At 36.8% G+C, this 72,089-nt stretch overlaps 2 protein-coding genes across 2 annotated transcripts; both read left to right on the forward strand.

Annotated features, from left to right (window-relative positions):
* The first annotated feature begins 30,781 nt into the window (after window positions 1-30,781).
* Window positions 30,782-32,367, forward strand: LOC145163671 (uncharacterized). The gene is made up of 3 exons (XM_079082476.1): window positions 30,782-30,963; window positions 31,061-32,001; window positions 32,090-32,367. The coding sequence occupies exons 1-3, from the start codon at window positions 30,782-30,784 to the stop codon at window positions 32,365-32,367; spliced, it is 1,401 nt and encodes a 466-aa protein (XP_078938602.1).
* Window positions 32,368-32,383: 16 nt separating this feature from the next.
* LOC145163673 (uncharacterized) lies at window positions 32,384-35,156 on the forward strand. The gene is made up of 3 exons (XM_079082477.1): window positions 32,384-33,311; window positions 33,499-33,755; window positions 33,828-35,156. The coding sequence occupies exons 1-3, from the start codon at window positions 32,384-32,386 to the stop codon at window positions 35,154-35,156; spliced, it is 2,514 nt and encodes an 837-aa protein (XP_078938603.1).
* Window positions 35,157-72,089: the final 36,933 nt, after the last annotated feature.

Consider the following 72,089-nt stretch of genomic DNA (forward strand, 5'->3'; position numbering starts at 1 on the left):
AGGAATTAATCAAGAATAAACCTTTTAGTAATCACTAGCACACGACCTGAGGTTGATAACCTATCGTGTTGACATATTTTTTGTTTCGGTGCCTATTCCAGTTGAGTTGACTATATGTGAGTTCTATGAGTTCTCATTTGATTGCATAAGGCAAAGCACCTTGATCAGTGAAAGTACATTGATCTGTATAGGTGAGCTGCTCAATGACTTGGAAGCACTGGTAGGCCCTTGTGCTGCCAGATGACAAGAAATTAAGATTAAGCAAGTTCAGTCCATATGAGTTTGGATTTGTCATAAACCTTGTCTTGTGATAATAGTTGGAAATGACAAATTCACATGGATAGGAACACATACATCATAAAATCTAAGTGGCAAGAGGTTTCTCTCTACTTCTTGAAAATGATTGTAAGGAAATGCTTTCACTAGTAGATTTTGAAGGATTAGAGTTAGCAATTGTGATAGTTGCGTTCTCAAATTCGAGTATGATTACGACATCCCTCTTCATATTTCGAATTGTGAGAAATGACAAATAGTCTGAACACTCGGGACTTATTGCTATAAGTTCTGAATATGTTTAGATACACACATGAGTTATCTAATGAATGGTGTGTGAGCTTGAGAAGTCTAGATAAAGACTTATCGAAGCACCACGTATCAGAAATCTGGAATTTGGTAAGAAAGTCAATAGGTATTGATTTCTAGAAGTCCAAGCTAATTTCTGGGTACATGTCAAAGCTAGTGGGAGCATAATTGTTATGCTGGTAAAAACATAATTGTTATGTTAGTGGGAGCATGATTATTATGTAAGGTGTTGCAAGTTAGCAATATTATTTATAGGAAACAAAGTTCTAAATTTGCAAAGTTGCAGAATTTGGAAATTGTTTCGCTATAGTAAGATTCTAGGGAGAAAATAATTATACTTCATTTCATATCTAAAAGTTTAGATTGAAGTTTTAATGGAACTTAGTCATAAACGTATATGAATATCATGTTGAAATGTTTCAACATAGGAAATTCTACATATAGAAATATTATAGCAAGAGACTCATCAAGTATCATGTCTTTATGTTAGACATTATGAATCATATCCCATATGCTTCGGGTATAGGATCGATTGCATATGATATAATATTCAATCGTTCTAATTTTTTGAATGCCTAGCGCACTAAGAGGGAAAAGGACTAGAACCAGATATGACTAAAGTTATTAAATAACTGTCAAGGACAATCTTAGGTTTACCAAATATTGGTTGCTTGTGGGCAGTTGGAAGTATGGTGTAATTTTGGAAGGACCATATTGACATGTTCTGAGAAAGGGTAACTCTTGTTCGGAATTGATAGTCATATGGGAATATGGAAATGTTTCCATAGTGGGAGTTAGTTATTGTGATCTATGTGTTAGTTAGAAACTTTAATGCAAGAAGGATGTTCAAAGGAATGTACTTTGAATGTGATACCTCATTTCCATGGAATTGGTTGGTAACAAATCTCCAATGGAATGCTTTGTAATATTATTGACCAAGTCTCTGTGACTTTGGTGCCTTGAAATTACAAAAGGATCATTGCATGTAAGTTTAAACTCTAACACATTCTAGTAGTGGCAAGAACTTTGTATTCTTACACTTGAAATAAGGGTTTGGAATTGTGAAATGAGAATCATTGGAAATGTGTCCAATTGATCTATTTCACAAAGAAAGGATCATAGATAAACATAGTGTGCATGCTTGGAGCATGGGATGACTATTGTTTTAATTCAAGTATTTAGTTGATTGGTCAAAACATTATACAATGAATAAGGTCTAATTAATATGGTGATTAAATAAAAGTGCTTTTACTTATATTCAAAAGTTTTGAGACCATAGTTAATTAACTTATTCTTCTGTTTCACTTCACATGTTTTACTTCCCGAATAATAAGATTATTCAAACATCCACAGTCGATCATACTTTTGAAGTAAGTAGTAAATTAAGACTGTCATGAATCCGACTGTAGACTGTCTAGGTGCTAAGACATAACAAATGTTTGCTGCAGTGTTCATGAGTACTCCTGAAATAGGAATTTGAGTATTGGATTAAACTCACGCTCATTTGAATCACTTCATGGATTTTATCACGAGTGATTGTGAGACGATAATATCTTATATTCTTGAAACGGAGACATATAGTTGTTGTTTACGAGTCGGTTGTGCATTGATAATACATAAACGCATCAGTAACTTGATGTTATAAAACGTATTGTTGTGTGTGATTTGATGAGTAAATAGTACAAGAATATGAGTCAAATTTTATCCGTTCCTTTTACCCTTCATGGGATAAAAGCGATATCTGTGGGCCCCTTGATGATTTAGTGATGACACCCTAAGCGCTTGGCCAAGCCTGGACTGATTTGATTTGTGCAATTAGTCAGTCGTCATAAATTAGAAATCGGGAAACAGAACTTGGACAGAGAGAATGAATATAATCCATGTCTCATGTCCATATGATATCTTGTAGAACAGAGGAATATTTGATCCCTTATATAAAGGATGCGTTACTGATAAGATCAGAGTTCGATAGCGGCTTTTGAAAGCTACGATTGTTGATCAGATTCTGAAATCATACTTGCAATTATAGTTATTAGACTTATCCAAGTGGGAGACTGTTGGATTAGGTGTCTAAGCCTATAACTATATTTGGTATGTACTTGATTTGATTATGAGCATGGTCCTTTTGGGTTGTCTTCACTCATGTAACTTGACAAGATGACTAGAGGAGAGAGAAAGTAGGATTTATTATATGAATAATAAATTGGTACTCAAAATGATTTTATTAATATATTATAAGATTAATATATTATTTGTAAATCATATTATTAATTAGTAATTAATCAGAAATTAATCTAGTAGTAATTTTGGGATTAAAGGAAATGATTAATAATGGAGGGGCTGTTTTGTAAATCACTGATAGTTGCAGAACTGGGCTATAAGACTCCTTAATTAGGAGTGGACGAAATCCTATTGGGAGGCCCTATAGATTTCGTCCAAGGCCTCATAAGGAGGAGTCCATGGGCTGCTTGGTACCTAAGCAAAGTATTAGGGTTTCCACCTGAAAATCCTAGCAACCACAACTATATAAACCCCCCAATACATGAGGATTTCGGCCCTATGCTATTCTAAAGGAACCCTGGCCGATTTCCTCATCTCTCCATCTTCATCCTTTGCATTGTGTGTTTGTGACTCCATTATAGGTGCAACACTTGGGGTACTAGGCTTTCAGAAGTCAAGATCAAGCAAGGATTGTTCTTTTTATTACAATATAACAAGCGAGATAAATAACCCTAATATATATATGAATTTCGAAATTGTATATACTAGATATAGGTTTATTGCTTTGGTGTTCAAATTTGTATGTTTAATAGAGAAAAACTTAGATCCAAAGCAATTAGGGTTGCATGATTACATAGGATTGTAGTTATGCTCATAGCCATCATAAGGGAGGTCTGACAGGGAGTCAGACCATTGAGACTTTAGGTTTCAGATCTCATGGGAGGTAAGATTGGTTTTTTATTCCAAAGATTGAGGATTCGTTCTTCATCGGGCTTGAAGAACAATTCTAGGGATGGGTTCGGTAGATTTGGATAGACCATTATATGATCAGAGTTGGAAGTGTTATGAATGGTTGTTTTTTTGTTGAGAGTTGGCATGGGTTGTTTCAGCGTGGGCGGTCAATCGGGAAATCAGGGCATTGTAGATTTCGGGTCTTAGAAAAGTATATTTGGTTTTCAAGGACTGAAGGTTTGTTTAGTGTCTTCAGGATGGAAGTTTTGTTTGGGTTTCGGTTGTTTCGAGAAGATTGTTCTATGCACAAAATTTTCGTTTGTGATCATCAGGTTGGTTGTTTTTTATAAGTATTAATAAGGAGCGATTTCGAGGATGAAATCCAATTTAAGTGGGGGGGGGGGGAGTTGTAACACCCGGAATCTAGAAGGTTAATTGTGGAATTATGCCAATTTCTAGTTGAACTCAACGAGTTGGAGGAGCCAACTCGGCGAGTTGGAAATGAAGAATCGTGGATTTAATGGGTCTACTCGATGAGTTGAGGAGCCTTAACTCGGCGAGTAGAAGTTGGCTTGACCGCGAAGTTTAATGAGGCAACTCGACGAGTTGAGGAGCCTCAACTCGGCGAGTTGGCCACTCAGAAGGAAACCCTAATTTTTAGGGTCTTGCACCCTATTTAAAGGCCTTAAATCCCATTGATGGCCTCCCTAGTCGCCCCTCTGTCCAGAAAACCCTAGAATTTGTGCATCTTATCCCAAGTTGAGTACGTGAGCTTAAAAGTTGCTTCTTTTGGACCCATTTTGAAAGAGCTTGAAGTTGGTGGTTCCTATCTTGAAGGGGGAAAGCTTCGGATCGAGAATCTCCTTGTGTGTTGCTACTCATTTGAGGTAAAAAAGTCAAAATCTTGTTCATCTATTGCTTAGATCTCTTCCTTAGAAATTTATTGTCATATTTGACTCAGTTTTGGATTGTTCATGGGGTTGAGCAATTCATGGGGTTATCACTTTAGATCTGGACGGTTGATGGTCTCTCTTGACTTAAAGTTGCAAACTTTATTGGATTCAAGGCCTCATCCATGCAATAAGTCCTCTATTAAGCCTGGTATGAATTCTAGAGTTTCTTTTGGCATGCATGAACGTAAAGTTGGAAACTTTACGTGGTATTCCAGCCCTAGAGGACCATATTTGTATCTTGAAGCATAAGATTCGATGGAAAAGGGCTGAATGTGTTAAGAGGTAGGTCAACTCGGCGAGTTGGTGGGTAAAATCGGCGAGTTGGCCCGATTTTTCCCAATATTTTAGAATGATGGAGGGACTTGGTGAGTTGGTGGGTCAACTCGACGAGTTGACTTGGTTTTTCCCGATCTGCGTTGTTTGATTGAGAAACTCGACGAGTTGAAGGATAACTCGGCGAGTTGGGTCAACTTGGACCGTTGACTTTGACTTTTGACTTATGTCTTTGACCAAGTTTATCCCAAGGGGTGTTTGTAGTAACCTGATTTATATCTAAGGAAAATAGGGGCTTAGGATACGGTCCATATAGGTTTAGGCAAAATTTGGAAAATTGGGCCATTAGTGGGCCTTTGTGGATCTTTTGGTTTTGGACCTCAGTTTTAGGTTCATGTTGGGTTAGAGGTAAAACAGTCATTTTACCCCAAGTAAGGATTATGGATTATAGCATGGAACCCAATTGCTGATTGGGAGTGATGTTGGTATTGATAGCTCGAGAAGCCGGCAGGGCAGCAACTAGGGATTTCTCTCGGAGAGCTTCTGCATTCGAGGTGAGTTGTCCTCACTGTACTTACGGGTCAAAGGCACCAATGTCGGCCCATTGGATTGATATCCTGTTATGCATGTTATTGTATTGCTGTTATCTGTTAGATCGGTATCCTACTAGATAGGATGTTGCTATGTTGTTATGATCTGTTAGATCGGTGTCCTGGTAGATAGGATGATGTTATGCTTATTGATCTGTGTGATCTGTGCTTTCTTGTCGATTGATTATGTGTTTATGAGTTATGTAGATGTCGAAATGTGTGCGTGTGGTTGGGTTGAGGCGGTCCTGCTTTGTGCTGAAGGCCAACAGACCCAGGGCGGCCCAGATAGACTGAAAGCCCTGCAAGGCGGTCCAGTCAGGCCGAAGGCCCGGCGAGCGGTCCGGATAGACTGAAGGCTCCACGAGGCGGTCCAGTCATACCGAAGGCTCGAGAGCGGTCCGGATAGGCTGTAGGCCCTGTGAGGCGGTCCAATCATGCCGAAGGCTCGGGAGCGGTCTAGATAGACTGTAGTCCCTGCGAGGCGGTCCAGTCAGGCTGAAGGTTCTGTATGCATGCTGTTATTTGTACATGTTATATGTTTGGGTGTTGGTACTTTGGGGGAACTCACTAAGTATCATGGTTATAGTTTTTTTTATATGGTTCTAGGTACTTCAGCGAATCTTGTTTGGGTGAAGGCGTGACCGTACACACCCTCGCGTTTTGGACTTATGATTTCTGGGAAACTCTGATAATGTAAATGTTTTGAAAACATATGTTGAAAGAGATTCTGATTTTCAAATAATGTTTTGGGAAAAACTGTTTTTGTAAACACTTCTAAAGAAAAGGGTTTTTTTGAAAAGTTTAAATTTATTGGAATTTTTGGGAAGTTACAGTATGCGGGGCGTACTCAGCTTGTATGCTAGGCATACACGCTTAAGGGCCTGTACGCTATAAGCTTGTACACCCAACATACTCCTCAGTTTTGCCAACTTTTGCATTTTAGCTCTTAATTGGTTAAGTCATGGACCCAAAACTCAGATCTGATCTCCTTGAAGTAGTTTATCACGTAAAGTTTCAAACTTTACGTTCATGCAAGGATCAACAAGGTCCAAAAGCCCAAAAGAACTTAATAAGAGACTTAATACTTGCATGGAGGTCACAAACACCAAAAAGTTTGTACCTTTAAGCTACAGGAGTCCCCTAAATGTCCATATCTATGATATTGGCATCTCAAATGGTCTTAACTCTTCAAGACCAACCAAAGGGACTAAAAAGGACCAAAACAAGCTTAAAGAGAGATCTAAGAAATAGATAAGCAAGGTATGAACTTTATACCTCCAGAAGCTCCCTAAGATGATGTAGATGGTGGATCTAGAAGTTCCACCACGTCCAAGACTTGCACCACAAGATCTTCTTCTTGCAAACACACCTAAAACGGCTCATTTTTGTTACTTCAAGCTCAAAATCACCTCTAATGGCTATTTAGGGTTTATAGGGATGTTTAAAGGCAAGGTGGCTAACAAAGGTAAGGGCCCAAAGGCCATAAATGGGTTTAAATAGGGAACAAGTCCGAAGATTAGGGTTTTGGTAACAGGCCACGCACGCCCTGCGTACCTCCCTGTACGCCTCGCGTATGAGGCTCAGATGCCCGATGATGCGTACCTTAGTACGCTAAGCGTACTTGCACGTACGCCCAACGTACGAGGGGTCCTCCTTGCCAACTAAAATTCAACAAAAGCTTAAGAAAAGAGTTACCTGAATTTGGATGTTACATTCTCCGTGTTTTTGGTTGCATATGTTTTGTGTTTGTTCTCGGTAATCAACGACACAATTTGGAGAAGAAGGCAACTAAATGTGTTTTTGTTGGTTATGATAACAAGAAAAAGCGACGGCGTTGTTATGATCTGGTAACCAAAAAGTGTATGGTGTCTTGTAATATTGTGTTTGATGAAACTTCATCATGGTGGCCTGGAGTTAAAGAGACCGATCAGAATATGCTTCAACTGAATGATACAGAAAATAAAATAAGTGTTATGGTACCTGATGTTGGGTTATGAGCATTCTAACACTCCTAAGTGTACATGCAACGCTAAATACCTTGGATCTATGTTTTCTCTATTATACATGCAAATATGAATATTCCAAGGTATTACCCTATCTAGCATACAATCTTTGATACTTGGGTAATAAAAACAAGTTTGAAGACATACCTTTTTATGTAGCTTGATTCCTTGATGCTTAAGAGCCGAGTGCCCCAAGTGTGACACCTCAAATGGTTCACACAACATCACCAACACATGGAATAACCTATGAGAAGAAGACACTCATGCTCAAATCGGCTAGCCCTCATATATGTATCACTACTGCCAATTTCTTGAGCTAAAGGGGTCCTTATATAGTGTGCACATTAGGGTTACACCATGTAACCCATGACTTTACCCATTCCTTATGCTCCATGGGTTTTAACCTCCATGGAGTATCCATGGATCACCACATGTGTTAAACCCAACATAAGGAATCATGGATCATAAGCCCACATATATAAGAATGAATGATTTACACAATCAATCCCCATATATTTAATTAGTCTCTTTTTGATCACTAAATTAAGTCCAAATTAATTCTTGATCAATAATAATTAAATAACATGATTTCATATTAATATATTAGAACTTATAATATATTAATATGTCACATGTCTTCTCCTCACAAACGGTCTATCCAAATGTTCTGATGCCATGCAACCCAAATGGACCATGCCGAGTCGGGTCAAGTACATACCAACTATAGTTATGGACTTAGACACTAATACAACAGTCTCCCACTTGGATAAGTCTAAAACTATTATTGCGTATGACTTCAAGAACCAACTGGCAATCGTAGCTCTCAAAAGCCGTTGTCGAACTCTGACCTTGTCGATGAACTTTGACCTTTGTCAATGACTTGTCCATTAGATAAGGGATCATATATTCCTCCATTCTAGATATCATATGGACTGAGACATGGATTATAAATCATTCTCTCTGTCCATTTGTTGTTTCCCGATTTCCGATTCATGATGACTGACTGATTGAACAGATCAAATCAGTCCTGGCTTGGCCAAGCACTCACATGTGTCATCACTAAATCATCGAGGGGCCCACATATATCGCTTTTATCCCGAAGGTAAAAGGAATGGATAAACTTCGACTCATATGGCTTGTTCTACTACTTGTTGAATCATACACAAAGGCACGTTTTATAACATCGAGTTACCAATGCTTTTTCGCGCAATCAATGTACAACCAACTCATAGTAAAAACTTATATCTCTAGGTTTGAAGAATATAAGATATTATCGTCTCATGATCACTCGTGATAGAATCCATGAAATGATTCAAATGAGCATGGGTTGAATCCAATACTCAGAACTTATGAGCACTCATGAGTGTTGTAGCACCACTTTTTCCAACATCTTAGACCTCTACAATCCAACCCAAGACAGTCTTGATTCATATCTACTTCCAACATATGACCGGCTGTGGATAGTTTGAAATAACTTAGTCATTCGGGAAGAATGACCTAGTTATTCTGGAAGTCAAAACATGCAAAGTGAAACACAAGAATAATCGAATCCAATATGGTCTCAGAACTTATTAATATAAATAAAACACCTTTTATTTATCACCATATTGATTACCCATTATTCATTGTATACTGTTTCAACTATCAACGTTATACTTGAATTAAAATAGGGATGAGCAAAAGGACCGAACCGGTCGGAACCAGACCCGACCCGGGAACCAGCTTCGGCCAAAATCAAGAACCGAACCGGCCCGACGGTTCTACCGGTTCTTGTCGTGTCTTCAAATGTTGGAACCGGTCCTCGAAAAATAGCATCATACGGTTCCGGTTTTTGCCGGTTATATCGGTTCCGGTTCCTACCGGTTCCCGGTTCCAAAAATCCACAAAAATAACGTCCCGGTCCCGGCCCGACCGGTTCCATTGGGTTCCGGTTCCGGTTCCGGTTCCGGTTCCGGTACCGGTTCCGACCGGCTCCCCGGTCCATATGCTCATCCCTAAATTAAAACAATAGTTGTCCCATGCTCCAAGCATGTACACTATGTTTTCTAAACACTAGTCATGCCATACACCAAGTATGCACACTATGTTTGTCTAAACATTAGTTATGCCATATATCAAGTATGCACACTAAGTTTGTCAATGATCTTTACTCTGTGAAATAGATCGATTGAACGTAATTCCAATGATTCTCATTTCACAATCCCAAATCCTTACCGCAAGCACAAAGTCACAAAGACTTGTCAACAGACATTACAGAGTATTCCAATGGAGATCATTCCATGGAACCGAAGTCTCAAATTCAAAGTACATCGCATTGAACATCCTTCTTGCATTAAGTTTCCTAATCTTACACAGATTTAATGAACAACTGCCACCTATGGGAATATTTCCATATTCTCATTTTGACTATCACTTCTGAACAAGAGTTGCCTCTTTTCAGAATATGTCAAAATGGTCCTTCCAAAATTAACATTATACTTCCAACTGTCCCTGAGCAACCAATCTTTGGTAAACCTTAGATTGTCCTTGACAATTGCTTAATCAGTTTAGTCATATCCAATTCTATACTTTTCCCCTCTTAATGCCATGAGCATTTGGAAAATTTAGAAAGGATGAATATTATAGCACATGCAATCGATCCTATATCTTAAGCATATGGGACTAGATTCATGATGTCTCACATAAAGACATGATACTAGACCAGTCCTTTTGCTATAATATTTCTATTTGCCAAGTTCTCATAATTCAGATTATGAAAAGGGATGCCGTAATCATAATCAAATTTTAGAACGCAAATAATGGAATCATATATAGAATTTCCTTATGTTGAGCCATTCCAACACAAAATTCATACATATATCCTTGACGAAAGATGATTAAAACCTCAATCTAAGCTTTTAGAATTGAAATGAAGTACAATTTCCTCTCCCTTAATTATAGCAAAACAACTTTTTTCCAATTGAAACTTTTGTTTTCTATAATTAACATTGCTAACTTGCAACACTTATCATAATTATCATGCTCCCACTAACATTAAAATTATTAGCATAACACTTATGCTCCCACTAGCTTTGACATGTACTCAGAAATCAGCTGAACTTCTAGAAATCAATACTTTATTGACTTTCTTACCAAAGTTCAAATTTCTGATACGAGATGCTTTGATAAAACTTTATCAAGATCATACACCTTTCTTTAGATAGCACACATGTGTGTCTAAACAATTTCAGAACTGTGAAAAGGGATGTCGTAATCATAGTCTCAATTGTTCAGACCTTTGCCATTCCTCACAAGTCCATGTTAGTGTGTCGGTTAACCACACACGCTCCACTAACGACTTTGAGAATGCAAATATCACACTTGCTATCTACCTAAAATCTACTTAGTGGAAGCGTTTTCTCACCATCATTTTCATGAATCGGAGAGAAACCTTATGACACTTAGATTTTATGGTGTATGTGTTCCTATCCAAGTGAATTTGTCAAAACCATAATCACTAGACAAGGTTAGTGACAAATCCAAACTCATATGGATTGAACTTGTGTAGTCTTAAATTCTTGCCACCTGGCAGTACAAGGGTCTGCCATTGCTTCCAAGTTGTTATGCAACCTATTGAGAACTCTTAAAACTCATATGCAAAGCCAACTTCAACTGGAATGGGCATAGAAATAGAAATATGTCAACACGATAGGTTATAAACCTCAAGTCGTGAGCTAGTGAGAAACTATAGGTTTTATTCTTGATTAGATCTTGAAATACTTTCAGAATCTTTTAGACTCCCACTGTCCTCTTGACATATAAAACTATCTTGCCAAATATTCAAGAGATAGTGCGGATTCTTTATCAAGACAAACACTTCACACAGTTGGCCTTAGTTGGTCTTTGTTTTATCCAAAACATCACAACTTACCAATTTCAAACGTACAAGAGTAGGACACTTTTACTCTTACATTTGACAAGTGTTTTAACATTTCTTTAAGATATGTCACTCAACTTACAGTCTTGGAGTATGACTCTAAGACTTGTTTTGGAACGAAGTATGACTCATCTTCTTGATTTAACCATTTCAGTAATTCTTAATTCCTCTTCTTAGCCATAGGAATGCACTATGATTTCCTTAGAGGACCAATTGTGATATGGTTTCTTAATCATTAAGATGATCACAAAACATGATACTAAAGTACTCTCCCATCTCTTCAGATTTGAGAAACTTTTATCTTTCTGCCTAATTTGATTCTTCTCATTCGTTCTGCCATACATCAAAACTTTTCCAACGTTTCAGAATTATACTTAAACTAGTAAGGATAACCATATTTACTAAACTTTAGTAAATCATGACGAATAGTCTTATCGATCTTTTGTGGTGGACTTGATCAGTGCACCAGAATGTGTACTTGATCCCTTAGTCCTTCACTTGACTCACATATACATGTGAACAAGGAATTAATCTTAATTTTCCAAAGATGAAAATTCTCATTCATCATACTATACAACTTGCATGATTTCCAAGTTTCTATCCAACTGAAACCTTGGGTGATGAGAATCGTTCCTTATTTGGTAAATTATGACACTACCACAAACGAAAGAATCAAGTCCATTTTTCCAATATTGCTATCAATGGAATCATATAAACAACCATTTTTCACAAATGCCACTGTAAGGATATTTAAAATAAATATAAAATTAAAACCTTTTTATTTTGTTTTAAAACTTTGTGGAAAAAACTTATCCTTACAGTGCAAATGCATATGAAAAACTTGTTGTTATCTATTCCTAAGCAATATAGCATAATTCCTAAGCAACAACTCAAAAATTCTGATCACCGAACCATGCGATCGAAATCCATCTTCGCGATCAGAATCAGCATATACTTCTTTTAAGTTTCTTCATTTTTCTTTGATTCTTAAAACAACAATATGTGACCCATTCACATCATGTAATGAGAATCTCAGAATAGAAACTTAACAGAGTTAGATAGTGGACTTCACCTGAAGTAGAATCAAACATCTTGACTTGATCAACCCTATGATCCTACAGGTAAATAGGCAGATTTGTAACCATTGCCCCTTCTTTTGGTAATATAAACATATGGACTCTATGGAAATGGTACACGGGACTATCACAGACTTAAACTTTCTCTTTACCATTTGGTCAACCGAGTTGACTATGGCCGATCCCTTTCCATTGGGAAGAGAAGGCTTTTTCTGGATATCCAATGTTACCATTGTCAATGTCCATTTAAGGTTTGGGAAGTTGATCTTCTTAATCAAACTTGCTTTATTAGTCAAGCAAATAGATAAGATCATTTAAGGGTCATGTCATAGTCTGTTTCATAGTAGTCCCAAAGGAACTCACTATGTAACTTAGAAAGTTATTGGACATCCAACTTTCTTAAGACTTTGACACCCAACTCTCCCGGCTTGTCAATATGTGACTTCATCTCCAAGATGCGATCACACATAGACCTTGCTTGCCAATAGGGCTTGAGTGACCTTGAAGTTGTGGGTTAGGGAGAATAATTGGAGGCGGAGGAAGTGAAGTTTCAAGAGATTTGGGAAGATCATAGATGTCTGAACTAGACATCTTTTGGGAGATATTCAAGATAGTTGATTTAAAGTCCTTAATATAACACCCAATATGAAATATTAAGGCTAGGACCCAACACAATATTTTATAACTTGGAAGAGGGATGTCGTAATCCAAGCTATAGAATATTTGAAGGTAGGCGAATGACGTTCACCAATTTCCACCATGAAAAACAAAATAATTTATTAGGTTTTAATTGGATTTGAAACTCCTAGATCTTTTGAGATTCATTGAACTTTTCAATGGCATGTTTCAATCTCGATTGTGCCCTCTCAAATTTTGTGACTGGGATGCCGAGGATCACAAAACAAGGTGTGAATAACCATGCAAATATACTTGGTACCCTTAATATTTACCTCTCAATTGATGTGCCGGTTAACCACACGCGCTCCACCGATACTATGATAAACATTACATTACCCTTTGCCTACCTTGTTAAATCAAGCTAGTGTGCCGGTTAACCACAGGCGCTCCACTAACCGACTTAAGCAAAGTGCAAAGTGTAATTTCATGGGTTAGCACCAAATTCACATTTTCCTAAAGTAACTAAGATTGGGAATTTATAAAAGGTTTAGTTACTTTATATTTATCATTAATACTTTTAATGAAGGGAGAATTCTAGTCCTTATCCTACCCGTTCGGCTAACGACCCTCCACCAGTCAAGGAAGCGGTGGGTGAGAGTGGACACCCATTAAGCTGCCATTTTATAGGCAACAACCTTATACCCCCCCCCCCCTTATAGACCGACTTCGTGAATGAGGCCTACTAACGGTAAGACTGACTTGCTCTTATACATATATATATTATTAACTTATAATACTATAAAGTATAAGGGTTGAATTTTAACTTTTAAAATTCTAAGGGCTTAACTTGGAATTAAAGTATTCATAAGGGAACACTTTTCAAATTCCAAAACTTGAGGGCAAGTTTTTGAAACTATTCAAAACTATTCAATTCCATAACTTATGTGTTTAAAGTAGTTTTTAATACAAAAAACTCTTCAAGTTCCATAACTTGAGGACAAGTTATGGAAGACTTTAAACTATTAAAAGAATGTAACTTTTCCTTTATTCATAACTTATGAAATATTTATGAGTTTTATGATTCTTAAATGTGACTTTTCATGTAACTTGAGGACAAGTTAAAAAAACACATTTTAGAATCAACTCTTAGATTCAAAATGGATTGAAAACAACAATTTCACATAACTTTCCTATTAATCTAAGCAACTCATAAAAACAAGATAATTCAAATCAAACTTTTTCATGAAATTAGCCTAACCATTAAACTAATACAAAACATGAGTCTATTGATAATTATCTTTGAAATTGGATTAGAATGAACATTACCACATCAAAAACAGGTTTATAGGTTCAAAAACAGCTTAGGGTAATGATTCTAGTCCAATTCCAGCCTTAAAAGTCGAAAATATGCTGTCAGGGGGTCCTACTCGTTGAGTGTATAAACCTACTCGACGAGTAGGATGAGTTTCCTCATGGACTCGGCGTGTCCATCAGTGGAATCAGCGAGTCTAATGCCCAGACAGCCCGAAAATCGATTTTTTCAGCATTTTTCAGCACTTTGCATCAAGTATAATTGAAAACAAGCCTTGGCTCTGATACCACTGATGGGTTTTGAGCATTCTAACACTCCTAAGTGTACATGCAGCCCTAAATACCTTGGATCTATGTTTTCTCTATTATACATGCAAATATGAATATTCCAAGGTATTACTCTATCTAGCATACAATCTTTGATACTTGGGTAATAAAAACAAGTTTGAAGACATACCTTTTTATGTAGCTTGATTCCTTGATGCTTAAGAGCCGAGTGCCCCAAGTGTGACACCTCAAATGGTTCACACAACATCACCAACACATGGAATAACCTATGAGAAGAAGACACTCATGCTCAAATCGGCTAGCCCTCATATATGTATCACTAGTGCCAATTTCTTGAGCTAAAGGGGTCCTTATATAGTGTGCACATTAGGGTTACACCATGTAACCCATGACTTTACCCATTCCTTATGCTCCATGGGTTTTAACCTCCATGGAGTATCCATGGATCACCACATGTGTTAAACCCAACATAAGGAATCATGGATCATAAGCCCACATATATAAGAATGAATGATTTACACAATCAATCTCCATATATTTAATTAGTCTCTTTTTGATCACTAAATTAAGTCCAGATTAATTCTTGATCAATAATAATTAAATAACATGATTTCATATTAATATATTAGAACTTATAATATATTAATATGTCACAAATGTCTTCTCCTCACAAACGGTCTATCCAAATGTTCCGATGCCATGCAACCCAAATGGACCATGTCGAGTCAGGTCAAGTACATATCGATTATAGTTATGGACTTAGACACTAATCCAACACCTGATATGCTCTCAATTGAAGTAGAAATTAATAGTACATGTGATGAAGCAAGTATGGGGGATGAGGTACAAGAGGGAGGAACGAATCAAAACTGTTGGCAATCAGGAGTGTTTACAGGTAATATATGAAATAGTGGAGAACTACGACGCTCCACAACAATAAGGAGACCAAATCAGAAGTATGCCCACGTGGACACATTGGTTGATGATGTAAGAGAGCTGAAATTATTTGAGGAAGCTAATGTGAAACAGGAATGGATACTTTCCATGAAGGATGGAATCGATGCCTTAAAGAGAAATGAAACATGGGACCTTGTGCCGAAGCCATTAGACACCAAACCCATTTCCTGTAAATGTGTGTTTAAATTCAAGTTGAAGACTGATGGGTCTATCGAGAGGTATAAAGCACGACTTGTGGCTCGAGGGTTTACGCAACAAGACAGTTTGGATTACGAAGAAACTTTCAGCCCAGTCGGTAGACTCACTTCGGTACGTGTTCTGTTAGCCATAGCAGCTCATAAAGGGTGGTTATTACATCAAATGGATGTGAATAACGCATTCCTGTATGGAACTTTGGATCATGTAATATACATGGACCAACCTTTGGGCTTTGAAAGTTCAATTCATCCTGATTATTTTTGCAAATTGAATAAAGCAATATATGGTTTAAAGCAGTCTCCTAGGTCGTGTTTCGGGAAAATATCTGAATTTTTAGTGCATAATGGGTTTGTAAGCTGCAATTCAGATGTAATCCTGTTTGTTAAAAGTTGTAGTTTAAAAGTGGATGTGGTGCTCGTTTATGTAGACGATCTTATAATTACAGGAGACTATGAGGAGGTTATAGTACAACTCAAGTTGAATCCGTGCACAAGGTTTCATATGAAAGACCTTGGGTTACTGAAGCGTTTTCTTGGATAAAGCATAAAGAGGATGGGGAACTTGTGCTTCATCAAGAAAGGTACACCATAAAGCTCCTTGAAAATTTTGGAATGCTAGACTCAAAGCCAGCTGTAACGCCAATGGATCCGAATGTTAAACTCCATCAGTTTGAAGGAAGAGAACTAGAAGATGCAACAATGTATAGAACGGATGTGGGTAGCTTAATATACCTGACTCTAACACGTCCCGACTTAGCCTTTTCTATTGGAGTACTCAGCAGGTTTATGCAAAAACCTAGAAGGCCTCACTTGCATGCTGTGAGGAGGGTGTTGCGTTATGTGAAGGTTACCATCGGGCTTGGAATATCGTTTAAGAGGGAGACTAGCCTCAAGCTTGAAGGATTCTGTGATGCAGATTATGGTGGAGATCCAACCTCACGTCGATCAACCGCTGGGTATGTTTTAATGCTTGGTAAAGGGGCTGTTTCATGGTGCAACAAGTTACAGCCAACAATGTCCTTGTCGACCACTGAAGCCGAATACAGGTCATCAACTATGGCTACACAAGAGTGCAATTGGTTGAAGCAGATGTTGACTGATTTGAAGCTAGAAGTTGAAGACAAGGTAATACTTCATTATGATAATATGTCTTCCGTAAACTCGCCAGTAATCCTACATTTCATGCTCGTTCTAAACACATTGAGATCCAATACCATTATGTTCGTGAGAAATTACTGTTGGGGAAATTGATTTGGTGTATGTAAACACCAAGAAGCAAGTAGCTGATATGTTTACGAAGGGGTTGTCCAAGCCATGTTTAACAGAGTTTAGTTCAAAATTGGGGATGAAGAAACATGATGTTGAGAGGGAGTTTAATGACTAAGCAACATCTAATTCCAGCTGTACTGCCACATGTCCTTGACTGGTTCAACTTTTTTTGATTCAAGTTTCTGTATTATTAGTCTTTCTTTTGTAGGAGTAGAGGCCTTGGTGCCCGTCATTTTATTTCCTATTATTATGCATTTAGTTGAGATAGTGGATAGGTTGTTATTTACTTTCAATCCTCATTGTTTAGCTTAAATAGTTTTGTTCTGTTCTTGGTTTCAAGGTGTGAAAAAAACAATCATTAAGCAACAATCCTTGTCTCTCTTATTCTTAATTACATGGGATATTCTTGTTGAATCTCCACTTAAAGTTAACAATAACTACATTAACAAACTCAAAAAATTAAAACAAATTTATGTTTCCACCCAAAAATTTAAAATTAGATGAATCTAAGCTCTAAACTAGGGGACCTCATCGGCTAAGATTCTCATTTGGATCTTCCTTGTAGACTTCTTTGGAACCGAATCGGGAATGAACATCTTCTTCCAGAATCTCAACACCTATTCCTCATGAATGCATGATCCTTCTTTGGTCATCAACGCACCATATATCTGCAAATTGCAACGCACTTGTTCCATTTCTTTCAAAGCAAATATTCTATCAAATTCCATGAACCCAATTATAAAAATAGAAGATTTGTTGTGTCATGCCTCATCCCTATAACTGTCATCATCTAGGTGCGGCAAGCAGACAAGAGGACAACATCAACCTCAAAGGTGATACCTTCTCGCCTACAATGAAAAAGGAATGATAACCAATATGATCATGTTTGTCGAACTTAGTTATAATCGTTTATATATTAATTAACCTCTAACATAACATACTCTTAAGTGAATAACTTCAAAATAACATATCACAAATTGATCTAGTAATGAGGAGCGTGCAAGAGGGGAGGATACCTCCACTGAATAACTACTAAATATCGTTTCTTATCAAAAACATGTATTATCATACGATACAAAGCACAACTATTAAATGTTTATGTCGTCCATCACATAATTTGAACACCAGGGTCATGAAAATTCAGATTTTAATCTCGAAAAAACGTCGCTACAACAAAAGATAACATGTTTAATCAATTCGATTGATTAATAGAACGCCAATGTGTATGATTGTATATTTAATGGTGTGATCAATTTGTGTCAGAAAACGGTTTTTATCATATTTTTACAAATGTTATATAAGGAAACCCGCACGTGAGGTCTAAGAAAATATAACATCCCATGAAACATACTATTTTGAAGATTACCATTTGCAAAACTCTCACATATATATGAGATTGCCATTTGGAAAGTTGTAAATAAGATTAGCATGATTTATTTTTTTGTCTTTTTTTTTTCTCGATATTAATACATGTACAATGAAGTTACTAGTAAAGGATAAAATATATAGATTTCATATGCGACCTTTTTGAATCCTTTTAAAACCTATATGACCATACTCATACAACTTATTTGTGAATGAAAAGTTTATTATTGAGCTGATTAATCATTTATGTAATGTTCTTCATGTTTTATTGATCATTCAACAGTACAAGTAAAAGGTTCAAAATTTTGATTTCATGTGCGTGTAGTGTATATAATAACAAAGTCCAATACTTTAATTACAAAAAATCCTTTGTGAGGTGGTAATGGTGCGAAGACTAAAGTTTGCATTAAATGCAAAGAGTGATATTTTGCCTAAAAAGCATTTTCTTGGACCATTGGAGAAGTGAAGTTCGCCTCAATGGGTAGAAAAATTGAATAAGTTTGCATGGTCGCTTTCGCTCTCATCGGTGCACGACTTTAAGATTAGATGTCTCCATCCATTTATATTCTTAGCAACTTCTTGGCTTATATATTGAATTAATATTATATCTATATATGTCACATGAACAACTATTTTAAACTGGTGTTCCATATGGCCTTAAATTTTCAACTACTTCCACATGTTATCAACCACTATTTAAACTGGTGTTCCATTAGTATTCAATTTAAGTACCTAAAAACCGGTTCTTAGATGAGAATTTTTAAACACGATTAAGGTTTCGCTTTGTGTAGACTCCTAAGCTAATTAGTCTAAATGGGGTTGGTTATGATTTAGAAGCGGTTCGAGACAAGGAACAAGATGCAAATTAAAGACGGAAAAAAATAAGTCTTTAGGATAATGTCATAAAAAACCTTAAGTTTGGCAGAAATGTCGGTTTTACCCTTCAGCAGATTTTTGGTTCGTTTATACCGCAAACTTGTCATTTTTTGTCGGTTTTGCCATTTTTACCTGCAATAGCAGGTTTCCAGGTTACCATGAATTATTTTTTACGAAAAAATCCTTAAGTTTACAAATATTTTGCAAAATAACCCTTAAGATTATAAACATATAAAATATAAATATATATTCAAAATTTGATAAAACTAAATAGTTTTTTTAAAAATTAAATGTCAAAAGTTTATATCAAACTAATATAAGTTTTATTGAACTTATATTATGAAACCAAAATTGAAACATATTTTTAGCTTTACATATGGTAAATTTTATATTGGTTTGATATCATCTTTTTATATTTAAATTTTAAAAAAGTTACCTAGTTTTATTAAAATTTGAATATATTTATGAATTAATACTTTAACTTTTCAAAGCAAAATTAAAAAAACGTCTGTTAGTTAATAATTAATTATGCTAAAATAGTTAAACATATGAATAATATGACATCAATTACATTCAATTAATTTTTTTAAAAGGTAAACAAAAATATTTTATATGTTTAAAAGGTTTGTATTTCAGAAATAATAATGTATCATATTTTTTATATGTTTAAATACATAATAATATTATCATATATTTTTTTATAAAAATATCATAAACATTTTAAACATCAAACACAAACATAAACATTTTAAATATATAAAATATAAATATATTTGTCTAATTTATTATTTAAATATATTTATTTTTATAAAAAAATATGATAGTTTATTATTTCTAAAATACAAACCTTTTAAACATATAAAATATTTTTATTTTCCTTTTAAAAAAATTAATTGAATGTAACTAATGTCATATTATTCATATGTTTAACTGTTTTAGCATAGTTAATTATTAGATAATAGACGTTTTTTAATGTTTCTTTGAAAAGTTTAAGTATTAATTAATAAATATATTCAAATTTTGATAAAACTAGGTAACCTGGAAACCTGTTATTGCAAAATATTTTACTTTTAAGTATTAATTATTGGGAAAATATCGGTAATAGTAAAAAAATTGGGGATAATTTCAAATTTTAGACATGAAAATGGATATTTCCGGGTATAGACATGCATTGCGCGGAGGTAGCTCCGCGGAATCTACTGTAGCTCCGCGGAATGGCAAAATCGTAAATAAATTAGTGTATTAAAAAAAAAAAAAAACTCAAGATCCATTCCGCGGAGCTACAGTGGATTCCGCGGAGCTCCGCGGAGGTAGCTCCGAGGAATGGATCTTCAGTTTTTTTATTATTATTTTTTTTTCAAATCGATTTTTCGGGGTTTATATTCAATCCCCCAACTAATTATTTTCAAGAAAAGATTATGATAGTATGAATTTTTTTTGACAATGTTTCGTAAGAATGTGAGGTGGAAAAAAATTGGTCTTTATAAAAGAATCATTGGAGGAGATTTTTTTTAATCGATTTGAAAAAAAAAAAAAAAAAAAAAAAAAACTGAAGATCCATTCCTCGGAGCTACCTCCGCAGAGCTCCGCGGAATCCACTGTAGCTCCGCGGAATGTATCTTGAGTTTTTTTTTTTTTTTAATACACTAATTTATTTACGATTTTGCCATTCCCGGAGCTCCGCGGAGCTACATCCGCAGAATGCATGTCTATACCCGGAAATATCCATTTTCATGTCTAAAATTTGAAATTATCCCCCATTTTTTTACTGTTACCGGTATTTTCCCTTAATTATTTTCCTTTTAAGGGTTTTTTTGCAAAATATTTGTAAACTTAAGAGTTTTTTCGTAAAAAATAATTCATGGTAACCTGGAACCTGCTATTGTAGGTAAAAAAGACAAAACCGACAAAAAAATGACAAATTTACAGTATATACGAACCAAAAATCTACAAAAAATTAAAGCCGACATTTTCTGCCAAACTTAAATCTTTTTATATGACATTATCCGTAAGTCTTTGCACGCTATCTATCACCTATAGCCTAAAGTGCACAACAAAATGAAGACAATCTCCATGCTTGACACCTCATCCACCTATCTTGCAGCTTTTGAATATTTTACGATTATATATTACTACTATTTACTAGCCTTTACTTTGCACCTCTTTGTTTTCTTCATTTGACCATTGCTTTTACTTGAGACATGCCTTGAACAAATCAAAGATAGCTCATATCAAATGTTTTTGTACGGATTTTCAGCCATCTTCAAAGTCTATCCTAATAAAAGAAAATAACATTGCCACATGTCATCATCTTATTCATGTCACATGGCATTTTATCTATTTTTCCAATTATCTTTAATTCCACTTGGCAAATTCTAATTTTTTTGCTTTTAAATTAAAAAATCCGTAATGAAAATACAATATATCAATTTCCCTGAATTTAAAGAAAGTCAATAACTACTTAAAAGCTCACGTAATTTTTGCAAGGGAGGTATTAATTTCAAATAAACCTTCTTAATTATCATCAACAAAATTCTGTCAATCCCTTTAAAAATAACGTTAATTTGGAGAAACTTTTCAAACATTCCTTCACTCACTTAATTTTTGCAAGGAATGTATCAAACTTTTACATCCTTTCCAAAAATCATTTTTATAAATTACTTTTTATGTATAACTCAATTCTATTCATCTGTTATCACTGTCTCTTGCAATATTGAGTTTACAGCATCGTCTTCTAAAGTTTTGCATCATCACAGTGGAAAATCTTCTTTTCAATCACAGAGTTCAATCCATTCGGTAAGTTTATAAAAAAAACTACTTTTAAATTGTTTGTTTATCTTATGTTTCTTCTTGTGTTTTTTTTTAATGTGTGTGTTGTTTTTTTAACATCTTCTCAATGTGTATGCTTGTGTGTGCGTTAACTGTTTATGTTCATGTGTGTTTGTGTTTAACTGTTTATGTTCCTAAATCAATCCAATATAAAACGCATGATTCTGACTTTTGAGTTTTCATTCCATGTATCAAAATGTGGTAGATGAAAATAGGGGCGTTAAAACGTATGATTAAATGTCTGTAACTCTCTATGTATAAGTTCTGGAGCAACATTGAAGTTGTAAATAAATAAGATGAACAAAGATTTTTTATGTAGACTTTTGTTAAACAGGAGACTTAGAATGAAATAAATTGTCTTATAAAAGCCCCTGTTTTCCATCCTAAGTCCTTGCTTTCAACCTTGGGAATCAAAATTGAAACCATTTACAGCAATATAATTAAAAAAAATTAATTGTTATTCATGTTTTTGTTCAACTATGCTGTTTTAGGTGTTTTCCTACTTATTTGAAAGTTGTTATATTTGTTTCATGTGATGGAATGGAAACAGGAAAAGGAATGGAATACTCTATTATCACTGTTATTGTTTTTTTTTGTTATAATGTAGATTAATTAAAGTGAAAAATACAAATACTTTTTTCTGTCCCCAACTGTTTACTATTTTTGTATGACCAAGGGTCAAAAACGTCATTTTTACATTTTTCTTGGTTGTTTACACATTTGGTACATATTAACCTAAATGTGAATTTGCATACATTCAATCTACTTACAATTCAAAAAAAAAAACATATAAATATTCTTCATAACTTCAGTCGTTTCATTACCCATAGCAGATAACAAACTGAATACCTCTTAGAATCATGATAACATCAGTGCTGTTACAGGTGTTATTAGAAAAAAAAAACTACAAAAAAGGTATGCTTTAATTGGGATGGTTTTTCAAAACAAATATGCTTTTATTATAGCAAAAAAGGAAGTGGTTATATTTTTGTTTTACTATTCCATATTTTGTATTTTGAGCATTGCTGTAGAACTGACTTTGTTTTGCTATTTATTTAAAAGTGGTTATATTTTTTTGGTGTGATGGAATGGAAACAGGAAATATGGAATAGGATGGTCTATTATCACTATTATTGTTGATTTTTTTATGTTTTAATGTTGATTGATTAAAGTGAAAAATACTAATAATTTTTTTTGTCCCCAACTATTTATGATTTTTCTATGAGCAAGGGGCAAAAACGTCATTTTTACAAATCTGTTGGCTATTTAACACGTCTGGTCCATATTGACCTAAATGTCTATTTGCATATCTTCAATCTGCAGAACCGACTTTGTTTTACTGTTTTATGTAAAAAAAAAATGAAAATTCCATTTTATAACAACTTCAAATAAAGTAACTCTCCTCGGAAGATACCGAATACAATTTTTTCCCCTACAATATGGTGAGCCTGTTGAACATCGTATGTTTTGATTATAGTTGTGGGACACTTCTGGTATCTTCGGATTACTCATGTTATGTTTAATACCTTTGTAAACTAATATATTTGTAAATTAATAATTTTTAGTCATTATGATTTCTCTCTAACCTTATTTGACAGTTTTACACATTTGGTACATGATTGACCTAAATGTTTTGTCATTTATGCAATTAAAATGGTGTTTTCTTATGTTCATTACTACATTCTTGCATAGATTAATGGAAAACAGGAAGATTAGCATGATAAGTGAGTTGGCTCTCTCACAAGATGACTATACCATTAAGGTCCGTGTCATCCGTTTGTGGAGACAAACTTCATGGAATCAACAACTTCGTATGATTGGCATGATATTGATGGATGAAATGGTATGTTATAACTTAGGTATGTTAACTTACAATTATATGTATGTGTATTATAACTTACATATTTTATATATCATTACATTTATTGTATGCTTATTAATTAATATTTGATTTTTTATCTTAAGGGCTCAAAAATTGAATGTAATGTGGACAAACCATTTGCATCGCTTCAAGGAAAATCTTTTGAAGAATATGGTGATTACTACATTCATAAACCCACATTAGGGTTAAATGAAGGTGCTATAAAGTTTGTTGACGGTCCACACAAACTCTATTTTCAGTATAACACGAAGGTAACTAAATGCATAGATTTTTGCGGGCCACAGAATTCTTTTGATTTTGCAGACTTCCAACAACTTCATGATAATGCAATAAACCCAAAAATTTCATTTGGTTAGTGCATTTCCTTTCAACCCATTCCTAATGGATTAAAATATTTAAATTTCATTTTTTACACCACAAAAAAACATACTTACATTTTTCCTTTTGTATAATATAGATGTTATTGGAAACGTTTTCCGGTGTTTTCCATTGGAACCTGCAAAGGATAGACAGGAAAAGAAAATCACATTCAAAATGGAGGATTTAGAGTGGGTTTCATTTTTTATACCTATAATTACTCTTTTTATTATATATTTTTTTAGTAATTTTCATTATTTTTTACAGAGGACATGAAGTTTTTGTTACCCTATGGGGAAGGTATGCTGATGAAATTAATGCATATGTCTCTAAGCATACCGGTCATTTTGTATTGCTTATTCAATGTGCTAAGTTGAAGCTTGTCCGAGGTACTTACTTAGTAAATTGTTAATTTGTAATATTTATATTAATAACATATCTATGATATGAATTTGTTAACATGTGGAAAATTATTAAATTTCATTTTCAGATCGTCCTTATGTCAATAACACCTACTTGGCCACAAAACTTTATATTGAAGATGACATTGAGGAGATAACAACTTTCAAAAAAAGGTTATGTGAAATTTCTACATGATTTCTCATTACGTTTTAATGTTTCAATAATATAGAGTTATACTATCTAACATTAATTATCTTAATTAGTTTACAAGCAAAAAAAGGCTCTTTGACTTCCTCGGTTTCACGTACCTCGAGTTCATCCATCATGTATTCACTACATGATGACTTTCTTCAAAAAAACTCTTTTCACCAAATATCCGCTATTCACGAATTGAACGAGGTATATGAATTATTCTTTTTTTATTTAGTTAATTCAACACTTAAATATTTAATACACCTAAATACACCTAATATCATAGGGAGGTTGTGCGGTAATTCTTGGCACAATAAAGATGTTTGAAGATACACGGAACTGGTATTATAATGCTTGCAAACATTGCAAGTCAAAGGTTCAAATAGTTAAGGTTTCAGATGAGACGGTCAATGGCTTGGACCAGTTATAAGAGAAAGAGATTATGGTTTGTACAAATGAAAAGTGCAAGGACAAACTTATTACTGCTGAACCAAGGTGTGTAATAAATATTAACTTAGTATATTATTCTTCAATATTATTATATTTAATTTAAACTTTTAAAATTTTTATGTGTTTTTTTAGTTTTATGATCAAAGTTCGAGTTCAAGGTTTAGTTGGTGTTGTGAGTCTTACGATCTTTGATCGTGAAGTCAGAAATATTCTGAAATTATCTGCTGCTGATTTATTATCAAAATATGAAAGGGTATATGTTTCTTATATGCAATACCATCTTGCTAAATACAACTTAATTTTCACACATTGATTTAATTGTTATTATTTATTAATATATTTTTGTAGTTTGGCAATACAAGTCAGTTTCCTATTGAGTTGAATGCCATGATCGACAAAAAATTGGCTTTCAAGATTGTTGTCAAGACATTTAATGTTTCAAGATTTGGTCGTTCTTACAACATTTCCAAAATAACGGATAATGTTGACATTATTTCTGCTTTGGAGAAAATTGAGAAAAAGAGTAGGATTGAACAGGTAACTATACACCAATTTAATTAATTTAAAACATACATATTTTGAAAATACTATTTCCTAGATTCCTTAACCCAACATACTGTTTTATTTTATCATTAATTTTATAGGACATGGATACTGAATCTGTTAATATAATTGGCTCAGAATTTGCATCTCAAGAAACAGTGGGTTGTAAGGTAAACTACATTACTACATCATTTACTCTTATATATGTTATCCTTTATATTACTAAACAACATTATTTCTTTTTTTATTTAAGGATGATACTTCCCACACTGCTGATAATACTCCTGTGTCGAATATTCCCTCTGGCATATCATCAAGAACAGTCAACAACCTCAATTCACCGCCTACAAGTGCCAAACGTAAACTTGTAGATGTTTACGATCTTGATGATGACGTTTATGAATCAATAACGAAACCTAATGCACCCCGTATTGGAGATGGCAAAGTTGGTGGAACAACAAAATTGTTGATTCCTAAAGTTGAAAAGTGATCCTGTTTATGAAGACAATAACTTCGATCTTTCTTTGCTACTCTATGCTATTTTCTTAGACATTTTTTTAATATTTGGCACTTTTACTTGCATTTTATTTGGGATTTTAATATTTAGTGTTTGGTACACTATGAATATTCATTCGTGTTAGGTTTTACTTTTTCTTTTATTATAAGCAACTTGGATTTGACTCTTTATGGGATCATTATATTGCACTTTATATTTGGACATTACATTCATATTTTCTTCATAATCGTCTTTTATATTTCGGTTAATAAAGGCATTTTTATTAGTAGTCTCTTTCACATCCTACAACAAAATTTAACCGGTCATCCAAATACAAAGAATTTTTTACTCTTATTATTGGATATATATTTAAATCTTCACAACTTTCTTTTACAGTCCATGATTCTTATACATAATTTGACTTGATGTATAAGTAATTTTATGCTACATTTTAAATCTCATAATTTGCATAGTCAATTTTGTTATTTATATCAAATACTAGCCTAAAGCTCGTGTTTTACACGGTTTGACAACTTAAAATATCAAAAGTAGAAATGTTGTATAATGTTATAAATAACAAAAATATAGTCACCACTATGGCCACTATAAGTGATAAAATAATAATTTTATAAATAACAATAGTATAGTCGTATATTACAATTTTCCAAAACTTTTAATTGTGATATGATGCAACAGATGTTTATTTTAAAAAAGGAAGATATTTGTTTTCATGAATTTTAATTTTTCTATCTTTATATAGTAGCTTAATTTATGGAATCCTCATTTACGTTTTTTTTTAAAATTGATTTTATAATGTAAGAAGTTAGTGCCTAATATGCAGGAATTACTATTAGAATGACATAGAGCAATTATAATCATGAACAAATTTGGTCAATCCCTTTCAATATCACGCTAACTTGGGAAACGTTTCAAAGATTGATTCATGACAGCTAAAATTTTGGAATACTCTATAATTTCAAACCAAACTTTGATATCCTTTCCAAAAATAATTTTTATAAATTACTTATTATGTATAACTCATTCTAATTCATATGTTATCACTGTCTCTTGAAATATTGAGTTTATTACAACATCGTGTTCCAAATTTTTGCATAATCACAGTGGAAAATCGTGTTTTCAATCACAATCACAGAGTTCAATCATTTCTGTAAGTTTATAAAAAACTACTTTCAAATTTTTTGTTTATCTTTTGTTTCTTTTTGTGTTTTTTTAATGTGTGCGTTGTTTTTTTAACATCAGTTTATGTTTATCAATGTGTATGTGTGTGTGTACCTGCTTAACAGTTTTTATGTTCCTGTGTGTCCAACTTGATGATGAATTGCAGAACATTACAACTGACCATTCTTTGATAATGAACTACTATACCCTGTTTTCCATCCTAAGTCCTTGCTTTCAACATTGGGATTCAAACTTGAAACCATTTACAGCAATCTAATTAAAAAAATAATTAACTGTTATGCATGTTTCTTTTCAACTGTGTTGTTTTATGTGTTTTCCTACTTATTTGAAAGTGGTTATATTTGGTTTGTGTGATGGAATGGAAACAGGAAAAATAATGGAATGATCTATTATCACTATTATTGTGACTTTTTATTGTTTTGATGTTCATTAATTAAATTGAAAAATACTAATACTTTTTGTTGTCCCCAACTATTTATGATTGATGTATGACCAAGGGTCAAAAGAGTCATTTTTACAATAAAATGTTCACTATTTTGCACATTTGATCCATATTAACCTAAATGTGTTTTTGCATAGATTCAATCTACTTCCAATTAAAAAAAATACATATAAATATACTTGACAACTTCAGTGGTTTCATTAAGCATAGCATGTAAGAAGACAAAAGAATCTTGCTTAACTTTTTTAATGAACGTATATCCATTTTACATAAGGGTATTTTTGTCATTTTCAATGAATCTTTCCGTATCTTTGTCTTATTAATCTCTTAATCTCTTGTGCTGAATCTTATATTAAACCAGGTCAAAAATCGACATTCTGGCAACACATTTGACGGCCTCATCTAAAAAACGGGTTTTCCTTCTCTTTTCTTATTTTTATTATTTATGAAATCCTTCCTTTATTTGTTATATCAAAATGAATATAAATTTTTTTGATGCAAGTATTAATATATATGCTTATCTATATTTTCCTAAATCTTTTAAAATTAAGTTTTTTGATAAAAATCTTATTTTAGTTGTTATGTTAATATACACTTCTTTGTTGGAAGTCTTGATTTTTATTAATGTAAAGTATACAATTCTTAAATATTACCAAATTTTAACTACTATATATTAATCGTATTAATGTCTCCGTTTATTATAATTTTCAATTTTAAATTTTAATGAAATTATTGTCAATATACTTTTTATTACATAATTTTTTTTGTTCTTAAGCTACAAACACGATATGGATTCAAACGAACATAATCAAAGGCGCAGATATAGAAAATTATATTTGGATCAACGAAGATCCAATGTTATGTCCAACTTGTCATTTGGTAATTTTTTATCTACATCTCAATTTACTTTCATATTCAGTAATGTTTTATATGTAACGGCTGTTGAACAAATATTGTTTTATATATTCTGACGTTTTATCTCATATAATCATTGCATTTTCTAATTAGCCATTCTTATTATTATATATTCAATGTAGGTTATTCTCGGCAACATTTATCATCTTCAAACAATTGTACACATATTCGCGATGACAATGAAAATTTGAATCCAAATATATCATCCGCATATCAACATACAAGTTTCCAATCTACTTCAACTTTTAATATTAGAAATGCATTGTCTGATGCTGCTAGAGAGAACAGAAAACTTAGAAAATTATATTTGGATAAGAAAAGATCTAATCATATGTCCACATCATCTAATGGTATATCGTTTTTTATCGGATAGACTAATTTTTATTTTATACTATATTTTTAATCTCACACAATCCTGTGGATCTTAAATATTATTATGTATTACCTACACTCTTTGCTACATTGCAATTAATTAAACATTATTATTTTATAAATCGCTTATATATATATATATATATATATATATATATATATATATATATATATATATATATATATATATATCATTTCTAATTATATCATTAATTTTTTTTTCTTATTATATGTAACTTAGACTTATTTGTATCTGCATTATAACTTACATATTTTATATTATTTTACAGTGCTTTCTAATATAACTACCAACATTCAAACACCTTCATCAACCAAGTTTGTCAATATTGTTGGTAACAATGAAAATGTCAGCCCAACTTTGTCATGTGGATATCATCAAACACGGGTTCAGTCTATTTCGAATATTTATATCGACAGTCCATTGTCGAACAAGGCTAAAGATAAACGAAAAGAAAGGAAAATTTATTTGGATACAAGAAGATCCAATCACATGTCCACCGTACCAATCGGTATATGATATATATCATGCATCTTACTAATTTAATTGTATCCATATAAACTTATTCTAAATAGTGTAATAAGATACTATGTTATTTTACATGTTTCTTAATTGTTCCCTAATTAATACATATTTATATGAACTTATCTTTTATTGATAGGTAATGTTGGTCGTGATCAACAACATTTTCAATATGCTTCTGATTTTTTTACAAGAACTCTGTTGCCCAACATTTCGAATGGTACGACTACGTTTATATTCAACTTACTGTTTGTTACTATATATGGTACACATAAAATAATATGTATTCATTTTTTATTATTTTTTATTTTTTATATATTTACTTTATAAGTTTAATACTAATTGTCATACTTTTATTGTTAGTAAATGCACAATATTCTACCTTGTCCGGTGACATGAGAGCTACGAATTCATCTTCAGTCACTCAAGCTTCTTCCAGCAATTTATCATGCAGAAAACTAAATAGAAAAAGAAAGATTCCAAATATATCTCAGATACCCATTTTGGACCTAACATCAGATGAAGATTTACGTGATCAACAAATCCGTCAACAGTTAATATCAGGTATTGCAAAAGGAAAATATTAATTTTTATTTATAATCCCCTTTTATATTTAAATTATTACTTGTTGCAACATTAAATTATTTCAAAGTTTTACAAATGTTTTTATTAAACAGATTACTTTGACCATGGTGACCAGACATTTGTGTGTACGATGTGTCATGCACAATTATGTACATATGAAGCTCTTAAAGGCAATACTTCCGGAAAGAAAACTTCTTATTCCATGTGTTGTGGTAACGGAAAAGTCGAGCTTCCTTAATTAAAACAAGCTCCAACAAATTATCAAAATCTCTTTCGTAATGTTGATCCAAAAGGAAAAAATTTCATGAAGAATATTCGTCGATTCAATTCGATGTTTTCCTTTACTTCAATGGGTGGAAAAGTTGATTCTTCCATTAATAGGGGCAATGCTCCATATGTTTTCAGACTTAGCGGTCAAAATTACCATTGTATGGGAAGTCTTTTACCTATAGACGGATCCAAACCAAAGTTTTCACAACTATACATATATGATACTGAAAATGAAATAACAAATAGACAACACGCTTTCAGGTATAACTTTATTAATTTTTTTATAAACCATTACTTTTATAATTTTGATATAATTATTTACTTGCTAAATTTTACATATAACCGTTGTTGTTAACAGTACACAGAACGAAGGTTGCACATCAACTTCTCATTCTCTTGATATTGAAATCATTAGATTTTTGAAGGACATGTTGGATTCGACCAATGAGTTGGTTAAGTGTTATAGAATGGCCAGAGACTGTTTTGATGAAAATCCTCATATAGATCTAAAGTTACGTCTTATAGGAAGAAGGCAACAAGATGGAAGGACATGTAACTTACCTACTGCTTCTGAGGTTGCTGCTTTAATTGTTGGTGACATTGGCGATGCAATTGATAATAGAGATATCATCGTAACAACTAAATCAGGAAGTCTACAACGTATAAACGAATTACATCCGGCTTACCTTGGTCTTCAGTACCCACTACTCTTTCCATATGGAGATGATGGATATAGAGTTGATATACCTCACAGGGATGTTGATCCTTCAACTAATACCAAACGTCGTTTCTGTACAATGAGAGAATTCTTTGCTTATAGAATTCAAGACAGAGTTAATGTTTTTTCATTAATTCTTAATTCAAGAAGACTTTTTCAACAATTTCTGGTTGATGCTTATACGATGATTGAAACTGAGAGACTATATTACATACGCAACCAGCAAAAAGTTCTTAGATGCGAATCTTATGAAACTTTAAAAAGTGTACAAAGTCATGGTAATACTGATATTTCCAATGTTGGAAAACGTGTTATCTTGCCTTCTTCTTTTACGGGTGGTGCACGCTACATGATGCAAAACTATTTAGATGCCATGTCGCTTTGTAAGTTTTTTGGATACCCATATTTTTTCATAACCGTAACATGCAATCCAAAATGGCCTGAAATTAAAAGGTTTCTAGCTGACACCACACTTAATCCCGAAGATAGGCCTGATATCCTTTCTAGATTATTCAAAATTAAGTTGGATTCTTTGATTAAAGACTTAAAGAAGAAGAGGTTATTGGGTTTGGTCAAAGCAGGTACCATATATTACAATAATAGTGTTATTAAAATGTTTTTTTTATGTTTTTTATTATCTTATAATATTATATTTATTTAAATATACAGTTGTTTATACGGTGGAGTTTCAAAAGCGCGGTCTGCCTCACGCACATATATGTTTATTCATGCACCCTAATTACAAACTCCCTACTGTTGAACATATTGATCGAGTTATTTCGGCAGAAATTCCAAACAAAGATGATGATCCAGAATTGTACTCACTTGTCAGTGAGTTCATGATGCATGGTCCATGTGGTTCTGATAATCCAAAATGCCCATGCATGAGTGAAAACAAAGTGTTCGAAAAACTTCCCGAAGCCATTCTTGGAGAATACTTCCGTTGATTCAAATGGTTATCCTATGTATAGGAGACGTAATGATGGATCTTTTATAGAAAAGTCAGGTGTTAAGTTAGACAACAGAAGTGTTGTTCCATATCACAAAACCCTTTTGAAACGATATCAAGCTCATATTAATGTTGAGTGGTGCAATCAAGCGGCTTCCATCAAATATTTGTTTAAATATATTAACAAGGGTCCTGATCGGGCTACTGTTGAAGTTGCACAAAACAACAACGGAGGTGATAATGATGATGCTCCGGTTGATGAAATAAAGAACTACTATGATTGTAGGTATTTGTCTGCGTGTGAAGCTTCGTGGCGTATATATGGATTTGATGTTCATTACAGATATCCTTCAGTTGTAAGGCTTCCGTTCCATCTTCCTGGAAAACAAAATGTTGTATACGGAGCAGATGATGATATTGAAGATGTCCTCAACAAACAATCTGTTTCTTCTTCGATGTTCTTATCTTGGATGAGCTGTAATGAACATAATGAGGATGCACGAAAACTTTCTTATGTTGAGTTTCCTACAAAATTTGTATGGAAACAAGAAGATCGTTGTTGGGAGCCAAGAAAGAAAGGGTTTTCTATTGGGAGGATTCACACAGTTTCACCTAATCTCGGTGAAGCATATTTTTTGAGAATTCTTTTAAATAAAGTCAAAGGTCCAAAATCATTTCCAGATATTCGTACAGTTAACGGACAAGTATGTCCTACTTTTAGGGATGCATGTTATGCTCTTGGACTTTTAGAAGATGATAGAGAATATATTGATGCCATCGAGGAAGCAAGTCATTCAGGATATGGTTATTATTTACGGTTTCTATTTGCAACTATGTTAAAGTCTAATAGTTTGTCTAAACCGTGTTATGTTTGGGAAAATACTTGTCAATACTTATCCGATGGAATTCTCTACAATCAACGAATAAGATTAAAGTCTCCAGGTATTATTATTTTTGTCATTCATTACATTTTGTACATTACTTATATAATTTTTAAATGATAAATATACTATTATTTGAAATTTATATGTTTCTTATAAATATTTAAAAGTTTTTTTATACACATTATTTTTATTACGTGATAATTGTCTGTATTTATCTTTTAATAATTAACTCTGCAATTGTATAGGTTTATCCCTTAATGACGATCAACTTAAAAACTTGACGCTATATGAGATTGAAAAAATTCTACTCCAAAACAATTCAAGCCTTAAAGATTTTGTTGGGATGCCTTACCCTGATCATGATTCGATATCTTCTTCAAACAACCGTTTGATTACTGAGGAGTTAGATTTTGATATGAACAGTCTACAACAAGAATCTCATCAACTACTTGATTCATTAACAATTGAACAACGATCAGTTTTTGATGAAATCATGACAGCTGTTAAATAGAAAAAAGGAGGTGTGTTTTTTGTTTATGGCTATGGAGGTACCGGTAAAACTTTTCTTTGGAAGACTTTATCTGCATCTATAAGATCTAAAGGTGATATCGTTTTAAATGTTGCTTCAAGTGGTATTGCTTCATTGTTACTAACCGGAGGTAGAACAGCACACTCACGCTTTATAATTCCTCTAAATCTAACTGAGGATTCCTTTTGTTCTTTTGCACCGGATAGTGATGTAGCCGAATTGTTAAAAAAAACATCTTTGATTATATGGGATGAGGCACCTATGATTCATAAGCATGCATTTGAAGCCTTGGATCGTTCTTTGAAAGATATATTGAGTTGTGATTTTCGTGGAAACTCAAAATTGCCATTTGGAGGAAAAACAATTGTCTTTGGAGGCGATTTTAGACAAATTCTACCAGTTGTTCCTAATGGAAGCAGGCAAGACATTGTGAACGCTTCTTTAAGTTCCTCTTATATTTGGTCAAGTTGCAAAGTCTTAACATTAACAAAAAACATGAGGTTAAGTGTTCTCACATCTGATATTCAAGAAACTGAATCTTTTGCAAAATGGATTTTGGATATAGGAGAAGGAAAAGTTGGTGGTTTGAATGATGGCGAGGCGATTATTGATGTTCCCACAGATCTTCTCATTGTTGATTCAGTTGATCCTATTGGTTCTTTAATTGGATTTGTCTATCCTTCTATTGTTGAAAATGCCAACAATCCGATTTATTTTCAAGAAAGAGCAATCCTCGCACCGAAGAATGAAGTCGTTGAAGAGATTAACGAGCGTTTGTTAAAATTATTTCCAGGAGATCCACAAGAGTATTTAAGTTCAGATACTCTTTCTCATGCTGATTTTGTTCATGATGAAGTTGATGAAACTTTATACTCTCCTGATGTTCTAAATGGTCTTAGACCTTCAGGTATGCCAATTCACAAGTTGGTTTTAAAAGTCGGTGTTCCGGTTATGTTACTAAGGAATATTGATCAGAAATGCGGATTGTGCAATGGCACGAGGTTACGGGTTATTGCATTGGGTAAACGTGTTATAGAAGCTGAAATAATATCTGGAAGTAATATCAGAAACCGTACGTTTATTCCAAGAATGTCTTTGACGCCTTCGGATAAAAGGATTCCTTTCATATTTCAAAGACGACAATTTCCACTGGCTGTATGTTTTGCAATGACAATAAATAAAAGTCAAGGACAGTCACTATCGAGGGTGGGGTTGTTTTTGAGACAACCAGTATTCACTCATGGACAGTTGTATGTTGCATTGTCGAGAGTTAAAAGTAAAGCTGGATTAAAGATATTAATTTTAGATAAAGATGGTAAACTTACCAACACGACATCTAATGTTGTATTTAAGGAAGTCTTTGGAAATTTGTAATTCATAAAAATAGGTGTCAATATTTTAATAGTTGTTTTTATTATTATACATTAACTTTACTTACTTATTCATCATTTTGTTTTTTTATATGTAGCAAATTTTAATTAATTTGTGTTTAATGTTTACATCATTATTGTCGTCGTCATTTTACAAATATGTATCATTTTATTAGGGTCGATATATTGAAATAGTAACTTTATTCATTATAGGATTTTGTATTTATGTAAAATTATTACAAAAAAACATGTAATTCTTGACAATTTATATTAATTTTCTAATAAAAACTCGTGTAATACACGGGTCTCACACCTAGTTTTTAATAAATATCGGTAATATCACACAAAATAAAACAATTTGCAGCTTTAAAATATGGGAGCCATGCTTTCTTGCTTTTCTTTTGAACTCTCCATGCTTTGTACGAAGCTAGCCTATAGATGATAGTCACCTTAAATTACATGCATGCCATCCCATACCATGCATTAATTATTTCATGCATATCCCCTTTTTCATAACGTGACCATGGCTCTCTCCTCTTAATTTTAATTCAGTATTTCTGATAACCTTTTTGATGTAGAGACAACTCACAAGTGTTCTCACCTTTCTCTAATTTGTACACTATCATGATAAAAAAAATTAAGACCATCAAATTTTTTTCTATGGCATCAACTCCCACAAAATTTTGTCTACATTAACACCATGCGTGACTTCATCCATGCTTAAACCATTTCCATTCGAAGGCATTTTCTAGTTTATCTACATAATTAATTTTAAAAAACAAAACTTATATAAAAACAGGTCATTTTCAAGTTGTAATTCCTAACCTTAACTTGCTTGTTTAATTTTGTGTTGTGTCATGTCGTGTTAACCCTTTAGTTAAATTGTAACATCCCGACTCTCAGGTATAATATTTATATATTTATTTTGGGATTGAGTGAGTGACTCGATGAGTTGTGTGCCCGACTCGTCGAGTAGGGTTGGTTTGGTCGCGTGGGTTTAATGACCAACTCGACGAGTCAGAGAGCCGACTCGTCGAGTTGGCGATGGGTGAGGAAACCCTAAATCCCCGGGTTTGTGTCCTATTAAAGGGCCTTAAGCCCTCATTTCCGCCTCACCAGCCACCTTACATCCTTGAGAGAAACCCTAATCGTCCACTTGAGCTAGAGAGTGAGAGAGAAGCTAATCTTGTGATTATTAGTGCACTTTTGAAGGAGAAGTGGAGAACATCTAAGCTTGGATCAAGAGGAGGCTTTGGATCTAGAGGTTCATCAGGGTTTTGCTTCAATTGAAGGTAAAAAGATGCTAACTTGATCATTTTCTTATGAGATCTTGGTTTAGGGAATTTTCTAGGGTTTCCCCCATCCTTTTTGTGTCATTGAGTCCCTTGAGCATGATTTGAGGTTGAAACCTCATATCTGGATTATGGGAGGTCTTGTGAGTCCAAAGACCCGAACTTCATTGAGCTAGAGACAAGATCTTGTGCATCTAACCCTTGTTGGAGCTTGTATTGGCACTATGGAGCAAATATGTCATGCATGGACGTAAAGATCAAAGCTTCACGTGACATTCGAACCTTAGGAGACTAGATCTAGAGTTTGGCGTGGTGGATCTGCCTTAGAACGTCTGAATGAGAATACAGACTGAATGGACTCGCCGAGTCAAGGAGCTGAATCGACGAGTCGGCTAGGGTTTTCCTCGATAAATCAGGACAAGGGAAACTCAGCGAGTGGATGAGACAACTCGACGAGTTAAGTTGGTTTTCGCGATGTTCTGAGGAACAATGGGGACTCGGCGAGTCACATAGGTGCACTTGGCGAGTCAGGTCAACATGGTAGTTGCTCGAGTGTTGACTTCTGTTGACTTTAGGGTTTGGTCAAGGCAGGGATTATGGGGACCATGGAAGGGTAAAATGGTCTTTTACCCATCCCAGGAGTTAAAGAGGGACTATCATGAGTTTATTTAGAGTTGTAATCTTTAAGTGTTAATTACAGATGTTTATTACACGTAGGCGGGGGTTAGACTGTTCGAGGGGTATTCAGTTTCCTTGCTTGCTTACGAGGTGAGTCTTCTCACTATACTTACCTAGTATGGTAACCTTTGTGTGACCGGAGGGTCTTACGTGCTTATATTGAGTATTGTGATATCCTGCATTATGTCTTTGTGATTTATGTTGTGTATTATTCTGAGCTTACTGAGTTAGGATCGGAGGGTCCATCCGAGTTATGGGATCGGAGGGTTCCACTGAGACACATTGATCGGAGGGTCTTATCTGAGTATAGCCATGAGAGGATAATGAGCTATGTGTGGTATTTTGGGGAACTCACTAAGCTTTGTGTTTACCATGTTATGTGTTATGTGTTTCAGATACTTCTCAGGATCACGGGAAGGCGTCGGCTTGATTATACACACCGATTCGAGACTATGTGGATGATTATGGGATAGTGACATTTTATGTGGATGTGTGTTGATACTTGAGACAATTATGTTTTTGAGAAATATATTATGAGTTTTTATGTGTTTTAAAAATGACAAAAAATTTGGTTTGAAAATTTACGTTGTTACAAGTTGGTATCAAAGCCTTGGTTTGAGAGATTCGAGTGTACTTTCGGGTATGTCTGAACTCAAACTGAGGATTTGAGAAAAAATTTCAAAAGAAATGATTTTTCTAAAATGACAAAGGATTTTAAGAGAAAACGACTTGGAGCAGTGTGTACAATCAGCCAGAGCCTGAACGGTGATTTCCCAAAATACCCTTACTTATTTGTGTTATGAGATATTAGTGATGCATGCTAGAGAATAGGCTGAGTAATTCATGTTTAGGGCTAGAAATGCCTGATTTGTGATGCCTTAGCCTAGGAGTTGCTGCAATCTGCTATGTGCCTTGAGTATGTGCTGAGTAAGAGTGTCTAGCAGGGATCACTTAGAGAGAGAGTCTCAGTCGAGAGATAATCTAGGAGAGATACCTAGATGAGCATATGAGAGATCTACTGAGAGGGTAGTCTGTTATTCGTGAGAGTTAGAGTACTTGTGAACTGGGATCCTAGGAGGAGGACTTGGGGTGATTATAGGTTGGTGTGGAAGGTAGTACTGGGCCCGTACTACTGAAGGCACCGAATATGTATGTAGCCCAAGTAAGAATCCTTAGGGTAGTAAGGAGCATGTAGGGGCGGGAATCGAGTGTGAGTATTGTCGAGCAAGTCTCTGATATTTTTTTTTGTGTTGTGTTTCAGAGACATCATGGTGGGTACGCGCCACACCCCCGAGAGCAGTGGTACTAGTGACGAGGAGATCCACAGGGTCCTCCATGAGGAGGTGGCCGCAGCTATTCGAGAGGCGATACCGGAGATGTTTGGGTCTATTAAGACAACCCTGATCGAGACTTTTGATGAGCGGTATGCCGTTGTTACTGAGGCCGCTGCTGCTGCAGCTACCACAGCTGTTGTCGCTGCCAGGCCATAAGGAGGTGACTCATTGTTGTTTCGGGAGTTCAGCAACACGAAGCCACCAGAGTTTGATGGGACGCAGGATCTGATTGCTGCTAAGAGATGGATCTATGATATTGAGGGTTGCTTTTACACGCGTTCGTGCCCAGAGCATTTGAGAGTTCGGTTTGTGCTGAACCAGCTTCGCTTGGGAGCGAAGGACTGGTGGAAGTTTGTGACAACCAGTTTTACTCCTACAGACCATGCTGCAGTGACGTGGGAGAGGTTTACTTAGCTGTTTCGAGACGAGTTTGTTCCCCAAGTGGAGAGGGAACGGTTGGCCCAGGAGTTTCTGTCTATCAAGCAGAAGATAGAAACTATAACTGAGATTTCGAGGATGTTTCATGAGAGAGCATTGTTTTGCCCTGAACATGTGTCTACCAAGCAGGCACGTGTGAGTCGATATTTGAGCATACTGAGGAGGGATATACGGGAGTTCGTGGTGAACTCGTCATACAGGACATTGGCTGAGCTTCAAACCAATGCCAGGCGGAGAGAGATAGAGCTTGAGTTGCAGGCGAGGGAGGAGAGAGAGTCCCATGGGAGGGAACGAAGACCAGTGCAGTCGCAGCCGGCGACGAAGCGGGCAAAGCCCGCTGATGCCAGAGTTGGGGACCAGAAAGGCCACACTTGTGGTAAGTGCGGCAAGAGTCACGAGGGATCATGTCAGGCAGGGATTTTCTACAAATGTGGCAAGGAGGGGCACATGACGAAGGATTGCCCCAAGGGGTTTGCAGTCTGCTTTCACTGCAACCAGACCGGCCATCGGAACGCCGAGTGCCCTCAGCTCATTTAGGGATCAACTCAGGGTTCTGCACCTGCTGCTTTGCGTGCTACTGATAGTCGGCCGGTGAAGGCCGAGGATCCGAGGGCTCGTGGGAGAGCTTTTCAGCTGACAACGGAGGAGGTCCGCGCAGCACCTGATGTCGTGGCCGGTACGTATTTCCTTATTTATTTTATTTTGAGATTTATTGTGCTTATTTTGTGCTGTATTAGGTACTTTTCTTGTGAGTTCTGTACCTACTTTGGTGTTATTTGACTCGGGTGCGAGTTGATCCTTCGTGTCCTTGGCTTTTAGTCGTCATATCAGTATCCGACATGAGGCTTTGAGTCGACCTCTGAGGGTTTCTATAGCCGACGAGCATGCAGTTTTCGCTACTAATGTATTCCGAGGATGTCTGCTAGAGATTTTTGGTGTTGAGTTTCTGATAGACCTGGTACCTATCGCGATGGGTGATGTCTGTGTCATAGTGGGCATAGACTGCTTGAGTTGGTTTGGAGCTATGATCGACTGTGAGCGTCAGATGGTGACTATACGAGACCCTAGTGGGGGAGTGCTTACGGTGTATGGCGAGGGTACCAGATCTGGATCAGCTTTCTGTTCTGCTGCCAGAGCGAGATAGAGTCTACAACAGCGTTGTATGGGCTTTTTGGCGTATGTGATGGATACGCGGGTTGCTACAGAGAGACCGAGTTCTATCTTTGAGGTTCCGGTAGTGTACGAGTTCCCCAGAAGTGTTTCCCGAGGAGTTTTCGGGAGTGCCTCCTGAGAGTCAGGTGGAGTTCCGGATTGATTTAGTTTCGGGAGCGGCGCCTATTGCCAAGGCACCTTATCGCCTTGCGCCGCCTGAGATGCAGGAGTTATCCTCTCAGCTTCAGGAGCTGCTGGGGAAGGGCTTTGTGACAACCCGAAATTTCTAACTTGTATGTTTTTCATTTATCAAAGTTAGCCTTCATTTTGCTATCTTATAACGAAATTGTGGGTCTATATGAGTGTTCTGGGCTTGGTACGGCCTAGATATGGGTCTTAGGAAGGGTTAGAAAGTGCGTAGCATCACAAAATCGGTCCAAACACACCAAAGAAGGTGTGTGCGGCCGCACACCCGCGTGTGCGGCCAGCCAGCCGCACACCCAGCCGCACACACCCTCCAGCCTCACACCCGACCCTATATATTGGAGGAGACCCCCCTTCATTCACTCTTTTCCTCTTTTGGCTGCACCCTACTTTCTTTCACCACTTTCTCTCTCTAGAAACTTCATCCAAGAACACTCTAAGGGCCTCAAAAACGTGAAGTACTCCATCATTCAGCTTGTTATATTGGTAAGACACCTGAATCTAATCCTAAAACTCATAGTGTTCTTCGTGTTCTTCATCCTTTGAAGGTGTACGGCCGCACACCTTCATAAGGTGGCCGTACACACCTCAAAGACTCTCCAAGGTGAAGAGTTTGGCCTTCATTTGCTAGTTGGACTTAGTATTGTCTTTGAAACACCCGAATATCGACATTTTGAGCGTGAAGGAAGAGAGTATGGCCGCACACTCCTATGTACGGCCGCACACTCCCATGTACGACTGCACACAGGCCTGGCCGTACACCCTGGCCGTACACCTGGCCGCACACATATAAAAGTCGAGTTTGGTGGCCTTACACTCAAATCTAAGGCCTTACACTCATTTAGGGACTTCAATAGGTGTTTGTAACACTTAATTCTAAGTGTTTTCATGTCCCTAGTGTGTTCATGTGTCTATTAGTGGTTATATACCTAAGAGTATTCATATATGTGTTATTACATGTTAAACTAGGATTCGTTTGTGCTCACGACTTCATTCGACACCCGACGATCCTATATCAATCGTTCTCTCGAGTTACTCACTTCAGGTGAGTTCATACCCCTTAATCAACCTTTGAAATGATTTTAAATGCTTTTATGGGGGGAGAATACAAGTTGAACTATTAAGTTATTATATCAATCACATGTGATTAATAACTGTCAAGCAAATAGATTTTTGCATGTTAAACTGTTTTATCCAGCTAAAGGTTTTCAAATCTTGTTTTGAAATCTCTTTTAAAGTACCCAAAATCTTTTTTTTAAATTACTAAGCATTTATCAAAGTCTTTTAAATTTTATATTCTTTATAGATGCATGTCTATATAGATATAGTTATATAAGTAGGGTTTGAAGGACTTAGGACTGATAGCCCGCTTTATTTCCTGTTCCTTGTTTGGTTGTGGACTTAGAGCATCCGGTTATTTGTCCGAGTGTCGTTGAAGTCCTAGTTATATATATTATGTATATCTGGATAGACATTAAAACTCTTACTCCAGTTCAATACCTTTGGGTAGCAAAGGTACCTAGATAACCTCTCAAGTAAACTATAATAGGTATAGTTTAGAAACCAACCATAACTTTCATGAAGGAGAACTTAGCTATATCAATATTCTAAAAACTTATACTTTTAGTAAAAAGAAAGTTTTATAGAAATCAAAACACGAGATACATCCTCATGACGCGGATTTCACCGTTGTCAAGTTGGTAACCAAAGTCTCTTGGAGGGAGAGCGGGCATTGTGTGTATAGATCTATACGGGACAGACCATCCCACATCCTGACTGCTAGCTACAGTCCCGACCGACCAAGCCAAGGGGTGACAAATGTCACATTCATTTCGACGCCAGCAGGTCGTCGTGTTTACATCCGTCAATCAGTATGGTTACGAGTATCTTTACACTTACCTTATAATTCATGGCTTTAAGGTAAGTATTATCACGATAGTTTCTACATATAAAACTATCATAATATATTTTCCTAGGTATACACTAGGCCACATTTAAACCTTTAAACTAACCTACTTAGGATTAAAGGCTGCTTTAGACTCCCCGAGGTGTATTGTTCATTTAATACCACCTGGGGTCTGCATTTCATTCATTTAGACTCTCCGAGGCGTATTGTTCATTTAATACCACCTGGAGTCTGCATTTCATTCATTTAGACTCTCCGAGGCGTATTGTTCATTTAATACCACCTGGAGTCTGCATATCATTCATTTATATTCTCCGAGGCGTATTGTTCATTTAATACCACCTGGAGTCTGCATTTCATTCATTTAGACTCTCCGAGGCGTATTGTTCATTTAATACCACCTGGAGTCTGCATATCATTCATTTAGACTCTACGAGGCGTATTGTTCATTTAATACCACCTGGAGTCTGTATTTTTCCTACTTTAGACTCCTCGGGGTGTATTGTCCATCAATTACTACCCGGAGTCTGCATTTTATTACCATATAAACAGCAATATCATTGCTGAAGTAAAATATTATTTTCCCCTATTTACATTTAAATGTGGTTTTCCCATATACTCATTAACGTAAAAACTATACTTTGATAATGATAGTAACATTTGGGGAAAAATACTCTTTAAACACAAAACAGTCTGGTCTTGGTAGAAGACTACTTTTAATAGAAAATATAGGATTTTCTGGAAGGAATTCAAATACTTTATAAGCTCTTATCACCATCATCTAATGAAATTATTTTGAGGAAAAACATGTATTTATATCAATGTCATTAAAATACTTATGAACTCACCAGCATTGAAATGTTGATACTCTCTTTCAAAATAACTTGTATTCTCAGGTCGTCAGTAGACAGATACACTCCGGAAGCTTTTGTGAAGACAGCCTTGTACCGAGCTGCATTTTATGTTATTCTCTATAGCTACTTTTGATGTTGTTGCTAAATGTAACCTATGTAAAACTATTACTATTAATGCAATGGTTGTTGTACTTTGATTACTATACTGTATGTGTTGTGATACTTGACATGACGTCCTCCACCCTAGAACGTTTCCGTCGTTCCGGTTCTGGGGTGTGATAGATTGGTATCAGAGCATTGTTTATAGTGAGCTCAGTATATCAAATCATAAAATATATACAACCTATAAATACAATGGGATAAAAACACTCTGACCAAGAATTATACTTTAAAATATAACCATATTGTACAAAAGTATAAGAACATCCAGAATATAAAAACCCGAACAAGTATCACAAGAAGAACAAGAATAAAAGTCTTTGGATGTTGACCATTACCGTCAAACCTGGGCAGTTATGTAATCGTAAGCTGGAATAAATATAACCTGATCAACTATATTTATTTGAGATGCGACTAACGTGTGTTTGGGAGTGATGGTGGTGTTGCAATGAATCCGAAACTTACCATGTAGGAATGCTAGAGCCAAACATAAAGTTAAAAATACTATAGGGGTATTTTGTAATACTAAAAGACTAACAATAAACCCAAAGGCATGTTCAGAAGTTTTAGAATCAAACATGTAATTAAAATACTATAGGGGTATCTTAGGAACCATAAATAACCTTGCTTGAAAACTAAAAAGATCCTTATGGATCGGTCTATGATTACAGAATGTATGCTTCCAAAGATTATATATAATTAGGATCTCATAGGCTGAGAATGTGTGGTTTCGCTCTATTTCCTTTTCCTTGTTTGGATGTGGATATAGGGTAGTATCACATATTCGAAGGCCTATTAGATCTAAGTTATATATGATTTGTGTACACTATGTAATTGTAGCAAGACTCGATATGGATCACCCAGTAAAATGTTTTAATAATCTCTTAAGATTCTTTAGACATTCCCATTCTCGCATAAACCCCTTTAGAGAACCTTATCCACTTCAGTAATCGACAGAGGAGTTGATAAAGACCCGGAAGAGGTTCATTGAGGAGATTTCCAAGTAGGAAATAATTGAACAGTGATGAGACTATTGAAATTGCCCTGTGCTTATACCCTTTTAGGGACATCGGTGGGAAATTCGCCTGAACTTCCGAGACTCCAGTCATCCATTATGAAGTGATGGCGATCAGAGTCAGAATCGGAAGTAAGGCGGAGTAGAAATTCAATATGTCTACAGGAAAAGAGAACCTATAAGTACCCAAGTACCCGAAGAAAACCAACGCTCGTTCTAGTCAAGGATAAAAGGTGGACAGAGGGAGCCAATGCACGGAACCCGAGAAGTGTTTCTACCCCTATGAGGTCACACTAATAACCCATAAAATAATACAATTTAGTGAGCTAGTGATTACACTACTCACACCATGTGTTAGGCAAATCGTCTTTCCTGTCGCGATTAAAGTAAATAGATCGGAATCGCAAAATCTCGATTGAGAGTGTTTATCCATAAACTTCATGTCTTTTCATGTGTAATTCTTGTTCCAAAGTCCTTTCGGATCTTTTCAAAGCCGGAGAGTGAACCTCTCCAGTATAAAGATAACTTAGTTGGAACGACATCCGATTTATGGCTTTCTGATACACTTACTTCTACCTTGTTACCAGGACTGCATCATAGGGATGTAGGTCGACACTTAGATAACCATAACTCAAAGCGCGGGAAAAAAAATTATGCCTACTATGATAAAGAAAGATACGTCTAAGGGTAACTATCGTCTCTCATCCGCTTGTGTTCCTCATCGTGTAGGAAAAACCATGCCTCCGAAGAAACGTAACCAACCCACTAGCAAGACACCGACTCTTCAGATCAATGAAGCTACGTTCCAAGCTGCAGTTTTAGCAACCGTAGCAGCTGTCATGGCTCGCCTGAATGCTAACAACGCCAATGTTAGCGAGAGCACTATCGGGAATCCCGATCGTAGCGATGGACATCAACAACCAGCATCGGTGTGTAAAGCCACCCAAGAACTCCAATCAAATCCCCTGAAAAGAAAGTTTGAGAACGAGAAGGGGAGTACCTCGGCACAAGGACCTTCCGAAGGGCATCAAGCTGAGGTAGACAATACCCCTGTGAACCCGCCTGTCTCGACACCAAGAAGACCATACCTAGGAAACCTCCGCCACTGCAGCAAGTGTGACTACCATCATTTTGGAGTCTGTCGAGAACTCTTTTGTGTTAGGTGCAACATGAAGGGGCATACCGCTCGTAACTGCAGGACCCCGGTTGAGTTCATTACATCAACCACCAATGTTGGGACCAGTCCAATATGCCACCTATGTAGTGAAATTGGGTACTTCAAGAGGGACTGCCCAACTGAAAGAAATGACAAGAACGCAGGAGGAGTTTAACCCTAATACCTAAGGGAAACATCAAGGAACCCAGTAGAATTTTGGTACGTCTTTCAACCTTAAGTAGCTAGTCAAAAACTTTAAATAATCGATTCTAATTGTAATTACTCCCTCATTAAGGCAAAAGTCGCAGCACTGTTGTAAAACTTAAAAACCCACCGGGTAAAGCTATGATGGCTTAGTATATACGTTAAGGCCATTTATAATTAGGATTGATAGACCTCGAGTGAGTGATGCGGCCTTATCTCCTGTTCCTTGTTTGGTTGTGGATTTAGGGCGGAGTCGCTCAGTCAACAGTCCTTTTAATCTCAATTATACACGACTAGTGTATACTAGGCGGTTATAGAGAGACCTCGTGAGAAATCCGTTCATGAAAAGTACATTATTCCAAAACATCAGGACCCCCAACGTTCAACGTCAATCATGTCGGTCCAAGTATTCACGATAGTAATACCATGGACGAAACCCAAGACGCTAAGAACTTGTGTGTCCTGTTCAGCACATGGTCCTATCAAACTTCATTCCATATCGTGTCGATGTCTATTAATTTCGACACCACCGTCGGTCATGGTTCGACTTGGTTCGACCATGCGAGAATTCCTAGTGCTGTGTAGAAAGTACTTTCACCTTATCATAAGTGTCAAATAAAGGTTCTTTTGAACCTAATAAGAAAACTTAATGCGAACCATATGTCGTCTCTCTCGTTCAACCTTTAGAAGTACCCAGGAGAGAGGTACCACGCGCTGTTAACCAACACCATTAGACATTAAAACCAGAAGCGAAAGGCACTGCAGATATTCCAGAAGACAATAACCGCCCGAGGCCTACTCAGTAGATCCCCAGAAAGACCACTTGCACCGCACGAGCTAATTCGTGAATCAAGAGAAAAGAACTCATGGGATTAATTTACTACTACTGAGTATATGCATTCGAGTGGTATATAATTTAGATCAATAAAATTTAAGATGTGTGCTCCCTCCCTACTCCCTGTTCCTTGTTTGGTTGTGGGTTTGGGGTGGGGCCACACATCTGAACATCCTGTCAATCTCAATTATATACGACTTGCATACACCGAGTAATAGTGATTGAGCCAAGTATGAGGTCTACCACGAACCTTAAAATAAATCCCTTCATCATATACCCTTAGGGAAGGAGCTGAAGTCAAGGAAAACAATTGTGGGTTGAGCTACCAAAATGACTACAAATTCGAAATTGTTGTCATCCCGGTTGAGCCAACGTAATAGCCGACACCCTCAGTTAGGAAAAGTAACTCAAGTCATAAGAGTCAAAAACATTGACTACGACCATCCATTCACGCCTGATCCCACAAATTAAGCATCTCGGTAGTGGGCCAAGAAACCTGGAAAGCTGTGACAGGTTAAACTCTGAGAAGAATGGATGAGGAAATTAGAGTTTCTGAGTGACAGAATCTTATGCTATCTAGATTTAATCTAGACAGAGAAACTCGGTAACACCGGTAGAGTGGTTGCAAGGGATACTCGCACTACTCAAGCGCTTCGTTCATTCAGATACAGAAGAGAAGTGCTTAGGAAAAGTTAATACTAGGATGCTAAGAACCACATGATTACCTCCGCGACCAAGAATACTTGAGTAAAGTATATGGTAAGTTGCATTAAGCTTTATAACCCAGGTCATAAAGAGATTGTGGACTCGACACCAGTCTAGGTGTTAGTCGATGGGTTATACAAAACACGCGCTTCCTACGAACTGGAGGGAGCATACATAAGGGAGAATGGAGCATGTCTTAGAGATTTTTTTAGACTACTAGGTGTCCCAAGGAATACTATCTCTAAAGAGATAGTAGAACCACCTCCTGAAATAGTCAATCATTTCGAAAAATCTCTAAGGGCGAAGCTAGCCCTGATCAAAGACTGATATCCATGAAACAAGCGAAGCGAGTGAGAGAATGATTATTTCCGATTAGAGATCATACTGTGAAAGAACCTAGTAGACGATGATGAAAATTGAAATTTTTCTAAGCATCGTCTGGTAAAACCCTCTATCATACTGACTATGAGATGTTCCGTTAGAAACACCTCATGAGTCAGGAGTGCAAGTCCATTTTGCACTGGGCTGAAATAGATACCATGTAACCAGTAGATACCAGCACATAGTCAGCGCCTCCAATGATCCAGAAAACCTCCGAAAGCCAACCAGTAGGAAATACGAATCCGAAGACGACCTGAGCCCCTAAGAACCAATCAGGAGGACTACACCTCCAGTAAGAGAAAACTTTAGGAACTTCAGAATGACGATCATGCCAAGTGACGATCTCACCATGGAAGTACATTATGTTCCAGATACTGAAACATTCTATTTCCCCAAAAGCTTAGGACCATCAGAGATTCTTGATAAGAATTGGTCCAACATCCGTCAGACCCCAACTACCTTAGGAATTTCCATAAATTCCACCCTAATTTATCCACGTCTCAGCGAATGAACTGGTAGTACCCGACAAAAACTCTTACCATCTTCTCGATTAGATCTATGGAAACCAGAGCCACGTTCGTTAAGGGAAACGGGAGAAATCTAGCTCGGTAAAGGAAAACTGATGAAACCTTATCCTGTGTAACCTAGGGATCGGAGAAGAAGCCATACCTCGTAGTGAATGTTCGTTAGAGCCAGTATAGGTCTGATTCCCCAAGGGAATGGGCGGATCAGATAGTGCATGAAGTATCTACATCTTTTCGCACCTATCCCTAGGTATTCGTTAAGATTCTAATTTCGGGATGAAATTCCCTCTAACGGGGGGATAATATGACAACCCGAAATTTCTAACTTGTACGTTTTTCATTTTATCAAAGTTAGCCTTCATTTTGCTATCTTATAACGAAATTGTGGGTCTATATGAGTGTTCTGGGCTTGTTACGACCTAGATATGGGTCTTAGGAAGGGTTAGAAAGTGCGTAGCATCACAAAATCGGGCCAAACACACCAAAGAAGGTGTGTGCAGTCGCACACCCGCGTGTGCGGCCAGCCAGCCGCACACCCAGCCGCATACACCCTCCAGCCTCACACCCGACCCTATATATTGGAGGAGACCCCCCTTCATTCACTTTTTTCCTTTTTTGGCTGCACCCTACTTTCTTTCACCACTTTCTCTCTCTAGAAACTTCATCCAAGAACACTCTAAGGGCCTCAAAAACGTGAAGTACTCCATCATTCAGCTTGTTATATTGGTAAGACACCTGAATCTAAGCCTAAAACTCATAGTGTTCTTCGTGTTCTTCATCCTTTGAAGGTGTACGGCCGCACACCTTCATAAGGTGGCCGTACACACCTCAAAGACTCTCCAAGGTGAAGAGTTTGGCCTTCATTTGCTAGTTGGACTTAGTATTGGCTTTGAAACACCCGAATATCGACATTTTGAGCGTGAAGGAAGAGAGTACGGCCGCACACTCCCATGTACGGCCGCACACTCCTATGTACGGCCGCACACTCCCATGTACGACCGCACACAGGCCTGGCCGCACACCCTGGCCGTACACCTGGCCGCACACACATAAAAGTCGAGTTTGGTGGCCTTACACTCAAATCTAAGGCCCTACACTCATTTAGGGACTTCAATAGGTGTTTGTAACACTTAATTCTAAGTGTTTTCATGTCCCTAAGGTGTGTTCATGTGTCTATTAGTGGTTATATACCCTAAGAGTATTCATATATGTGTTATTACATGTTAAACTAGGATTCGTTTGTGCTCACGACTTCATTCGACACCCGGCGATCCTATATCAATCGTTCTCTCGAGTTACTCACTTCAGGTGAGTTCATACCCCTTAATCAACCTTTGAAATGATTTTAAATGCTTTTATGGGGGGAATACAAGTTGAACTATTAAGTTATTATATCAATCACATGTGATTAATAACTGTCAAGCAAATAGATTTTTGCATGTTAAACTATTTTATCCAGCTAAAGGTTTTCAAATCTTGTTTTCAAATCTCTTTTAAAGTACCCAAAATCTTTTTTTTTAAATTACTAAGCTTTTATCAAAGTCTTTTAAAATTTATAGTCTTGATAGATGAATGTCTATATAGATATAGTTATATAAGTAGGGTTTGAAGGACATAGGACTGATAGCCCGCTTTATTTCCTGTTCCTTGTTTGGTTGTGGACTTAGAGCATCCAGTTATTTGTCCGAGTGTCGTTGAAGTCCTAGTTATATATTATGTATATCTGGATAGACATTAAAACTCTTACTCCAGTTCAATACCTTTGGGTAGCAAAGGTACCTAGATAACCTCTCAAGTAAACTATAATAGGTATAGTTTAGAAACCAACCATAACTTTCATGAAGGAGAACTTAGCTATATCAATATTCTAAAAACTTATACTTTTAGTAAAAAGAAAGTTTTATAGAAATCAAAACACGAGATACATCCTCATGACGTGGATTTCACCGTTGTCAAGTTGGTAACCAGAGTCTCCTGGAGGGAGAGCGGGCATTGTGTGTATAGATCTATACGGGACAGACCATCCCACATCCTGACTGCTAGCTACAGTCCCGGGCGACCAAGCCAAGGGGTGACAAATGTCACATTCATTTCGACGCCAGCAGGTCGTCGTGTTTACATCCGTCAATCAGTATGGTTACGAGTATCTTTACACTTACCTTATAATTCATGGCTTTAAGGTAAGTATTATCACGGTAGTTTCTACATATAAAACTATCATAATATATTTTCCTAGGTATACACTAGGCCACATTTAAACCTTTAAACTAACCTACTTAGGAGTAAAGGCTGCTTTAGACTCCCCCAGGTGTATTGTTCATTTAATACCACCTGGGGTCTGCATTTCATTCATTTAGACTCTCCGAGGCGTATTGTTCATTTAATACCACCTGGAGTCTGCATTTCATTCATTTAGACTCTCCGAGGCGTATTGTTCATTTAATACCACCTGGAGTCTGCATTTCATTCATTTAGACTCTCCGAGGCGTATTGTTCATTCAATACCACCTGGAGTCTGTATTTTTCCTACTTTAGACTCCTCGGGGTGTATTGTCCATCAATTACTACCCGGAGTCTGCATTTTATTACCATATAAACAGCAATATCATTGATGAAGTAAAATATTATTTTCCCCTATTTACATTTAAATGTGGCTTTCTCATATACTCATTAACGTAAAAACTATATTTTGATAATGATAGTAACATTTAGGGAAAAATACTCTTTAAACACAAAACAGTCTGGTCTTGGTAGAAGACTACTTTTAATAGAAAATATAGGATTTTCTAGAAGGAATTCAAATACTTTATAAGCTCTTATCACCATCATCTAATGAGATTATTTTGAGGAAAAACATGTATTTATATCAATGTCATTAAAATACTTATGAACTCACCAGCATTGAAATGCTGATACTCTCTTTCAAAATAACTTGTATTCTCAGGTCGTCAGTAGACAGGTACACTCCGGAAGCTTTTGTGAAGACAGCCTTGTACCGAGCTGCATTTTATGTTATTCTCTATAGCTACTTTTGATGTTGTTGCTAAATGTAACCTATGTAAAACTATTACTATTAATGCAATGGTTGTTGTACTTTGATTACTATACTGCATGTGTTGTGATACTTGACATGACGTCCTCCACCCCAGAACGTTTCCGCCGTTCCGGTTCTGGGGTGTGACAGGCTTTATTAGACCGATTAGCTCGCCGTGGGGAGCACCAATCCTTTTGTCAAGAAAACAGGATGGTTCACACCAGATGTGTATAGATTACCGAGAGTTGAACAAGGTGACGGTCAAGAACCGTTATCCACTTGCGAGGATCGACGATTTATTCGATCAGTTGCAGGGGGCATCTTGGTTTTCCAAGATTGGTTTGAGATCTGGGTATCATCAGATGAAAGTGTGCGAGGAGGATATCCAGAAGAAGGCCTTTAGAACTCGTTATGGACATTACGAGTTTGTGGTGATGCCTTTCGGGCTCACCAACGCACCGGCAACGTTCATGGATCTAATGAACCGGGTGTGCTGGCCTATGTTGGACCGGTCGGTGATCGTGTTCATCGACAACATCCTGGTGTATTCGAGGTCCAGAGAGCAGCATGAGGAGCATCTGCGAGAGGTTCTAGGGGTTTTGAGGACGGATAGGCTTTATGCCAAATTCTCCAAGTGCGATTTTTGGTTACGAGAGGTCCAGTTCCTTGGGCATCTCGTTAATCAGAATGGGATATTGGTCGACCCGGCCAAGATTGAGGCAGTTATGAGATGGGAGGTGCTGAGATCCCCATCCGAGATCCGGAGTTTTCTGGGTTTGGCTGGCTACTATCGGAGATTTATCAGAGATTTCTCCAAGATTGATGTTCCTCTTAGCTGATTGACCCGGAAGGGTGTTACTTTTGTCTGGGGGCCCGAGCAGCAGGCCTCATTTGAGACTCTTCACCAGAGATTATACGAAGCTCCAGTGTTAGCCCTTCCGGAAGGAGTGGAGGACTTTGTACTCTACTATGATGCATCTATATCAGGGATGGGTGCGGTGTTGATGCAGAGGGGTCATGTGATAGCTTATGCATCGAGGCAGATGAAGCCTCATGAGAAGAGGTATCCCACTCATGATTTGGATTTGGGGGAGGTGGTGTTCGCCCTCAAGATTTGGCACCACTATCTTTATGGTGTCCGGTGTATCATATACACGGACCATAAGAGCCTGAAGTACCGTATGGATCAGCCCAACCTGAACATGAGACAGAGGAGATGGTTGGATGTTGTGAAGGACTACGACTGCAAGATCTTATATCACCCAGGAAAGGCTAATGTGGTAGCCGATGCCCTGAGTCGCAGAGCCGAGATCGCTTCGATCCGAGATGTGTGTTAGAGGATGACGATGATGACTCCAGTCTTAGATACCATCCGAGAGGCTCAGGTGGATGCTGGGAGACCGGAGAACCGCAAGAGAGAGCGTGTGGTCGGTCAGGTTTCCGAGTTTCAGACAGACAGTCGGGGGCTTATGACATTCCGAGGTCAGGTTTGGGTGCCATATACAGGTGGAGCTCGACGTATATTGATGGAGGAGGCACATAGATCGATATTTTCGATCCATCCGGGGGCCACTAAGATGTATTTGGATCTGAAGAGAGATTACTGGTGGCCCTATATGAAGAGGGATGTGGCATGGGTAGTTGAGAGGTGCTTGACCTGTCGTCGGGTTAAGGCAGAGCACCAGCGTCCACATGGCCCGTTACAGACTCTAGAGATTCCCCAGTGGAAGTGGGAGCAGATTTCCATAGATTTCATCACCAAATCACCGAGGATCGCGTGAGGTGTCGATGCGATATGAGTGATTACTGACCGGTTGACGAAGAGCGCTCACTTCCTTGCTATCAGTGAGAGCTCTTCCGCAGAGAAATTGGCCGAGATCTACGTACGAGAGGTGGTGGCTCGGCACGGGGTGCCGACTTCGATAGTGTCAGATCGTGATGTGCGTTTTACTTCCAGGTTCTGGAAGAAGTTCCATGAGGAGTTGGGGACCTGATTGCATTTCAGTACCGCATACCACCCACAGACTGACGGGCAGAGTGAGTGGACGATTCAGACGCTCGAGGACATGATGCGTGCGAGTGTTATGGACTTTGGTGGAAGTTGGGACACCTATTTTCCCTTGGCTGAGTTTTCTTACAACAACAACCTCCATTCTAGTATTGGCATGCCTCCCTTCGAGCTTTTATATGGGAGGAGGTGTCGGACTCCCATCTGTTGGGGAATGGTTGGGCAACGAGTGATGGGTGGCACTGAGATAGTGCTGAAGACGACCAAGCAGATTTAGCAGGTCAGACAGAGGATACTGACAGCCCAGAGTCGCCAGAAGAGTTATGCTGATCAGCGACGATCCGAGCTAGAGTTCCAGGTTGGAGATTTTGTCCTCCTGAAGGTTTCCCTATGGAAAGGGGTGATCTGATTCAGGAAACGGGACAAGCTTGGGCCCCGATACATTGCTCCTTTCAGAGTGATCGCCAGAGTGGGCAAGGTAGCTTACCGACTGGAGCTACCTACAGAGTTGAGTCAGATTCATAACAACTTCCACGTGTCTCAGTTGAGGAAGTGTGTAGCCGATGAGATGGCGGTGGTACCATTAGAAGACATTTAGGTGGATGTGAGCCTGAATTATATTGAGAGGCCGATAGCGATCTTGGATCGGAAAGTGAAGGTTCTGAGGAACAAAGAGGTACCACTGGTTCAGGTCCAGTGGCAACATCGGAAGGGATCCGAGTAGACTTGGGAGCCGGAGTCCGAGATGCGCGAGCGGTATCAAGAGTTATTTCTGGAGCATGACTTCGAGGACGAAGTCTGATTCTAGTGGGGGGGAATTGTAACATCCTGACTCTCATGTATAATATTTATATATTTATTTTGGGATTGAGTGAGTGACTCGACGAGTTGTGTGCCCAACTCGTCGAGTAGTGTTGGTTTGGTTGCGTGGGTTTAATGACCAACTCGACGAGTCAGAGAGCCGACTCGCCGAGTTGGCGTTGGGTGAGGAAACCCTAAATCCCTAGGTTTGTGTCCTATTTAAAGGGCCTTAAGCCTTCATTTCTGCCTCACCATCCACCTTACATCCTTGAGAGAAACCCTAATCGTCCACTTGAGCTAGAGAGTGAGAGAGAAGCTAATCTTGTGATTATTAGTGCACTTTTAAAGGAGAAGTGGAGAACATCAAATCTTGGATCAAGATTTGATGTTCTCCAGGTTGGAGATTTTGTCCTCCTGAAGGTTTCCCCATGGAAAGGGGTGATCCGATTCAGGAAACGGGACAAGCTTGGGCCCCGATACATTGCTCCTTTCAGAGTGATCGCCAGAGTGGGCAAGGTAGCTTACCGACTGGAGCTACCCACAGAGTTGAGTCAGATTCATAACAACTTCCACGTGTCTCAGTTGAGGAAGTGTGTAGCCGATGAGACGGCGGTGGTACCATTAGAAGACATTTAGGTGGATGTGAACCTGAATTATATTGAGAGGCCGATAGCGATCTTGGATCGGAAAGTGAAGGTTCTGAGGAACAAAGAGGTGCCCCTGGTGTTGGTTTAGTGTCTAAGCCCGTAACTATATTTGGTAAATACTTGACCCGGTTGTGCATGGTCCTTTTGGGTTGCCTTCACCATAGCAACTTAACAGGGTTATTTATGAAGAGAGGAGAGATATTATTATATTAATATATTATGAGAATAATATATTAAAGGAATAGTAATATTATTTGATTAATATTAGTCATAAATTAATTAGGAATTAATTTGGTGACTAAAAGAGGTTAATTGAATAAAGGGGCTTAAACTGTCAAATGTGTGATAGTTGAGTTTTTGGGCTATGAATCCTTATAGATATAGGGTGGCCGAAATTAAGGAGTATGGGCTCCTTGAATTCGTCCAAGCCTTACTCTAGAAGGATCCTTGGATTTCTTAAGGCCTAAGTTATTCAATTAGGGTTAAGTATGTAACCCTAGTAGCTCATAGTATAAATAGACCCTATGGGTTGGAGAAATCGGCCACCTTGCTTCCTTGGGAACCCTAGAGCCGATTTCTACACCTCTCCTCTCTCTCCAAATCAACCTCTTGCTAGCTGGTGTTTGTAAGCTATTAGAGGAGTGACAATTGTGACTCTAAGCTCCAAGAACAAGAAGATTCAAGCAAGCAATCAAAAGGTATTCATCTAGATCTGATTTCATATGTTATATTTCAATTGTATTCACTAGATCTAGCATTGAAAGTCTTGGATACATTGCATGTTCAATTAGAGAAACCTAGATCCAAGCATTAGGGTTTGCATGCGCACATAGGAAAGTTCTTATGGCTCAAACCCATCAGTGGTATCAGAGCTTAGATTGATTTCTATTGAATTGATGCATTGTTTGATTGTTCTTGCCATGAAAAATCGTTTTTTTGTGCCCCTGACTGACAGACTCAGTGAGTCCCATTGTGGACTCGGCGAGTTCATGCTACTCGGCGAGTCCATGATGGTACTTGGCGAGTCCAAGCGTCTGTCAGAGTGATTTTCGGGATTTCTTGCTGTTTTGCTTGAGGATACTGGCCTTAATCGTTTTGGGTCAATAAAATCCAAATTTTATCATATATTTGACTATATCCTTGACAAAACAAAAGATAATTACCATTTAGTTAAATAATAATTTCCTTATGTGATAATAATTGATTATTTGAATTAATTGGTAGATTGTCTTGCAAGTAATATTGACTAGGTCAAATTTAGATAACCACTAAATTAAATAGTTAATTTATATTATTTGCTATTTGATCCTTTATGTTTTGAAAAGTTCAAAACTTGTCCTCGAGTTTCGAAATTTAAAGTTTTGTGATTAAAAGTTTTAATTTGGACTATTTAAATTTCAAACCTTAGAATTTTACAAGTTTTAAAATTCAACCTTATACTTATAGTATTATAAGATTAATATATATATATATATATATATATATATATATATATATATATATATATATATATATATATATATATATATATATATATATATATACACGTATAACTTAAATGCTAGTCTTACCGTTAGTAAGCCTCATTCACGAAGCCGATCTATAAGGGGGGTATAAGGTTATGGCCTATAAAATGGCCATTTAATGGGTGTACATTCTCACCCACTGCTTCCTTGATTGGTGGAGGCTCGTTAGCCAAACGGGTAGGATCAGGAAAACCTTTCCTGATTAAAAGTATAATGAATCTATATAAAGTAACTAAAACGTTTTTTTTCATAAAATTCTCAATCTTAGTTACTTTAGGCAAAAGTGAATTGATGCAATTCCATGAAATTACACTTTGTACCCTTGCTAAGACGTTAATGGAGCGTGTGTGGTTAACCGGCACATTAATTGGGTTCTAAGCAATGGTAGCAAAGGGTGACTCATTATTTGTCATAGTTCGATGGAGCGTGTGTCGTTAACCAGCACATCGAATAGGTGACTGTAACAATGAGGGCACCATGTACATTTGCATGGTTATTCACACCCACTTTGTGATCCTCGGCATCCCAGTCACAAACGAGAGGGGCATATCGAGATTTAAACATGCCATTGAAAAGTTCAATGTATCTCAAAAGATCTAGGAGTTTTCAATATATTTAAAACCTAATTTCTTTTTCGTTTTTCATGGTGGAGAATTAGTGAATCGACATTCACTTGCCTTCAAATTATTTACTTGTTGGATTACGGCATCCCTTTTCTAATTTGTAAATAATGTTGTTGGTTCCTAGCCCTAATTTCTCATTTGGGTGATTAATTGGGGAAATCCATTTCTAATCAACTTTGTTCTTTTTCCTTTTCAGATGTCGAACGCAAACAACAACGCTTCTGGGTCAAACTCCTCTGGTTCATTCTCACTCATGAACTTGTGTGGGAAAGTGATCTTCGATGGGACCAATTTCAGTAATTGGATCTGCAACATTCGCATGGTCACTCGCTACGAGGACAAAGAATATGTCCTCGACGAGAAGCTAAAGGAGATTGATATCGAAACTGCTACTGCCGATGAGATCGCGGCCTACGAGGCCCACGAGCGTGATGCCACAAAAGTCCATTGCATCATGCTCGCGACTATGTCTGCTGAACTCCAAAAGTCCTATGAGGACAAGTACCCCTATGAGATGCATCAGGATCTGCTGGAACGCTACCACCAGAGCGCTAGGCAAGAGAGGTATGAGATCATCACTTCGATGATCACTACCAAAATGGGCAATGGAGAGTCCCTTACTGCCCATCTGCAAAAGATGTAGAGATATGTTGATCGCCTGCTGAAGTTGAATGTGAACTTCGATGAAGAGCTGGAAATTGACATCATCCTTCACTCATTGCCTTCCTGCTATAGCCAGTTCCGCATGACCTACCACATGAATAAGGAAGAGGTCTCCTTGAGCAAGCTTCAGGGCTTGTTAAGGACTGCTGAGAGCAACCTCAAGGATAAATCTGTTGCATCGCCTCCAACTCCAGTTGCTGCCCCTGTCTTGGCAATAGGGCAAGGGAAGGGTAAGAAGAGGAATGCCTCCTCAAGGGGCCACCACAAGGGAAAGTCCCAAGATGGCACCTCTTCTAGTGGAACCAAAGTTGGTTCTGCTAAACCCAACTCTAACCCTAAGGAGGCAGAGTGCCACCACTGCCACAAGATAGGGCATTGGAAGAGAAGCTGCCCAGAATATCTGCAAGCCATCAAGGATGGAAAGATCAAGCCATATTTCGCAGGGACTAAAAGGAAATAGGGATGTGGAGCGTGGAAGGATGAATCTGATCATGGGAAACAGAAAATCGTCGCCTGTGACCAAGATTGGAGTTTATTCCTTAGTGCTTAGTAATGGTTTAGATTTAAATTTGAATAATTGTTGCTATTCGCTAGATATGGCTAGAAACATCATTTCATTTCATGGTTTATATAAACAAGGTTTTAGATATTCATTTGATAATGAAAAGGGTTCTATTTAAGCTTATTTTAATAATGTTTTATATTTTGAAGCATTGCCTTGTAATGGAATATATGAAACTGTGATGGTTGTAGACAATTTAGGAAATGATGTGTTGTGTGTGGATTCTTCCAATAGTATGGATAAAGCATGCTTGTGGCATTGTCGTCTAGGACATGTCAACAAGAAATGCATAGCCCAACTCCAAAAGGATGGAGTGTTGGAGTTATTCGACCTTAGGGACGATGACGTATGCGAGTCTTGTTTAGTTGGAAAGATGACCAAGTCACCCTTCACTGGCACTTGTGCGAGGGGTGAGGGTTTATTGGATCTCATACATACAGATGTATGTGGACCCTTTAGATCCACCACGAGGGATGCGAATCGCTTCTATGTGACTTTTACAGATGATTATAGCAGATATGGGTATATCTACTTGATCAAGCACAAGTCAGAAACCTTTGAAAATTTCAAAGAGTTTAAACAAGAAGTGGAGAATCAGTTGGGCAGGAAAATCAAGATGCTTCGATCTGATCGAGGTGGAGAGTACCTAAGTCTTGAGTTCCACGACTACCTCAAGGAATGTGGAATAGTTTCACAATTGACGCCACCTAGGACACCATAATTGAATGTTGTAGCTGAGAGGCGTAATTGAACCTTGCTAGATATGGTTCGTTCCATGATGAGTCGTGCTTCACTACCTATCTCATTCTGGGGTTATGCCTTAGAGACTGCCGCCCATATCCTTAACTTAGTACCTACGAAGAAGTTTGCCAAAACACCTCACGAGATGTGGACAGGGAAGGCTCCCTCATTGACACATATCAAGGTTTGGGGTTGCGAGGTTTTCGTAAGACGAGAAACTCACGACAAGCTCGAACCTCGTAGTGAGAGATTGTGACAACCGTCAAAAATTGAGTCAAGTCAAAGTCAAACAAAGTCAACAAGTCAAAACCAATCGACTCAATTAACCCTTGTATATTAGGGTTTACACTATGTAATTACTGTACAATGCAATATCTTAATGAGAGAAACATCATTTGGAAAGTTCGTGTGTTGAATTTCCTAAGTAAACATTGAACCAAAACGATAAAACATTATTGCACACTCATCGGGAGTGTGTACGACACTAAAACACGGTTTAACGGGGTTTACGAACCTTGCGTTGTGAAGCCGGACACTCAAATTAATCACAAATGAAACCTCTCTAAATCGTTTTCACTCTATCTCTTTCTATTTGAAATCTCTCCTAAATCTCTCCCAAATCTCTCTCAAAAAGTTACTTTAACTTTTTGTAATCATTTGGGTCATATCGACCCTTAACCGGGTCAAAAATCGCTTGAAACGGGGTAAAAACAGGTAAAATAGCCTTAAGGACCGAAGCCTCTCATGAGAAGCCTCTCAAGACCGAAGCCTCTCAGGACCGAAGCCTCTCATTAGAAGCCTCTCAGGACAGAAGCCTCGCATGAGAAGCCTCTCAGACAGCCCATGCGAGAGGTCTCGCAGACGGCCCCTTTTTACCGGTTTTTCGACTACGACTTCGTTTTAACTCCGTTTTCCATTATTTTAACGTGGGATTTTCACCCAAAACTTTATTTTATAAACTAAGGCCCCAAAATATATAAATCTCCAGGGTTTTTATAAAAATATATTAAAAGAATTAGTGGTTGAACTAATTATTGAGGGAATATTTGCTTTTCCTTAATTTATGGCAAAAGCAAACCACCACCACCTCACTCTATGATTAGCCACTCTTTCCCACTACCCCTTGTCACCTTAGTGGACCTTTACACCCAATCTCCAGCTCTTCCCACGTTCTAAGAGTTGGAGAATTGGTCATCTCTCCTCATTCTCATTAACTTCTTTAATTCTACACTTAGCAACCAAAGAACACTCTCCAAAATTCTCTCATCTTTTCTCTCAACTTCAAGAACTTCAAGGCTTTCTCCAGGGATTTCTTTCTTCAATTAGTAAGTATCTTCATCATTCATATAATTATTACACTCCATTCTACTCAAATCATTGATATCTTACACAAATTCCATCTTATTCGGTGTTAGATTTTCGAATCATCAAGACATCTTCTTAGTGTTCTTGGGTTGACCACTTCCTCTCTCTTACTTTCATCTACTGAAACCACATAGGGTGAGTTCATACCCCTACATTTACATGTTTTTCTTAAGTTTTAAGGGGGAATACAAGTAAAATCATCAAGAACACAATTAAACTTTTTCTATCAGATTACATCAGAAAAGATGAACTTCGATCACGGACTGTTTTGGTCAACTTAAATATTTTAGTTTTCAAAACTGTTCCAGGTGCAAGTAGTTCAAACTCTTAGCTTTAAAATGGCTACTTGCACATCTCCATGTGAGTTTTCTTCAATTTATGGTGATTTATACAAAACTGCCTATCATTTCAGAGGCAAACCCGGACCAGTATGTGATTATGAACATTTTCACCTCTGTTAGAAATCACTAAAAATCATGATAAAATTTACGAACAAACTAGACTCATATTACAAACTCTCAGAATTTGCGGATTTGGATTTGGAGCTTTGATGATTTTTCTATAAATTTTCTAAGAACAACAACAGAAACTGTATTCAACAAAAAGCTGCTGTCAATTTCATTTCACCTTGTAACATGTTGAGCAAGGTGTATATCTTTATGTGATTATATGTTATTGCAATATATGTCATTTTGTCTTAATCTATAGACACACATCAGTTTACAAATGGATTTGGACATATTGAATATAAAGAATAACAAGTGATTATAATCAAAGTACAACCGATATATTCAAAACATTTAATAAACTATTTTGAATATAGTTTGCATACATTACTACGTACTACCCTTGGTTGATAAACTATAATAGGTATAGTTTATGATACATTACATAACACATACATTTAAAAAAGGGTACATTTATACAAAGAAGATTTTCATTAAGCAATGTACGGCCATACGGTACCAAGTTTTCATTACACTACACGTAAATTCGTTAATGACTTCTGTGAGACATTCGATTCAATTTACAAATAAGTCCTGTATTATAACCAGAGTCTCCTCGAGGGAGAGCGTGATACTTGTGTATAGATCTATATTGGGTCTGACAAACCCACACCTTAGCTGCATGCAACAGCTAGACCGACAGGTCTGGGGTGACAAATGTCATAACATTTCCGACGCCTGAAGAACGTCGTTTCAGGCCAACTAGGTCATAGCATGGTTATAATAACTCACATGTGGTATTAACAAACATAGAATTTACGGGGATTTCACTAAAATCAAACGAGTTTATGTCGATTTAAACTTGCATTGTTTTACTATAAGGAACGAACACTACTTGTACATTTCAGTCTTTGGGTTTTAAGACTACATTTACACATTAAGGGAAAATATTGGATTTTCTGGAACGAACACTACTTTTACAAGAAAAGGCTTTAATAAACTCACAAAAAGTATTAATGAATATTGGAATATACGGGAACTTCATTAAAATTAAATGAGTTTACGTCGATTTAAACTTACATTATTTATTATAAGTAAGAAAAGTTACTTATATATTTCGGTCTGTGGATTTAAGACTACATATACATTTTAAGGAAAATATTGGATTTTTCTAAAACAAATACTACTTTTACAAACGAAAGGCTTTTAATAATACCAAACAAAAGCTTATGAACTCACCAACCTTTGTGTTGACACTTTTTCAAACAACTTGTATTCTCAGGAAATCATTAAACAGGTAACCAAGTGCTTTTGAGGATGGGACGCTAAGGCGTCTACTATTTCATATTTTGTCAACATATTGTAATTGATTCGTAAACATGTAATTCATACAATGATGTAACTTTTTCAATTATATATATGTTGGTTGTGTTTGCTTGAATTACTATTACAATTGTTGTTATGATACTATACATGAAGTCCTCCACCCCCGGACGTTTCCGCCATCCTTGGTTTGGGGGTGTGACAGATTGGTATCAGAGCACAGTTTATAGTGAATTAAGTATATCAAACCACATAAGATATACAAACTATAAACACAATTGGGACTAATAGTCTCTGATTTGTGCATTTTTCAAATAAATATACTTTTAGAAAATGAATGGTTTCTTATTAAAAGTATAAATACATGCATACATGCTCACATAGTGTCATAACTAGAAGAACATAAAGTAAAAGAAGAGGAGTTGTACATTATGGGTATGCCTTGGTATATGTAAATCAAGTCTGGGAAGGATATAGCCTGATCAACTATATCTGTCCGAGGAGTGACTTGCATATATTGGGGGATAGTCATAATGGGCAACAAATCTAACAACCTAACTACACCCTACAGGGAATACTTTAAGAATCGAATCTAAACACCTAAAAATACTATAGGAGTATTTGGTGATACTATAACCAACTTATGTGAAAACTAAAGACCTCTATTAGTAGGCCTATGATAACTGAGTGCATACGCCAAGGTTATACATAATTAAAAGATATTATAGACTCAGAATCTATGACTATTGCTCTACTTCTGGTTCCTTGTTTGGTTGTGGACTTAGAGTAGAGTCATTTATTCGAAAGTCTATTCTATCTCAAATTATGTATAACTGATATGCACTACGTGATTATAGACGTAATTAATAAGGATCACCCCTATAAGTAATTATAGGATTAGGCGTCTATTAATTATCTCTTCTACCCCTATTCTCGCACGAGCAACATGATGTGTAAATTTTAACGCCCGTACAAAACCTATTTCTACCCACTACCATAACTCCGTCTCCAAGACGTTAACAGAAACACCAAGAATAGTTCACTAAAGTGCGAAATTATACATGTGTATATAAATGGTAAGGATATTTACTAAAAGGTTTATCAATGAAATAGGCATGCATTTTATTTCATTAAATCTCACTACTTGGTATTACAAACAATTTACAACTGGTAACTCTAAGATTCTTTAGGTGTACCTCGAAGTTATGTGTAATTAAGGAATGATTGACCTAGAAATGGTGAGTCCGCCTTAGGACCTGTTCCTTGTTTGGTTGTGGACTTAGGGTAGACTCATTAGGATCAACAGTCTAATAAAATTTTAATTACACATAACTGGGGGCATGTCAAGTGAATCTTAGGGGTGGATCAGACATGGAACAAATCACAAGATTATAATCAAGTTATTCCTACTAAATTCATAAGTCTATTTATATAGACCTCTGGTATAGAGTCGTCGGCGTAGTCGTGTCGGCAATCTAGAATATGGCTAAATACATAATACAAACTATAATACCCAAATTATACAAAATTTTCTGCATTAAAAATCAATAGACAAACACATAAAATGAAACTAAAAAGGGTATCAAACTATCAAGAGAAAAACACATACAATGTAGATTAAAATCCACTAATTATAACAAAATGGCTAAGGATTGTTAAGTCCTCTCTTCTTATAAATAGCTTTGAAGCAAGCTTGCCTAAGCTTCTTTGTTCTTTCTGTCAATTCCATACCTGGCAATTTCTCCATCATCTTCTTGTGCCCTTCTAACGTCTCTATCTCCTCCTTTAATCCCAACTCCTAATTTTTTTTTAAAAGGTAGATGCAATATATTTTTCATGTGAGTTCACAAAATTTACAATGAGTTAAGTTTATATAAATATAAATCAGGAAATCGTAGTAAATCAATTGATTTGATGTGGCATATGCCTAGGACCTATGTTTAGTTATAAAGAAACTAACAATTAAAATTTTAGAAAATACCAAAACTACTTTGGTTACCAAGTGCATGAGTAATGTATAGAAGGTTATTATCATAATTTACCTTGGCATTTTCAATGAGGGATTGAAGGCTCTTAAGTTTTCTATGAGGCCATCTGTTTATGTTTAGCTCTCTGCACCTTTTCTTCAACACTGTTAAACTTATCCCTAGTTCCTTTGCTGCTATGATTATCGGCATCTCAAAGTACTTCTCTATCTCTTCAAACTCCAATGGTCTCAATCTCTTTGCCACCTTCCGGCCACCGTGATCAGTGGTGGCAGCACTAGAACTACATGTAGCCTCACCACCGGATTTACAGTCTTCACTGAAACTAACCAATGGTAAATTACCATCCTCCCAACAATCCCATAAGCTTATATCTTCAAGGGGATCAAGATCGTGAAACTCATTTCTAGAAATGATGTTTTGATCTTTGTTAAGTACTGTGGAAACGTTCTGATCGAGCACTTCATGCAATTTTTCCGACAACTCGTAATCATGATGGTTGAGCATGTCACCACTGCAAAAATCCAAAAAAAAACTCAAGATAATCAAATCCAACACGATGAAAGACTCTTTTTGATCACTACAAATCCAAAACAAGTTTTGATCAATGTCGACAAAATCACTTTTCTGTGCGTAAGATGGTGTAATGAGTGACGTTTATATATACCTGAAAAGATCTTGATGATCAAAGTACTGAAACCAATCGAGGTCATCTATGGGGTTTTGATGATCTGCAGGTGGATCCATTTGTGAGGGAGAAGTTAAAAGTCGCGGTAAGAATGTGATGATTTATATAAGTAAAGTGGGAGAAGTAATTAATAGCAAATTGTTGGGAATGCAACAAAACAAGTTAAGCACTTCTAAAAAATTGATAAATGATTTCGGTAACACTCGCGGAATATAAACTAGTGAAAATTACAAATGAATATTGGAATTTACGGGAACTTCATTAAAATTAAATGAGTTTACGTCGATTTAAACTTACATTATTTATTATAAGTAAGAAAAGTTACTTATATATTTCGGTCTGTGGATTTAAGACTACATATACATTTTAAGGAAAATATTGGATTTTTCTAAAACAAATACTACTTTTACAAACGAAAGGCTTTTAATAATACCAAACAAAAGCTTATGAACTCACCAACCTTTGTGTTGACACTTTTTCAAACAACTTGTATTCTCAGGAAATCATTAAACAGATAACCAAGTGCTTTTGAGGATGGGACGCTAAGGCGTCTACTATTTCATATTTTGTCAACATATTGTAATTGATTCGTAAACATGTAATTCATACAATGATGTAACTTTTTCAATTATATATATGTTGGTTGTGTTTGCTTGAATTACTATTACAATTGTTGTTATGATACTATACATGAAGTCCTCCACCCCCGGACATTTCCGCCATCCTTGGTTTGGGGGTGTGACAGATTGATGTGACAACCGTCAAAAATTGAGTCAAGTCAAAGTCAAACAAAGTCAACAAGTCAAAACCAATCGACTCAATTAACCCTTGTATATTAGGGTTTACACTATGTAATTACTGTACAATGCAATATCTTAATGAGAGAAACATCATTTGGAAAGTTTGTGTGTTGAATTTCCTAAGTAAACATTGAACCAAAACGATAAAACATTATTGCACACTCATCGGGAGTGTGTACGACACTAAAACACGGTTTAACGGGGTTTACGAACCTTGCGTTGTGAAGCCGGACACTCAACTTAATCACAAACGAAACCTCTCTAAATCGTTTTCACTCTATCTCTTTCTATTTGAAATCTCTCCCAAATCTCTCTCAAAAAGTTACTTTAACTTTTTGTAATCATTTGGGTCATATCGACCCTTAACCGGGTCAAAAATCGCTTGAAACGGGGTAAAAACAGGTAAAATAACCTTAAGGACCGAAGCCTCTCAGGACCGAAGCCTCTCAGGACCGAAGCCTCTCATTAGAAGCCTCTCAGGACAGAAGCCTCGCATGAGAAGCCTCTCAGACAGCCCATGCGAGAGGTCTCGCAGACGGCCCCTTTTTACCGGTTTTTCGACTACGACTTCGTTTTAACTCCGTTTTTCATTATTTTAACGTGGGATTTTCACCCAAAACTTTATTTTATAAACTAAGACCCCAAAATATATAAATCTCCAGGGTTTTTATAAAAATATATTAAAAGAATTAGTGGTTGAACTAATTATTGAGGGAATATTTGTTTTTCCTTAATTTATGGCAAAAGCAAACCACCACCACCTCACTCTATGATTAGCCACTCTTTCCCACTACCCCTTGTCACCTTAGTGGACCTTTACACCCAATCTCCAGCTCTTCCCACGTTCTAAGAGTTGGAGAATTGGTCATCTCTCCTCATTCTCATTAACTTCTTTAATTCTACACTTAGCAACCAAAGAACACTCTCCAAAATTCTCTCATCTTTTCTCTCAACTTCAAGAACTTCAAGGCTTTCTCCAGGGATTTCTTTCTTCAATTAGTAAGTATCTTCATCATTCATATAATTATTACACTCCATTCTACTCAAATCATTGATATCTTACACAAATTCCATCTTATTCGGTGTTAGATTTTCGAATCATCAAGACATCTTCTTAGTGTTCTTGGGTTGACCACTTCCTCTCTCTTACTTTCATCTACTGAAACCACATAGGGTGAGTTCATACCCCTACATTTACATGTTTTTCTTAAGTTTTAAGGGGGAATACAAGTAAAATCATCAAGAACACAATTAAACTTTTTCTATCAGATTACATCAGAAAAGATGAACTTCGATCACGGACTGTTTTGGTCAACTTAAATATTTTAGTTTTCAAAACTGTTCCAGGTGCAAGTAGTTCAAACTCTTAGCTTTAAAATGGCTACTTGCACATCTCCATGTGAGTTTTCTTCAATTTATGGTGATTTATACAAAACTGCCTATCATTTCAGAGGCAAACCCAGACCAGTATGTGATTATGAACATTTTCACCTCTGTTAGAAATCACTAAAAATCATGATAAAATTTACGAACAAACTAGACTCATATTCCAAACTCTCAGAATTTGCGGATTTGGATTTGGAGCTTTGATGATTTTTCTATAAATTTTCTAAGAACAGCAACAGAAACTGTATTCAACAAAAAGCTGTTGTCAATTTCATTTCACCTTGTAACATGTTGAGCAAAGTGTATATCTTTATGTGATTATATGTTATTGCAATATATGTCATTTTGTCTTAATCTATAGACACACATCAGTTTACAAATGGATTTGGACATATTGAATATAAAGAATAACAAGTGATTATAATCAAAGTACAACCGATATATTCAAAACATTTAATAAACTATTTTGAATATAGTTTGCATACATTACTACGTACTACCCTTGGTTGATAAACTATAATAGGTATAGTTTATGATACATTACATAACACATACATTTAAAAAAGGGTACATTTATACAAAGAAGATTTTCATTAAGCAATGTACGGCCATACGGTACCAAGTTTTCATTACACTACACGTAAATTCGTTAATGACTTCTGTGAGACATTCGATTCAATTTACAAATAAGTCCTGTATTATAACCAGAGTCTCCTCGAGGGAGAGCGTGATACTTGTGTATAGATCTATATTGGGTCTGACAAACCCACACCTTAGCTGCATGCAACAGCTAGACCGACAGGTCTGGGGTGACAAATGTCATAACATTTCCGATGCCTGAAGAACGTCGTTTCAGGCCAACTAGGTCATAGCATGATTATAATAACTCACATGTGGTATTAACAAACATAGAATTTACGGGGATTTCACTAAAATCAAACGAGTTTATGTCGATTTAAACTTGCATTGTTTTACTATAAGGAACGAACACTACTTGTACATTTCGGTCTTTGGGTTTTAAGACTACATTTACACATTAAGGGAAAATATTGGATTTTCTGGAACGAACACTACTTTTACAAGAAAAGGCTTTAATAAACTCACATAAAGTATTAATGAATATTGGAATTTACGGGAACTTCATTAAAATTAAATGAGTTTACGTCGATTTAAACTTACATTATTTATTATAAGTAAGAAAAGTTACTTATATATTTCGGTCTGTGGATTTAAGACTACATATACATTTTAAGGAAAATATTGGATTTTTCTAAAACAAATACTACTTTTACAAACGAAAGGCTTTTAATAATACCAGACAAAAGCTTATGAACTCACCAACCTTTGTGTTGACACTTTTTCAAACAACTTGTATTCTCAGGAAATCATTAAACAGGTAACCAAGTGCTTTTGAGGATGGGACGCTAAGGCGTCTACTATTTCATATTTTGTCAACATATTGTAATTGATTCGTAAACATGTAATTCATACAATGATGTAACTTTTTCAATTATATATATGTTGGTTGTGTTTGCTTGAATTACTATTACAATTGTTGTTATGATACTATACATGAAGTCCTCCACCCCCGGACATTTCCGCCATCCTTGGTTTGGGGGTGTGACAGAGATGTATTTTCATCGGCTACCCACAGAAATCCTTTGGATATCTCTTCTACAGACCGAGTGACAATATAGTCTTCGTTGCGAGGAGAGGGGTTTTCCGAGAGCGAGAACTCATAAGTCAAGGAGACAGTGGGAGGCAAATCGATATTGAAGAGCTTCAAGAGTCGAGCGATGAAGGAACCTCTAACACTGGCACTCAACCCGAGGAGGAAACTCTGGTTGAACCGATTGACGAGTCATTACCTCTTAGACGTTCCAAAAGAGTTAGTGTTCCACCCCAGTTTTATGGTTTTCATATTACTATGGAAGGGGATACGTTCATTAGTGATAGTACACTAGTGAATATAGACGAACCTAACAGCTATAAGGAAGCCATGGCAGGCCCAGAGTCTGCGAAATGGAAAGAGGCTATGGACAACGAGATTCAATCCATGTATGACAACCAAGTTTGGAATTTGGTTAATAATGTACCAGGTCGTAAGACGGTCGGGTGCAAGTGGATCTTCAAGAAGAAGACTGACGTGGATGGAAACGTGCACACTTATAAAGCGCGATTGGTTGCAAAGGGTTTCACTCAAACTCCTGGAGTTGACTACGACGAAACCTTCTCACCAGTTGCGAAGATAAAGTCTATCAGGGTGATGCTGGCCATTGCTGCATTTCATGACTATGAAATATGGCAAATGGATGTCAAAACCGCTTTCCTTAATGGGAAGTTGGCTGAGGATGTTTACATGGCTCAGCCAGAGGGTTTTGTCAATGCGAAGCATCCCAACAGAGTGTGTAAGCTTGAGAAGTCCATTTATGGACTTAAGCAAGCGTCTCGCAGATGGAATCTTTGTTTTGACGAGAAGGTCAAAAAGTTTGGCTTTCTGTGAAGCGAAGATGAATCATGTGTATATGTCAAAGCCAGTAGGAGTGTAGTAAGCTTTCTGGTATTGTATGTCGACGACATACTACTCATAGGAAACGACATCCCGACACTGCAGGAGGTTAAGTCCTGGCTCGGGAAGTGCTTCGCTATGAAGTACCTCGGAGAGGCTTCCTATATTTTGGGAATAAGGATAGTGAGAGACAGGAGTAAGAGACTAATAGGACTTAGTCAGAATACTTACTTGGACAAGGTACTAAAACGTTTTAGTATGGAGAATTCGAAGAAAGGGGAGTTACCAATCCAGAGTAATGCCAAGTTGAGTAAGACTCAAAGTCCGAGTACTGAAGTCGAGATAACAGAGATGAGCCGAGTACCATACGCTTCCGCAGTTGGCTCAATCATGTATGTTATGACTTGTACTCGCCCTGATGTGGCCTTCGCTTTGAGCATGGTCAACAGATATCAAGGGAACCCTGGCAGAGCGCATTGGATCGCGGTCAAGAATATTCTTAAGTACCTTCGGAGGACCAAGGAATGGTTTCTAGTCCTCGGTGGGAGTGATGACTTAAAGGTGCGAGGGTACAGTGACGCCAGTTTTCAGACCGACAGGGACAACTACCGTTCGCAGTCGGGCTGGGTCTTTACCCTCAATGGAGGAGCAGTGACTTGGAAAAGTTCCAAGCAGGAAACCGTAGCTGATTCAACGTGCGAATCAGAGTACATTGCAGCAAGTGAAGCGTCAAAGGAGGCGATATGGCTGAAGAACTTCATTGGAGACCTTGGAGTTGTGCCAGCTATAAAGGAGCCTATGGAGATTTTCTGTGATAATGAAGGAGCAGTTGCCTTGACCAAGGAACCAAGAGATCACGGTAGATCTCGACATATCGACAGAAAATATCACTTTATTCGACATCGGGTGGAAGAAGGACTCCTCGTAGTAAAGAGGGTATCGTCAGAGGATAACCCAGTAGATCCGCTTACGAAGGGACTGAGCAGGGTTAAGCACTTGCAGCACGCTAGGAGCATTGGGCTGAAGGACGATATTAGTTTAGATTAGATAGTTTGGAAACGTGTAATAGATAAGTTGTTATTAACATCTGATGATTAAATAAAGGAGTATTATTTATTAGTAATGTTACTGTCTTATGTTAATCATTTACATATTGTTTCAATTTTGCATGTTTTGACTTCCTGAATAATTGAGTTATTTGATAATAATCAAATTATTCGAACGGTCCACAGTCGTTCATATGTTGGAAGTAGATATGAATGAAGATTGTCATGAATTGGTGTGTAGATTGTCTAAAGTGTATTAGACATAGCAAAAGTTTGCTACAACGTTCATGAGTGCTTATGAACTTGATTTGAGCATTGGAATAAACCCACACTTGCTGGAATCACTTCATGGAAGTTATCACGAGTGATCGCAAGATGGTAATATCATATGGTCTTAAAACCTAGATATATGGTTTATTGTTTGCTAATTGGTTGTGCATTGATAATGCGTAAACGCATCAGTAACTTGATGTTATAAAACGCATTGTTGTGTATGATTTGATTGGTGGATAGTAAATGCATATAAGTCGAAGTTTATCTGTTCCTTTTATCCTAAGAGAGTAAAAGCGATATCAGGGCCCCTCGATGATTTGATTTGACTTATGTGTCGGGCCCGGTCAGGACTGAATTGATGTGTTCAATTAAGTTCTATGTCAAATGAATCTGAGATCAAGAAACCAATTGCTGGACAATAAGTATGACAATGTTCCATGTAATTGTCCGCACGATATCTAGAACAGAGGATTATACGATCCCTTATCTGAAGGACAGGTTACTAATAAGATCAGAGTTTGACAGCGTCTTTGAGAGCTACGATTGCTAATCAGATTAGGTTTGCATATATAGTTACTAGACTTATCCAAGTGGGAGACTGTTGGATTAGTGTCTAAGCCCGTAACTATATTTGGTAAGTTCTTGACCCGGTTGTGCATGGTCCTTTTGGGTTGCCTTCACCATAGCAACTTGACAGGGTTATTTATGAAGAGAGGAGAGATATTATTATATTAATATATTATGAGAATAATATATTAAAGGAACAGTAATATTATTTGATTAATATTAGTCATAAATTAATTAGGAATTAATTTGGTGACTAAAAGAGGTTAATTGAATAAAGGGGCTTAAACTGTCAAATGTGTGATAGTTGAGTTTTTGGGCTATGAATCCTTATAGATATAGGGTGGCCGAAATTAAGGAGTATGGGCTCCTTGAATTCGTCCAAGCCTTACTCTAGAAGGATCCTTGGATTGCTTAAGGCCTAAGTTATTCAATTAGGGTTAAGGATGTAACCCTAGTAGCTCATAGTATAAATAGACCCTATGGGTTGGAGAAATCGGTCACCTTGCTTCCTTGGGAACCCTAGAGCCGATTTCTACACCTCTCCTATCTCTCCAAATCAACCTCTTGCTAGTTGGTGTTTGTAAGCCATTACAGGAGTGACAATTGTGACTCTAAGCTCCAAGAACAAGAAGATTCAAGCAAGTAATCAAAAGGTATTCATCTAGATCTGATTTCATATGTTATATTTCAATTGTATTCACTAGATCTAGCATTGAAAGTCTTGGATACATTGCATGTTCAATTAGAGAAACCTAGATCCAAGCATTAGGGTTTTCATGTGCACATATGAAAGTTCTTATGGCTCAAACCCATCACCTGGTTCAGGTCTAGTGGCAACATCGGAAGGGATCCGAGTGGACTTGGGAGCTGGAGTCCGAGATGCGCGAGCAGTATCAAGAGTTATTTCCGGAGCATGACTTCGAGGACAAAGTCTGACTCTAGTGGGGGAGAATTGTAACATCCTGACTCTCATGTATAATATTTATATATTTATTTTGGGATTGAGTGAGTGACTCGACGATTTGTGTGCCCGACTCGTCGAGTAGTGTTGGTTTGGTTGCGTGGGTTTAATGACCAACTCGATGAGTCAGAGAGCCGACTCGCCGA

This window comes from Lactuca virosa, chromosome 3 (genome assembly GCF_052849685.1).
Source record: "Lactuca virosa cultivar CGN04683 chromosome 3, Lactuca_virosa_CGN04683_v6, whole genome shotgun sequence".
NCBI lineage: Eukaryota > Viridiplantae > Streptophyta > Magnoliopsida > Asterales > Asteraceae > Lactuca > Lactuca virosa.

What these genes read in the sequence shown, in the direction of transcription:
- LOC145163673 (XM_079082477.1), top strand. Translation starts at nt 32,384, where the DNA reads ATGTATAGGAGACGTAATGATGGATCTTTTATAGAAAAGTCAGGTGTT. An exon ending in AATAAGATTAAAGTCTCCAG is followed by an intron (nt 33,312 to 33,498) that starts GTATTATTATTT and finishes GCAATTGTATAG; the next exon opens with GTTTATCCCTTAATGACGAT. An exon ending in TTGATGAAATCATGACAGCT is followed by an intron (nt 33,756 to 33,827) that starts GTTAAATAGAAA and finishes TTTCTTTGGAAG; the next exon opens with ACTTTATCTGCATCTATAAG.
- LOC145163671 (XM_079082476.1), top strand. Translation starts at nt 30,782, where the DNA reads ATGGGTGGAAAAGTTGATTCTTCCATTAATAGGGGCAATGCTCCATAT. An exon ending in AATAGACAACACGCTTTCAG is followed by an intron (nt 30,964 to 31,060) that starts GTATAACTTTAT and finishes TGTTGTTAACAG; the next exon opens with TACACAGAACGAAGGTTGCA. An exon ending in ATTGGGTTTGGTCAAAGCAG is followed by an intron (nt 32,002 to 32,089) that starts GTACCATATATT and finishes TTAAATATACAG; the next exon opens with TTGTTTATACGGTGGAGTTT.